General features: G+C 43.9%; 4 protein-coding genes and 1 non-coding gene across 5 annotated transcripts; 3 read left to right on the top strand and 2 right to left on the bottom strand.

Moving 5' to 3' along the window:
- Window positions 1-12,329: 12,329 nt before the first annotated feature.
- LOC130376828 (receptor activity-modifying protein 3-like) lies at window positions 12,330-32,706 on the bottom strand. The gene is made up of 4 exons (XM_056583723.1): window positions 32,378-32,706; window positions 19,868-19,897; window positions 19,219-19,384; window positions 12,330-14,046 (listed from the first exon to the last, which is right to left on the bottom strand). The coding sequence occupies exons 1-4, from the start codon at window positions 32,427-32,429 to the stop codon at window positions 13,791-13,793; spliced, it is 504 nt and encodes a 167-aa protein (XP_056439698.1). The 5' UTR covers window positions 32,430-32,706; the 3' UTR covers window positions 12,330-13,790.
- Window positions 32,707-33,522: 816 nt separating this feature from the next.
- zmp:0000000991 (mucin-5AC) lies at window positions 33,523-47,771 on the top strand. The gene is made up of 5 exons (XM_056583700.1): window positions 33,523-33,811; window positions 37,035-37,135; window positions 37,296-37,434; window positions 40,017-40,062; window positions 40,713-47,771. The coding sequence occupies exons 1-5, from the start codon at window positions 33,708-33,710 to the stop codon at window positions 45,585-45,587; spliced, it is 5,265 nt and encodes a 1,754-aa protein (XP_056439675.1). The 5' UTR covers window positions 33,523-33,707; the 3' UTR covers window positions 45,588-47,771.
- A 104-nt stretch (window positions 47,772-47,875) lies between these two features.
- Window positions 47,876-52,538, top strand: LOC130376823 (protein MFI-like). Its single transcript, XM_056583717.1, has 11 exons — window positions 47,876-47,994; window positions 48,211-48,266; window positions 48,390-48,492; window positions 48,761-48,853; window positions 49,039-49,092; window positions 49,325-49,534; window positions 50,370-50,500; window positions 50,723-50,899; window positions 51,161-51,216; window positions 51,592-51,633; window positions 52,409-52,538. The coding sequence occupies exons 2-11, from the start codon at window positions 48,259-48,261 to the stop codon at window positions 52,450-52,452; spliced, it is 918 nt and encodes a 305-aa protein (XP_056439692.1). The 5' UTR covers window positions 47,876-47,994; window positions 48,211-48,258; the 3' UTR covers window positions 52,453-52,538.
- A 168-nt stretch (window positions 52,539-52,706) lies between these two features.
- trnac-gca (transfer RNA cysteine (anticodon GCA)) lies at window positions 52,707-52,778 on the bottom strand. Its single transcript has one exon. It is a non-coding gene; the product is annotated as a tRNA-Cys (tRNA).
- Window positions 52,779-52,963: 185 nt separating this feature from the next.
- pomp (proteasome maturation protein) lies at window positions 52,964-54,890 on the top strand. Its single transcript, XM_056583724.1, has 6 exons — window positions 52,964-53,054; window positions 53,338-53,435; window positions 53,744-53,804; window positions 54,146-54,247; window positions 54,354-54,447; window positions 54,596-54,890. Exons 1-6 carry the CDS (start codon window positions 53,052-53,054, stop codon window positions 54,661-54,663), a joined length of 426 nt encoding a protein of 141 aa, XP_056439699.1. The 5' UTR covers window positions 52,964-53,051; the 3' UTR covers window positions 54,664-54,890.
- The last annotated feature ends 16,930 nt before the right edge of the window (window positions 54,891-71,820 follow it).

Raw genomic sequence — 71,820 nt, 5'->3', positions numbered from 1 at the left:
GAAATTTTAACAAAAAAATTGTGGTTACATGATGAACTACCTGGGGCTGTGGCACATCCCTCTCACTCTGTCTCCTGCCCTCGGCTACCTTGAGGTTGCAGAGACTTTGGGGCGGAACTGGAGGCTGGTCAGGTGACGCGGTTCACCTGGCCAGCCGGTGTAAAAGCTTAGCTATGGTTGGACATCAACGCAACGCAATGACCACGCAGTCGCTTCGACGCAGTCGTGAACCTGTTTTGGTTCTGCGTCAGGTTTTTGGGGTTTTCGGACCAATCAAAGCCCTTGCTGCTGCGTCACCGCGGCGCAAGGTTAGAATTTTTGCGAGGCGCACCTCAGGGCCTTGCGGCCTAACCAAGCCTTCATCCATGCTACGTTGGTCTCTCTATTCTCCAATGTCTAGCTTCCACCAATATTTAGGCCTTTTTTATTTTATCAACATCCCCATCCCACATGTTCTATGTCACCCACTGCACCGCAGCTGCTGATATAACCACCTACGCTCTTCATTTGATTCTTGTGGTAAATTGCTCTTTTGTTTCATATAAAACACTGTTGACTGACAGTTGTTAGCCCAGGAGGTCTCCAGCCTGGTCTGCGCAGCTGTCGGTTCTTGGCTCCTCTGATAGCCCGACCAATTTCCAACCGCTAATTGTGTCAGCTCTCCCCGGGGCTACAGCAAATCTCTGCTCCTCCACCCGCCCGCCTCCATCCACCCACACTCCCACACACTCCTGCCGCCCCTCTACTTGGCAGAGCTCCTTATGGATCTCCTAGCTCTGTGTGGAAGGAGATGAGGGTGGATGTAGAGAGGGAAGGGAGGGAGCTGGGGGTTATTAGGGACAGTGATCTCGGAGGAGTGGGCGGGTAATCCGACGGCGCTGTGGTTCCATTGAAAACACCCAGTGTGAGTGTCAGGACGGTATTCTGCAATTGATCCTCCCCAACTCAATCATCATTTGCTGTATAGCAGTTTATTATTGTGTTGGCAACCGCTTGAGCTTTAACAATGAATCACCTCAATGGCCGTTATCGCAGTGATGTAGAGCTTAGGTCGGGCCCAGAAAACCAAGCCCGACCCGACCCGAGCCCGTGCGCGTTCTGTCCGAGCCCGTGCGCGTTCTGTCCGAGCCCGGCCCGGCCCGACACATTAACTGTGATTATGAGCCCGAGCCCGATTTCAACCTGACATTTTATTTAATACATTGGATGCGTGTGAGTGGAGGAGACACGTGAGCTGCATGTGTGGTGTTTTTATTTAATTTTTTTTACTTTTTGTAACTTTGTTCACATTTGTTACTTAGGCCTAATCTGCTAAATATATATAGGCCTATAATATTTCTGTTTATGGCATAGATTTCTCCTCAGATTAGGCCAATAAAGCAATGATTTAAGGCATACCCGGCACCCAGCAGTGGCCAGCTGCAGTGCAGCGCCCCGGGAGCAGGTGGGGGTTTCAGGTGCCTTGCACATCAACTGTAATGTGATGTGAGAGAGAGAGAGAGAGAGAGAGAGAGAGAGAGAGAGAGAGAGAGAGAGAGAGAGAGAGAGAGAGAGAGAGAGAGAGAGAGAGAGAGAGAGAGAGAGAGAGAGAGAGAGAGAGAGAGAGAGAGAGAGAGAGAGAGAGAGAGAGAGAGAGAGAGAGAGAGAGAGAGAGAGAGAGAGAGAGAGAGAGAGAGAGGCACAAAGGGGATATATATATGTATATATATATCCCTTTTGTGCCTTTGCCTTTGCCATAATCCCCTGACATATCCATAGAGTTTGTCCTTGTAAGCCCTGCTGCTGATTAGCAAATGGGGAATCCTCCCTCTGACAGCCAAGTTCTCCGACCCAATTTGGAAGTTAGATTCCCACTGATGAGGAAACCGGGGGTAGAAATGTCCATTATAACTAACCTTTCTAACGCGACAACGAAGAGAGAGCGGCAAGGTACAGAAACGGGCCTACTGAAGTTTCGGCCCTGATTTAGATTCATGTCAAGATTGAAGACACATATATGCACCCCCCCGCCCCCCTCCAATAAAATACCTCCATGGTATGGTGAGGGGCGTCTTCATGAGAAAGCGGTCTGAAGGGTAGAGGTCCATGGTGGGACGGTCGGGCCCCGTGGGACCCCCAGGGGGGGTAGTCGAGGGGCGGGCTTCATTGTTGTGTTGTAACGCCTCGCACGGTGTTGGGGGGGGGGGGGGGGGGGGGGGCGGAGGCAGGATGCAGGCCGGCGGGGCGAGCCAAACAGAGCTTAATCTGTGTGTAAACACAGCGAATCTCAGAGTGACCCCCAAGACCAAACACCAGCAGGAGCCAGACATCCTCCACCAACCCGAAAGTAAGAGCCTGAGACGGGTGGGTGTGGTGGAGGTAAATCCAGATCTATTGTGAAGGCCGGAGCCTGATGTGGTGCAGCACAGTGGACTGGTCACCGTTGTAGCCCAGCCGTTCCGGTCTCCCTGGAGACATACTGTTCTGTGGATTTCACTGTTGTGTTGCCATGACATCATCCAGGGTGAGGTCACCGGGGAGTATCGGTTCACATATCAAGATATTTCGACAATCGGGGTGTTTCCTCCGACCGCAAAGTCCAGTATGTCCTTTGAAGGAATGTAGTTTTCTTATTATTTGAACTTGTAGTCTCTGTGTTTTGACACAATGTTTGAATACAAAAAAATAAATCCAACTGTCTAACGTTTGATTGAAACTGGCCTAGCATTTCAAATGTATAATGGAAGAAACCTCAGATGTACAATATTGTTAAGATAATCAGTAATTTCATGCATGGTTTGATGTCTGGATGTTTTACTGAAGAGCAATGTGAGAAGCATGTGAAACAGAAATACAGAGCGAGACTCTGAAGAGTGGCGGCTACGGAACAGGAGTTTAATCCCGCTCTGACATTGTAATTCTTGTTTTAAGTGAAATATCAAACAAGAAAATCACAGCTTTTCAAATTCGCTTCTGCTAACGCCTCCCCCTCCATTATGAAAGTTATTTCTAATACATATCAAATAGATTATGTGACAACTGAGAAAAGTGTGTGCTCAAAATTATATAATATTAGAGAAAAAAATCAAGAATTGTAATGTCATCCTGGACTGAGGATATGTGCAGCCATATCTCTCTCTTTGTGAGTACTGACCACTCAAACTCAACATTTGGTTATAATAAACGTTGACAGAAGGCTCCATGGATCCACACAAACAAGAGCTGCAGACCCTTCAGGCCCCACAGAATACACATCCCTCCCCCTGGAGAGTTGCTGGACCCCTCCCTCTTGGACAGCCGTACTCCATCCACACGCTGCTCCCTGCTCCGATTGTTTACTCTTCGCTGTACTCCCTCCACTACAAACAAACTTTGATATGTTTTTCCATCGTTTTTTTTAACAGAGGGGCTACGAACGGAGAATATTAAATAAACTGAAAAATAACGTGTACGTGTGTGTGTGTGTGTGTGCGTGCGCTGTACTTTGACAGATTGTAAATTCAAAGAAGGTTTGCAACCGGCACATTTTGGTAAATTGTTCAGCACATCTTCAACGCTAAATGGATAAAGTGCCCCAGGCATTAAGTGTAGCCCAACAGGGTGAAAGGATGAAAGCTTTATCCAACAGAATATTCGTTCTATTTAACCGATGCAGATGCTTCAATTCGATGCAACTATTTCGTTACGGTTTCATGCCAGCATTGGGCGGTTAACTTAAGTATTTTGTTTGCGGGCAAAGATGCAGCTTATATTTTGAAACATACATCCCTTTTTAACCCTCCTTTGGCGAACAGAAAATGTGCTTTTATTTTCGAAAAATACGGTACAGCATTACCCCTTATAATTTGTCATGTCAGAGCCGGACATAAAGCAAGTCAATGGAAAAGTGGCATGAAATGTATTTCGGTAGATGTTAGTCTGATTCATGTACATTCAAGAACCATGCCATGCATTTGGAATTACTATCGTAAGACATTTTACTACACCAGATCATCCCACGCCATATCAAGCCATACTCTGCGTGTTCGTTGAGTAAGTGCATGCATGGAGGCACTTACAGTCATTGCACTCAGCACTTTAAATTGCATGGGCAATGTTTAAGTTGAGAGTGCAATCTCAACTTTTAGAGGAGGAGATTGCATTCATTTCTCAAGTGGGAGAGCGAGAGAGCGAAAGAGGGAGAGAGAACGGGCAGCGACGGAAAGAGTGAGTGTGTGAGAGATCAAATGAAGCATTTCCTTAGAGGTTGATACAGCTTCCGTAACTGTGTGCCGTCGTTGAGGCCACTCACATGTGCCCTTTCTAACCACGTGGTGAGTTTCTCACAACGGAAGAGAGAGCACGATGGAGAGAGAGGGAGAGAGAAAACTTGTGTCAGAGATCATCACAGAATACGAGACGTGTAGACCTTGTGTCACACGACAAGGTGAACTACCTTCGTGATGAAAATACGCAATCCCTCCCCGGTCAACTATTCCCTCTGTCTGTCTATCACTCCCCGTCCCCCCCCTCCCTTTCTCCTCTACTCTCACTCTCCATCACTCAATCCCCGTCTGACTCTCCATCCCTCTCTCTCTCTCTCTCTCTCTCTCTCCCTTCCAGTCTTGCTCTCCCTCTGTCTTTATCCCTCCCTCTCTCTCTAATACCTCTCCCTAAAGCTGCCATCTCCTGAGAGGGGAAGGCAGGAGAGCGGAGGAGAGATGAGAAGAGATTCAGATTAAACTAATGAGGGGAACAGCAGAAGCAGTCAAAAGTGAGGGGTAGATTGGCGACGAGTGGCAAGCAGAAACGATGGGGATGAGGAGAACACACACACACACACACACACACACACACACACACACACACACACACACACACACACACACACACACACACACACACACACACACACACACACACACACACACAGATGTCAGCCTGGTTGATTGGCAGGGGGAGTATGCCCTTGCAAAGCTGAGATTGCCCTATTGGAATACATGTATTTCCAATTGGGGACAAACATGAGCTTAATGTTCAGCTGAGAAAAAAATAATGATTGTATATTAAAAGGAATAAGAATCCTTAGGTTTGCAAAAATGTTGGCAGGCATGCGCAGACACACACCATAGTATATTTATAACTATGTTCCAATGCACACCTGGGCACTTGTTGTTTTGTAACCCCCAAGGGATCTGAAATGTCAGTCGGAGGTGACCCTGACAGCTCTAGAAGTGTTTTTACCCTGGGTAGATAAAGGTAATCTTCCATCTGACACATCCACGTCCCCTGTGGGGCTTTTTAGAATTTTCTGATGGTATCCTCTGGCATGACTACCAACACCACCATGACTACCAACAAAGTAAACACCACTACCACCACTACCACCACTACCACCACTACCACCGTCACCACCACCACCATCGTCACCATTACCACCATCAACCATTACCACCATCAACGCCACCATCATCGCCATCACTACCACCACCACCAGCAACACCATCACCACCGGTGCCACCACGATCACCTCCACTACCAATGTCACTATCACCACCACCATCACTACCACCACCATCATCACCACACTCACCACCAACACTACCACCACCACCACTACAACCAACATCACCACCACTATCACCGCTTACAACACCACCACCATCATCACGCACAGCCCCTATAAAGAACACAACACATTGGTCTCTGGTGGAAGTTATCACCAACCTTAAACTTAAATCTCTCTCTCTGTCTCTCTCCCTCACACACATGCGTACGCATTGACCCACGCACACACACAGTGATGAGAGTGATAATGACTATTACAGCTAAAGTGACCAATTTCCATCTCACCTGTTTCAGTTTGTTGCCAAGGGAATGCTACACGCCACCTCTGTGGCTGCCCGACAACCATTGAATTGGGCTCTTCCAGACAAAGGACACCGGGCGGGGATGGTGAAGCAGACAACAATGCATGACAATGGTGCCCCAGTTTTCCATGCCGGAGTACTATCCCTGAGTGTGTGTGCGGTGATGGCCTGTTCAACCTGTAAACATTGATTTCCTCAACGTGCGACTGGTGTGCGGCCTCACCCCGGCCCCAGGATCCAATCATTCCCACGGGGGCCAAGCAAGGCTGCCTAAACCAGCCATCATCCACACACACTCCCTGACATTTGTTAGGCTTGTAATGCTGCTGTCTTTTACTGCAAGGCAATACATCTCCCTCAAGGCACTTTAATGTTCAGCAGGGAGAAGCTAGATGAAAGCTAGTTAGGTAGCTAATGTATGACAGACAGAAAGACGAGTGGGCATTATAAGTTGCTCTCCTGCTGAATAACTCATTGATCTGATCTGAAGTGGTCCCTGATCCTAATGTGAGATGGCATCCTATTCCCTGCTGGGAGTCCCGTGCTTGACCTTTTGCTCTCAGAGGCTTTAACGAAGCGCCAGGGGATTTTTTAAGTCATTATTTTATCTCCTATCTCCGGCCTCATTAACCTTAAAGTAAATGTAAATCCACCCTATTCTGACTAACCAAGGAGATATTAGAGAAAAGGGAAGCTACGGGTGGATCGGGGGGGGGGGTCTGGCTGATGATGTCACAGGACATCCTGTTAAGAAACACTTCTACGTCTTTGAACTCCAGCCAGGTCCAGAAATCCGGAAAGGGGCCTTTACACAGCGGGGGCCAGAGAATAGGACAATCTAAGCCAAGCGTGCCAAAGGAGGACAGATACAGATAATGTATGGTAACTAGAATAGGAGTTCATGTCTTCAGTGAGTGATGAAGCTTATATTTGCCATATTTGGCCATCTATAAATATCCCAGATGTATATCTTTGTGCTTGTATACCTTGTGTGTTTGTGTGTATTTGTGGGTCTATAGATTTATGTCCGGCAAAGCACATACATTTGTCAACTTTTATATGTCGTTGTTGACATAAGAGATGACACAGGAAGATATATGTTGCTTTGTGTATGTTTATGTGTTTGTGTGTGTGTGTGTCCGTGTTCTTGCGTGTGTATGCGTGCCTGCGTGTGAACCTGTGCTCATGCGTGCCAACGCACATGTAAACATGCTAACGTAAAGGATGCTAGCTTTGCGTGCCGCCGTCTCTGTTTGGGTAGACATTACATTCAGAGGATGTGTATGTGTAAACGGCAGTGTGTGTATTATAGGCATAAGGGCCCCCGAAAAACAGGAAGGCAAAGCATGGGGGTGACTCCCGCTTTTAGAAAACGGGCTCCTTTGAATGTGGCGTGGGGCAGGATGGGACACCTAAGGTATAGCCCGGCCCAACAGAGTCAGCACAACGCAGACCCCGACCACAGTTACAGAACGCCTCGGGGGAACACCAATGTGCCTTGATGCAGAATCAAACTGATTATCGTTCTATTGTTGGAACCCAAAATGCCGGAACTCAGCCTTTTTATAAATGTGCATACGGATGAGATGGTGTTTGAAATTAGGTCTTTTTTTTTTTGTATTGGCGCACTAAAGCGAACAGACGCCAGACAGTGTTTGTGGTTACCTGGACAGCGTGCAATGTTTGCTTGCATAGCGTTCTAAAATGAAGGTCAACTGAAAAAGATGATGAAGTAGATTTTATCGGAGTATGACGCTCTTCTTCTTCTTATTATTCTGTTACCATGACATCCATGAAACTCCTTCCCAAACTCTGACCTCGCCCAGGCTGAGCAAGTGTGATTTGTATAAATCTTCTGAATTTTCGTTCGGTATAGGGAGGTCGGTAGGTGGTTGTTTTTTTGCAATACCAACCTGACTGAGGTTAATGAATGACTCACTTGGATCAAGCGGGAAATATTAGAAATAGAATTGTACGACATAAAAAAGAAGGAAGAATAAAGTCATGAATGATTAAAGTCATAAAAGTGTCAAACAGATGGGATCGTTTTGGTTGGACCATTCACCGTGCTAATTGATGTGTCTACCAGTTTGTCTGCTAAGCTGCTGTGAAATATGGTGTCCAGCAGTGGAGCTGCAGTAGTGGGGCTAGGATAGAAGGAGAGGGGTAATAAATACATGAGATGTATGATGATAATATGTATGCAATGATTTATTCAAACACACACACACACACACACACACACACACACACACACACACACACACACACACACACACACACACACACACACACACACACAGACACCTAGACAAAGGCAAATAGAGACTAAAATAGACAAAAACACACACACGTGTCGCCAGACACACACACATATACACACACACACACACACACACATGTAGACTCCTAGACAAAGACAAATATAGACTATCATAGACAAAATCACACACACACAAACACGCATAGATACGCACATACTGAAATATTGATAAAAGTTTCCCTGACGAAAGTAGGGAAACACTTGTATGGTGTGTCCCTGTGTGTGGCTCTGTGAATGTGAGTATGTGTGTGTGCACGTATTAGCTTTTTGGAGTATTCTCTGCCTTTTATATACATTTTTGCGTATGGGGAAAATATATGTGTGTTTGTGTGCATGCGTGCGTGCGTGCGTGTGTGTGTGTGTGTGTGTAAGTGCATATGTGAGAGTGTGTGCTGACATAAGCCAGCTGGGCTGTGATTTGCCATGCAGGGGCTTTAGGGAGGAGGAGTACAGAGAGGAGAGGGGAGTTGCCAAGACAAGAACTGGAGAGAGAGAGTCGGAGGGAGAGAGAAAGAGAGAGAGAGAGTGAGAGAGTGAGAGGGACGGAGAGAGGATATTTAGAGGCAAGTGAGAGAATTCATAGAGGTGCAATCCGATGGTGTCTCTCTGACACTGGCAGGGAGGAGGGTAGACGAGGGATACTTTCACTTAAAGAGTTGGTGGGCGTGCTGATGGCTGAGGATAATTCACTGGTTGTAATCCCCTTCCGTCCCCTCAGACACTAAAACACCTCCTATACACATACTGTACACAAGCACTGACATACACAAGACCGACACACACACACACACACACGAGGACACACATGCACACCTGCCCGCACACGCAAAAACAGGCACACACACAAATGCACACACCTAGACACGTACGTGCACAAGCATACACAAAGACAGGCACACACAGTAACAGACACACACAGACAGACATGTACACACGTTCACACACAAACATACATACAGGCATGCACACACACACACATACACACAAACTCGCCAACGGGTAATCGCTTTAACAACAAAACCTAAGCAATCCACATGCATAATAATACATACCTTCTCAGACGGTTAAACTATCTGCACCTCACCATCGTTTAAAAGGTTTTATCTTCTAATGGAGTCAAACCCAACATGCTTTGTTAACGTAAATTCTCTACCACGCGAAAAAAAGAAATCCCTTCCTACACACATTGTATTGTATTGCACACACACACACACACACACACACACACACACACACACACACACACACACACACAGTCACCCTAGGGTAACCTATTTAACAACAATATCTAAGCTATCTGCCGGCATAAGGAGGTGAAGGGGGAGAAAAAGTATGCTTGCTCAACATTTCCCCGGAAAAAACCAGGGCTTTAAAAAAAACCACTTACTGCGATTGATGGAGTTTGGCAGTGGGGGAGGGGGGAAGGGGAGCCGGGGGGAGAAAAATGATGATGGGATGGAAATATAGGAAGAGTGCAAGAGAGTGGAGAAGATTTATGAGGCTGGGATAATTGCGCGTGACTGCAGAGGAGTATTAGTGTTGGAGGGAGAAGACAGAGAAGAAGAGAGGAGAGCAGTGATTGGTCAGAGGAGACAGCGGAGCGGTGGTAGTGGTGGAGGGATCGGAAAGAGAAGAAGAAGAGAGGAGAGCAGTGATTGGTCAGAGGAGACACTGGGAACCAGGCAGGGTGAAGCACCCTCGGGAGGATGTCCTGTTTAGTTCATATGCAGCGTTTTTACTGTGGGAAAGCAGGCAGCGTGTGTGTGTGTGTGTGTGTGTGTGTGTGTGTGTGTGTGTGTGTGTGTGTGTGTGTGTGTGTGTGTGTGTGTGTGTGTGTGTGTGTGTGTGTGTGTGTGTGTGTGTGTGTGTGTGTGTGTGTGATTATGTGTGTATGGTTGTATCCATGGTTGTGTGTGTTTGTGTGTTTGTATGTGTGTGTGTGATTATGTGTGTATATGGTTGTGGTTGTGTGTGTCTGTTTGCGAGCGTCGTTATGTGTTTGTGTGTGTATGGTTGTATCTGATGTGTGTGTGTGTGTGTGTGTGTGTGTGTGTGTGTGTGTGTGTGTGTGTGTGTGTGTGTGTGTGTGTGTGTGTGTCAAGGTTGTGAGTGCGCATGTCTGTGTGTGGGCTGAGGTGTTCTCTGAGCTTCCACTGTTCACACTTGGGACTCTTCCCTCTCTCTCTCTCTCTCTCTCTCTCTCTCTCTCTCTCTCTCTCTCTCTCTCTCTCTCTCTCTCTCTCTCTCTCTCTCTCTCTCTCTCTCTCTCTCTCTCTCCCCCAACATAAAATCATACTTGAACAAACATGTTACATGGAATACCATTACTGCTATGGTGGCGAGGTCATAAATCAGATGACAAAAACATGTCATGTGACCCATGCCGTAATTGACAAGTCACACTGTACACAGCAAGTTAAAAATAGAGGGGTCTATTTTGGATTTAGTACTTTGAGTGTGTGTGTGTGTGTGTGTGTGTGTGTATGTTTGTGTGTGTGTGTGTGTGTGCTAAGTACCCGAGAGAGACTGAAATCCAGTCTTATGTGGCTAGGCCGGGGTTAATAAAACTTCTATTGTCTTGATTGTCAAATGGTTGGCATTATATCTGCCTCAGGGGACAGCTCAGCTTTGTATTTTCACACACAAAGTACTACAATATTTATTTTTAGAATGAATGAATAACCTGGAAAGTCAAGGTATTCCAGGGTCTTTGACTCCCAGGGGAGGGAGTCTGAGTTCCAACCCCTTAGGCATGGGAAACAACATAACAGTCCCAACCCCCAGTCTACCTGTAAGGATCCTTCATCAAAATGCCCAAACCCTTACCTACTCGCTAATGGCCTCTATGTAAAAAAAGTAATATCTAAGATTAAAATGATATGCATGATAAAGGGCTCTACAGGTAATAGCTATGAAGTAAATAGATTGAATTTCAACTTTTCCTCTGACCGTGAGGGTGTACGTATGCATATGTTTGTGTGTGTGTGTGTGTGTGTGTGTGTGTGTGTGTGTGTGTGTGTGTGTGTGTGTGTGTGTGTGTGTGTGTGTGTGTGTGTGTGTGTGTGTGTGTGTGTGTGTGTGTGTGTGTGTGTGTGTGTGTGCACATGTTTTCTTTGTGTGTATGTGTATGCACACATTTGTGTGTGTGTGTGTTGAATTAGACACCTCCACCACATGTAGCCTGCGATGGACAGCACTCTGCACATTCCCATGTGCCCCCCCCTACGTCCCCTTAGTCACGCCAACTCACCTCCAAGGTAGTGTGGCAAAGTCTCCCTTCCTGCCCCAGGCTCGGTCAGAACCACTTGGTCGGACCCACTTCCCTGTATTCTTCTGTCAACTCTGGGGAAGAAGATAAAAAACAAAGACCTCCACTTCCTTCCTGCTTCCATGACTGTGTGGCCATGTGAAAGGCCACCCTAACGGGGCACCACTGTAACCACTCAACCCCACTTGACCCACCCCCTGGCTCCCAAAGCCCTATTGTCGTCGTCCCCACACACACACACACACATCCCACTGTTATTATTCTTGCACAAAAAAAATACAATGAAAATAATAAGGAAAACTATTAAAACCAACAATCGCGTCCCGGCATTTCCTGAGGTTTGTGTGCTGAAATAAATAAAGCGGAGACAGAAATTGTTTCGATTGTTGGCTGGGGGTCACGTTGGAAAACTAGAGTCTGACAATGTTGTTGACGGCTTCCACTGTCCTGCCTATGACAGCCGTGGTTTTATTGTTCGGGCCATCGGCTCTGTTTACTGGACATGTTGGTGCGATACTGCCGTGGCCGTCTGGGTTTACTCTGTATTGTTTTCTGTGTATTGTCTGACTACTTCTGCGGTGGACATGGTCTGACTCCGGATCTGTCGCTAACATCGGCTGATCTGGTGTTTATTATTTGCAAGGCAAACCAAAAAGCCTCTGAACAAACAAACACACACTCATATCACACACACATACTCACCATCAGGGCCTCTTGCGTTCGCACACACACACACACACACACACACACACACATACACATACACACACTCCTATACAAACATGCATCAACTATGCACATATTAGCGGTGAGATTTTGCAGGTCATTTCTCTCCCTCGCTCCCTTACTCAGAGCAGCTCAATGTTTTCAGCCTCGAGACTGAAGGGCATATGTCCCCTTAAACTATAAATAATTCAACAGCAAGACCTGAAAATGACAACATTTGCATGCCTTTATTTCTGAATTTGAAGTAGTCGTCTTTCAATTGTACAAACGGCACATTCATGTACATATTTTATGGCAATTTACGGAATTGTATAGAAATGAATGAATGCGGTGTAAGGATTTTTCCGAGAAAGGAAAGCATGCACTTGCATCCAATTTAATTTTTTTGAGAATTGGCAAAAGTGTGTTTCATTTATTAGCATTTTTTACAAGTTCCGAGGTTGGTGTCAGTACACCTCTGGAGTTTGCAAAGAATAGACGTTTCTCTCATTTTCATGAGGTCAATGATTTGTTTAATTGACTGAAGATTGAATCAGCTCTTTTTTGTGCTCAGTCGCACATTCCAATGACAATGGTTGGACAGGGGATCACATGTGAATAAGTAGTATGAATAATAATAATAATAATAATAATAATTCCTGACAATAACTTTCTTTGTAAATGACTTGAATGCTGGACGAAACCTTGTAACATTGAAACATTGTAATTATCAGTGCTGAAGGATGCGATTTCCTTGCAAATTGTGAAAATAGCAGTTCCAATCATAGTTTATCATAGAGGATATTACAGAATATATTATGCACTGGACAGGAGAGATACAGTAGAATGCGCTCATAAAGAAGAAGATAACGTTGAAGGTAACTGTACATGTAGTAAGAGATTCGATTTTAACCCTTCTTTCTCTGCAGATTTGATCCTTTTGTCAATTAGTATCACCTTGGGCAAAGAAGAAGGTTTTATTCCATGTGTCAGATGAGTTGTGATGGTTATTCATGTCCTGCCTGCAACAGTTATCCCCATGGAGGTGTCCAATTATCCAGAAATATCTCGATGTGACCTTTGCCTACTTTCAGTCTCTTTGGATTAAAGACACATGTAAAATCCTTTTAACAGGATGAATCCACTTGCAAACTCGCAATGATAAGTTAAAAGCACAACACTAGAAAAATGAATGAACCCTCTGGAAAAGTAATGCGCTACTAGGATTGCAGTCATGAAGATCAAGACCTCCGTCTCTCTTATGTTTAATTCCTCTTTGGTCGACCTTCCAGAAGGGTCACAAATAATGTCCCGTGATTAATGAGTGCATGAGCTGCACGCAGTAGCGTTCCACCCCCCGTCCGTGACTCGCCTCTGAGGCCTAATCATCCAGTCTCTTATCAGGAAAGCGTTCAGAGGGGAATCACTGGGGCTTCGGTTCACTACAGAGACTCACCAGAATCCAATGTGCTACCATTTCAGTCCACAAAAAGAAAAGAAAAAATGAATCCATTCCCCGGTCCAGGCGGGAGGCTGCGTGGTGTGTGCTTGTGGACTGAGCAAGAGGCATAGAGACCCGACCTGGCCTTTGGAACTCCCCCTCCATCCCCTCCCATCCATCCATCCATCCATCCAACCCTAAGGCCCACTCCCCAGCCCCCTCGGGCTAGCCCAGCAGGTCGCTGCGTTTGCTGCACCAGACCACCAGGGCGATCATGGCCAGCGTGAGGAAGACGGGCACCAGGATGAGCGCCAGCAGCTTCTCTTCGGGCGGGTCCAGCCACACCGGCCGGTCGAGGCTGCAGTTGGAGAAGAAGTGCTTGTGGATGCGGATGATGTAGCCCTCCACCAAGGGGTTGGGCCAGTAGCAGTGGATTCGCACAGCCCCCTTCTCCGTGCATTGGGTGAACTCGTGATACTGCCTGGGGGGGGGGGGCACAGTGGGAGAGATGGGTTAGTATAGAGGTGATGCATTACGATTTCAGTGAAAGAAAAAAGGGTTTTTTTCTGAGGTTATTCTGAATTTTTGTTTGCTATTTTTGGCTCTCTAGATGTGATGGTGTTATTTCAAAAAATATGTTTCACACATTCCTCGTCCCCCCCTTACAACTTATTTTACAACGTTTTTGTGTTTATTTATTTTTTTGGAGTGCAGCCTCAAAATCATTCCCTGTTTTTTTAACAAATACCAAAGTCAATAATCAAACCAAAAATCGTTACCGTATCTGATAGTGTTGGTGATTGACCCGGCCTTGGGCCATTCTTATATGCTTGCTATGGATTTTTGCATGGGTGGCGGATACTGAAACGCTTGCTGAGACAAAAAAGACTTCAGTGGTTTATTGATCTGTATCAGCCAAAATAAATAAATAACAGAGTGCACAAGCATGTGTGTGTGTTAGTGTGTGTGTGTGTGTGTGTGTGTGTGTGTGTGTGTGTGTGTGTGTGTGTGTTTGTTTGTCAGTGTGTGTGTGTGTGTGCGTCCCTTGTTTGTGCAATCATTTCCGGCTTAATGCCCCTGTTGCGCTGCTTGTCTAAAATGACAATCAGCTAACAGCACGTCGTTAATTTTATCCTCGGCTCAGCTCCTAGATTCTCTCCTAATCCAACTCAACTCACTCCTTTTCTTAACACGAAGTTACACGATCGTATTGTAACTGATATCGGATCATATATTAAATGAACAGTAACTTCATAAAATAAATACAATCCAAGAAATATTGTGGAAACAAAACACATCACTGCACAAACACACACACACACACACACACACACACGCACACACACGCACACGCACACACACACACACACTTAAATATTACTAGTGACACTTTCAATATCCTCCTTGACCTTTTCCAGGTCATTTCCATCAGTCTGTCTAAATCACTCCCTCCCTACCTCCCTCCCTCACTCATTCACCCACCCACTCACTCCCTTCTCCAGTACAGAAACATCGGTTGAGTGTTTAATTGTATTTACACAGTTGAGAAGCTAAGGGAACACAGGGCACTTCAACCTGCATCTGGATGTGGTTAAAGCTCTTAATGTATGCTCTGGGTCAGAGCATCAATATTTATGGGTTAGACATTGACCTCAGTCCCGATGCTGTTTTCAAAGAGACCTTTGCTTAAAGGTCGTTTTAATCAAATAAAGGCCCATTGGCTGGGATATACTGTATATAGGTGTATCTATAGGGGTCTATATAGATACATGGACCCCAAATGGCTGTAACATGCAGTCCCAAAGAGAGTAGAGGAGTTCTGTTGAGATTGCATGGTTCCATCTGATGGAAACTTAAGAACATCAACAATCGTGGATTTTGGAAGATTTTTTTACCTCTGCAACCTCACTTTTGCGCAAACTCACTTGTTACTTTTTCAGCGCAGCCATCAAACATATTTGAAGACATCTCCAGAAACCCATCCACCCATATCTTAATCTAAAGCCAGAATTTATTTACTTAGACTTTTTTTTCGATTTTTCGAAGGAGAGCCATCCAAAATTCGCATTTGCAACAAAAATTACGCCTATCTTGCAAGAAAATGTTGTGTTGCTTGGGTACAATAAAAAAATATTGAAACGAAATGATTAAAAAGTTGTAGGTATATATCTTTGAATGCTTTTGTGTGTAAAAACCCAACACACAATTGTGTCTGGATGAAATAATTGTGTTTGGTGAATTGGGGAACTGGGCAAAACTCCCAGGTAATCATGCCAGGTGGGTTGATTGAATTCTGGCTCCATTTGCTTAATGTCCCCACTAATCGCTCTGGGCCTGCCTGCAGCGCAACGAAAGACAGGATGTCTCCATGGCTTGAAAACATACATTGACACAATGATTGAGATGGAGAGAGAGAGCTAGACAAGAGACATAGAGACAGAGAGAGAGAGACGGATGGACAGACAGGGGGAGACAGCGAGAGAGGCACTGGAGAATAAGAAATGAGGGTACATAACGGCGTCTACAGAGATGTTCTCTAGTGTTGATTAACATAGAGGCTCTCTGGGAAATAACAGACTGTGGAAGCTATTTTCCCGATGGAATACAAGGCAGCAAACTGGTCTTCTTCATTTTGCATCATAAACAAAGGTGTATCATCAGTTGGAATGGATGGTGGGAATTCTATGCCTACCAGACACACAGATACACATACAGAAACAATTCATGATTGCATACAAATGCGGGCCAAAAGCTAGATATGGGCACACAGAAATATGATGTGTGCCCGTATGTAAGGAATAGGAATAGAAGTAAAATGTGGAATGTTTCATTAATGAAGCATCTAAAATGTAAAATAAGTTTTATCCTATCAACCCCAAACCATGTTCCCCATGTTCATCTGTCAATAGCCCCAATCTTAAAATGATAATTGGCTATTTGAGTGTACATTAGCATCTTCTGGAATAGACTGTAATGACTTTAAAAGCACATCTGCTGCTGAGCCACAGTCGAGGGGCTTTCCGGACTGACTGAGATTTCCTGCGAATAAGACCACTTAACATTATTTATTATAAAGTAGCGTCATCGTCTGCTCTCAAACCTCATCTGTGACCCATCTTAGCTGAGACCCTATCGAGGTAGCCAGAGGCAGGGATGCATAAAAATGTGTGAAGGGTTAACATGGTCATATCGGATATCAGGATACCTCATTAAAAACACCCACTCACTGCACTTTATTGGTCATAACAATTGACCCAACCGGTCAAAGCTCACACAAATATTGGGATCATTCACTATCTCTCTCACCCTCTCTCGGTTTAAAAAAATGAATAAATGTTGTCCTCACATACCTCATGCTAGCAACATTTTTCTCTCTCTCTCTCTCTCTCTCTCTCTCTCTCTCTCTCTCTCTCTCTCTCTCTCTCTCTCTCTCTCTCTCTCTCTCTCTCTCTCTCTCTCTCTCTCTCTCTCTCTCTCTCTCTCCCTCCCTCCTTTGCTCTGTCCTCTGCTCATCACCAAGCAGACTCTCCAGTGACTCGCCCACGCAAAATGTGCACACAACACCCCATCTGCTGATATACACCGCAGCGTTGGGTAATTCAGATATCAAAACACTTACAAATGGAGGCACGTACCAGTCTGAGGAAGTCACTGAATTTAGGGCAGAAGGAGGAAGTTCTGTCTCTCATTTTCTCTTTCACTCTCATGATGTTTTTTAATTTGGAAATACATTTGGTTTTATGTATCTACATCAATATTGTTGGGCTGTTTTGTCGAATAGGGTTGAGCAGCCTGAGTTAATTATTCTTCGGGAGTGATTCGAACAACGTTATTAAATATTGACGACTACTTCTCAGTGAGACGTACGACAACATGTAATTGAAGATAATGTTAACGGAAACTAATGCAAATCTGTCCCTGCTTAACTCATACTCATCCCAATCCTTAGGATCCATAGGGAATAGCCAGACAGAGAGCGATTCGAGTTCCTAACATATGTATATTATTATATATTATAAAGTCTAAGCATGCAATACAGGATCAGGGTACAGAACACCCGGATATCATGTCAACGTGGTAAGAGTGCAACAAACAGACACACATCTTTCACACTCGGACATCCGCATACTCCATCAGTCCATCTACATCCCCTTTCTACATCAAGATCACACTTACAAGGACAGTGTGCTCAAGCACAAGAAAAAACAAAGTCATCGCTCTGCACAGCACTGTGACTCAAACAAAAGTTATCCATCAAATATCTAGCGTTCCCTCCTATTTACATTGGTAGCCTTTTGCAGTAAGAACACACTGTGTGGTTCTCAAAGAGAGGAACGGCATCTAAACGGTTCAGGGTTTACCATATGTGTACCCCCTACAAATAAATAAGGCTGAGTTTGAGACAAATACTCATGTAACTTCTTCCTTTTAAACAAGCAACCACGGCGCCAACCCACCCCCCGGTTTAGTGTTGTTTTGATTCGGTGAGTGTTTTTGCGGTTATGTTTTTTTCATCGCTCTTGTCTCAACTACCATCGACTACTTGTCCGCCTCCCCTCTTTCTGCTGCCGAGCAACTCTGCCTCAACGTAATTAAGAGAAAAGGAGAAGAGAGGCTGGCAGGGGGGAAGCGAGAATAGAGATGAATAAAGACAGAGACAGAGAGTGTGAGAAAGAGTCAGAAAAGAAGGCGGGAAAGAATAGAGAGGTAGAGAGAGAGAGTTAGAGAGACGAGTGAGAGGAAGAGCAGCAGAGTGATTCGGAATCATCGTTGCGAATTTGAATTTGGCCGAGAGAGATTGAGAGAGTGTGAAGAGAGTGGATGAATTGCTTTGGTGTAACTTTACACCGATTCTTATTGAACTCTGTGCTTCCTGAACATGAAAAAGGAACTCGGGGCCTCCTGTTTTGCTCCCAGGACAGAGATAAGGGAGACGGGGCGAGAGGGTTTCTGACAGCATCCCCGCCGTTGATCTCAGAAACAAACTTCCGTTGGTGCTAATGTTGCACAGTGGCGCCTGTCCGTCCCTTAGAGTGTGGTACAAATTAAAATCTGTGGATTGGAGGGAAGATAATGCTGAATATAGAAAACCACGGTGCTGTCAGATGGCACAGGATCCCCATAACTCATCACAAGTGCTGAGAGCAGGTGTGAGGTTGTTTTCTGTGTTCTTTTAAACAATAACTTAAAAAAATTCCATGCTGCCATCAATTGTGCTGGCAGAACACTGTGTCCTGCCCACCAAATGGCAGAGCACAGTGTATTAGTCATCTTAGTAAACCGAGGGTTTGCTTTTAATCTCTTCCTTCGAAGAGGAAGCTTGTTGAGACTGAAACTGCGCTTAAGGCAAGGCAACTTTATTTCAATACCACTTTCCATACACAAGGCAGACTCAAAGCGCTTCACATACAAACATTGTCATACAATAAAATGAAATAATAAGATAAGATCTAGAGGATGAAGATTTAGCAAAAACCTAAAGCAAACATACAATAAATTGAAGTAATAAAACAAAGGCAAAGCAAAAATAATTTAAAAAAGTTAGTTTAGCAGAAGGCTAAATCAAACATAAAAGGTTTAGGGACAGGGTTCACAAAAACAAGCAGGCCGGAGCCCACAGTGCAGGTCCCCAGTGGCCTTCACCACCACATACCTGATGAAGTGCGTGAGGTTGCAGAGGTTCTTGGGAGCGATGTGCCCCATGTCCTGTTTGAAGCGCTCCCCGCAGATCTCCGTCTGACTCAGCAGATGGGTCTCATTGCAGAGTGCCATTTTGGGCAGGGGCGGGGGGGTGGGCACCAGGTTGAACGTATCCCCCTCTGGAGAGACCGCCGGGGGAAGACAGAGAGAGAGAGAGAGAGAGAGGGAGTATCATGAGGCTGCTTGACGGATGGATGGACAGGTATGTCTCTTAGTTAACGGAGTGAGTAGCTGTTTGGAAACCGTGAGGGAATAGTAATGCATGCATATAGGGTTATGGATTGATGCAAGGGTGGAGTGAGGGGTGGAATGAGTTATGGATCGATGGAGGGATGCAGAGATGAAAGGGGTTATGATAAATGGCTGGTTGGTTCGATGAAAGAGGTAATGGCTGGATAGATTGGGTAAATGGATCGAAGGTAAACGGATGGATGGATGAATTTGATTAATGATGAACGCATGTTGGATGGACGGATGGATGTTTGGATTAATGGGTGGATGGAAATGCTGGAAAGTGGCGGTAGGTATTCCTGAAGGAGATGGACAGGCAGTCATGTGGCTTTATGCAGCATGTGATGGCTCAAAGGGAAACCGATTCTCACTTGTTAAGGCCCCCGTCATCCAGGCGTTTACTGTAAAGAGAACATAACAAGTGTTATAAGCCTGTGCTAATTAATAGGTGAACAGCCTTATCCTAAACAGAGAAACAGCCTCTATCCTTATGAAACATTGAGCAATCATGAATCGCAGATGTGATTGGTCAGCTGCATGGGTGCAGCTATATAGACTAAATGAGGAGAGCATGGTGGTAAGGTAATAGAAGGATACAGCAGTACATCTTTTCCCTCTGGGCTCTCTCTCTATTTCCTTTGGTGTACTCATAAAAGGAATTAATTGTTGGGTCTCTGGGAATGAAACTTCTGCAGACAGCAACAGCAGGAAATTGTTCATCACCTGCGAACTCTGAACAGGCATGATGGTGTACTGACGCACACACACACACGCACACACACACACCCCCAAACAACACACACGTACACACACACACTCAAACACAAAAACACATACACACACACACACAAACAACACACATTTCCTTTAGTTCTGATCTCACAAGATGTCCCTGAAGTCTTTCTCTGACCTCAGGCAATTCATTCACTGTATGACATCAGGGCCCTTGACAGCTTCTCAGAGTAACCCCAGTGGAGAGTGTTACAAAATACCCATGCCAAAATGTTGGCGAACCAAGACGTCTTAAATGCATTTTGAAAGATTCCCATTTCATTCAGAAGAAGGGAACTTATTCAAATCATGGCCCTGGGGCCAGATGCCAAGTTAGCTCAGCTAAATTGAGTAGCATCCTGTTTGAGGATATAGGGTATGTGGAGCAGGGACCATAGATGACGGCAGGTTGCGATAGGAGAGCGGCTTCCGATATTCCCCAAGGTCAACCATCTACAAGTTCACTTTTTGTAAATTAAAATAGATTGAAATTTACAAATTGTGGCATCATGGCAATTAAGTAATGTGCTGGCTGAGTAGAGCATTTGGGTCAGAGGATTTTCAATAGGATGTGCAATGTGTAGCCTACATTTATGACAGAATTCAGCCTGAGGGGTATTAAGTAATATTTCTTTCCAGAGATTATTTATTCTTCCGCTAGGACTAAAGCCACTGCCTTAATTCCGTGTGAACATTGAGGCAGCAACAAGAGTTCTTACTATTTTGCCAGCCAGGACTTTGAGATAAACAACCCATCAATCATGCCGTAAAGTTTAGCCGTGGGTCTCAAGACAAGCTAAAAGCAAGTAGAAAACATGGGAATGAGCTTAACGTGTATAGATACTAGTTTTGCGGTCGCTATATCAGATGATATTATTTCTGAAAAGAAAAAAGGGACATATCTATGTTTGACCTATTCTTATCATGGTAATTGTAGTGCTGCAGTAAAATTTCAAGCAAAAAAAGTTCATGATTGGTCACACCTGCTTGTCGTATAAAATCGATAGATAGACCCTCGTTAAATGACTTAAATGAACATGAAAATAAGCAAGTTTATCTTACAATTTACGAGACCAGATTTGAGGATGACTGCAATCAAGCCATACAATCTATACGCAAAACCTTGCTAGAAAATGTGCAGGCAAGTCAGGCAAACTAATGGATGGTTTGATAATGAGTGAGTGAGTGAGTAATTTAACATCGGCCAAGTTTCAATCTCATGTTGATTAGTTCTGACAGCCAACCAGACTGCCCCACATCTCTCCTGGCTGCATGAATATATGGTGAATGTAAACGTGTGTGTCACCGTGCATGCCAATGCTGCAGCTCCTCCACTGAGCAGCACTGACCTCCAGCACCCCCCTTCCATTATCTCTAACACCACCATCCAACCTCCATCATCTCCAACACCGTCACCCAATGTCCACGTCCACCACCATCAAATCTTCCCCCCACCACAATCACCACTACTACCACCCTCCTACCTAAGACTACCACCCAACATCCACCACCACCACCCAACTTGCACCACAACAACACACCTTTACCTACCACAATCTACAATCTACTATCACCATCCTCCCCTCTTATCACCATATGCCCACTACCATCATCATAAACTCGAACAACTCCAACCCCACCTTTACCACCACCATACCTCCACCTGCACCATCATCCGTACCGCTCACTGTAGAACCCCCAAGAGCAGTATAAGCGGTTGTGTCAGCTTCAATATTGTTTTCATTCGTCCTTCATGAACGCACTGCTTTGTTCATGAATAAATGCATGAAAAGCTGTCTTCGGTGCCCACCCACATGATGATGTAAATATGAGCCTTGAATATTCGGCCTGTTCATCATAATGTAAATCCAACTTATATCCCTCTCTCCGCCTCCACATAATACTACAACATGCTCTCTTATTTTACTGTGAGTCACATGAAGTGTGATGACTTCTTAGATACAATTGCCTGCGCGGGCTTGAATCTACGCTAAGTCCCCCACAATGAGGCTGGTGGCAATGACTCCGTGATCTCCGTGATCAAGGAGCCGATTGGCTGAGCCGCTGGCGGTCCCGGATCTAGTCCTCGCTGGGTGTTTCATTCATTCATCGAAAGGCGGACGTATAGGAGGTGGACGGGGTAGCCGATGTATCAGCATGTATGTGGATGTTCTTCTGTTAAACCCATACAGGGATTACCATGTTTCAGTTTTTTACGTGATATAGGTGCCCTTGGAATTAAGTTGGGTAGGTAGGGAGAGAGGGGTGGAGGATGAGAGATGTAGAGTGTGTTTCGGTAGCTGTCTTAAAAGATGAATATGATCCAAAGATGGATTTTCGTGTATTGAGCCGAAATGTCTGCCGACTATCTTTTGGTATTTTTGAGCAACATGTCAACCCCTGCCTGCTCCTAGATATCTTAATAACCTGAGAGTAACTTAAAAAACAAAACAAAAACGTCTGTGTCTTTTTTCTGTGTTATAGAACACGTAAAATAAAGAGGAGGAATTCTAAATCCATCCAAATCTTGTATGAACATATAAAACATGCTTTTCCCAACTTCTAAGCATATTATAGAGCACCAGTGAATCGTTTGTTATACATTTAAGCTCTGTTGTGACATTGTTGGAGAGATAAAAACAGTTGAGGCCCCGTGGATGATGAAAGGGGCCTCAGATCCCTCTTCAAACTGTCCTAGTTACATCATGTCGTTTCCTTCGACAGCCTCCAACTGATTTGGTATTCCCCCTACCGTGTTTCCGGTTGACAAATCTGAGGCTGTTTTAGCTGACTACCGACACAAATGAGTTTGAATGGAACCTGTGGATTAGCGTGAAGAAAACCTAGAAATAATGGCCGCGTGAATAGGCTCATTGTGATGCTTAGCACTACACTGCTTAGGAGAGATAGTGAGGGAGCTGGGCAGGAGCCAGTGTGGTTTGGATCGAGCGCCGGTGTGTGACGGCAATGGGGGTGTGGTTTTATGTGTTTTAATGTGCTCACATTGATAGATCATAAAATCTTTCTAGGTGAATGGAAAGTGCTGAGAAGCTGAGGATTATTCTTTACCCGAAGCTTAACAGTAGGAGGGCCAAGTGGAGATATACGTACTTTAAATGAGGTAAAATCAGGTCAGTCTTTTTATTGAATAATACCCAAGAGGGAACATGCATACTAGCAGGTATTCATGAGGTGAACTGCTACACGGCCCTGAGTTTTTCCCAATTGCAAAGTAGGAACAGTCTCCAATATTTCTTCTAATGTTAGAATAAAATCTCCATTAGTCTCGAGGCCTCTGCTGAATAATCGCGTGTCACTTCATAAAATGCTGCAAAAACCTTATTGATGCCAATACTATCCAATCCAACCAGCGACATCTTTAACAGAGGAGATATTCTGGGAATCAGTGTTTTCTCTTTACCAAGTTAGCCAAATACTTGCAACGTGTGTTACCAAATTCATATAGCCTTGGCTTCGCAAATCGTATAGTCTTCTTCGCCTTTTGAGTGAGTGAGAATTAGGTGTTGTTATTGTGGCTCGAGTGGCTTGTTGATTCGACTCAGTTGGGTTCTGCTTATACTTACATGTTCATATACATATTCAGATTCTAGCTCCTGTTGTTTTTTTTTTTTTGACACTCACTTTTAAATGAAGCAACACAATCTGGATCATTTAACGGATGTGTATTAAATCGCAATCTCTTGGAGTGCTGTGGGGCCTCCCCTTGGAACTCCCCAACAGGAGCATGATCCGATATTTGTAATACTCCCAATATAACACAAGAGAAAACAGTGTACCTCATTGTTCTCGGGGAAACATAAAGTCTATTCTAGAGCTTTTTTATGAACCTCTGAGAAAAATGGGATTGCTTTGTCGTTAGAAAGTAATGTTTACCAGAGATTCCGATAGCCAACCTCTTCACATAGAGTGATTGTTGTTGACGCCCGTTCAGTGGGACTGTTTCTTTCGCCAGGTCATTTGTCTACGTGAGGGTGTGATATGCAATTGAAGTCCCTGCCAGCAATTGACAGAGCTAACTCTGTTGACTCTGAAAATGCCTTTGTTATATGATCAGAGGGTTGACCCAGTGGTGCATAGACATTCAATATTGAACAATTGTCACCAAACAAACTACTGCTACTCTCAAAATTGACATTCTTTGCCCGTCTTGCTGCCTCAAGCACTCGAGCACAGTCGCTGTAGTTGTGGAGCCTCACAATCATTATCGAGAGCCCTATCAATGGAATAGTCTGCCCCCTGTAATCAAATGTCAATTATGGCACCCATTGGACTCCTTACCCTCCCTGGAAGGAGGTATCCCCCACTCTGCGTTCCATCTCAAGATTTCTTCCTTGCTAATTAAGGGGGTGTTTTCTTGCCCACCGAGGGGCTAGGGTTAGGGGGTGTCATAAATATATGGCCTGTTAAGCCCTTTGAGACTGTACCTGTGATCAAGGGATATCCAAAATGAATTAAGTTGAATGACTTAATGAATTAATTTAATGCTTACGACTCTCCCCCCTCCTCACAAAGCCCAGATACTCGATGCACACTCTCCAGCTTGATTTTACCGGCCTTTGTGGTCATCGTGAGAGCTTTGGGAATCCATGCCTCCATGAAATGTATGGCCAAGGTGACATCTGAGGATTCTGGCAAGTGCCTCTTCTGAGATTTTTGCATCTTCATCTGCCCTCCTGGTCATCCAGACACTCCTGCAGCAAAGCAGTAGCTTCTTCCCGGTAGGAAAATACGTTTTTTTCTCAGCATTTGTGTCCTCAAAGGATGAAAAATGCTGTTCTGCTTCGTCAATGCGCTTGGTTGTGTCTTGCAGTTCATTTGAAGTCTCTCCTATTGTAGGAAGGGGATCAAATTCCCCCTTATTGTGGACGTGGCCTTGATCATTGCCAGGCTTAATTCAGTCTTTATAGTCTCTGTCATGCCATATTTTGATATCAAATACTAGCCGTCTAGTTTGTCGTCTCCCTACAGGCGATACAAATCACCATTTGACAGATACAACCAGCTTCAGGAATGAACACTACAGGTTTGGAGTTGAACATGATAACCATAGGCTGTTAATATCGTAGTTTAAAAGGTTGACTTTAAATATTGCATTGACTGAAGGTCCGCGTTGGATTTGCAATTTGTGATAAAAAAAAAATAGCTACTTGGGTTTCAACTTTGTATTGTCCCTCAAACAAAAAGGATTTGTACAGAGCGCTATGACTATAAATACCATAAATAAACAAATCAATACATGTGGAGGGCAAAAAACTGATTTTCAAACATTAAATACTGGAGTGGGGCTGGAGATGGATGGAGAGAAAGGCAGAGAGAGAGAGTGTAATTTAAAATGTCCATTTATTTTATAGTTGTGTCAGCTTTTCTGTAAACATATGCATTTCATTGTGTGTACATTCCAGCGAAGCATGTTGCTGTCCCTTTTGGCTGGTATCTATTCAACACGCTGCATAGGCAAACATGTCTCAATGGTTTGAATGAAGGAAAGCAGTATATGGATCTTGTGCAGTGAGCTGATAGCACGTCTAGGGATGCAGAGGTATATTCCATTCAGGTTTCTGTGTGTGTGCGTGCGAGTGGATGGGAGCCTTTTTGTCCATGTGCTGTCATGCGTGTCGATGCCTGTATACATTTGTTTGTGTGAGTGTTTGTGTGAGACGTGATATTTGCGTTGTCACACGATTTTCAATGTAGGCCGTTGGTTACAGATAAAGAATCTCAGTGGGATTAGGAAACACCAAACTGCCAGGAAAGCCAGCGGCCTTTTCATTGAAAAGACAAATGGCACTTCATCTCAATTAGGGAACATAATCAACCGAAAACAGACCAGCGAGAGTTTCCAACTGTGATCTCCTATGCAGACAATATTCGGCATCACCGATCCTAGTCAAATAGTATTGTGCTGTTTGTTTTTTTTCATTGCCAAACTAAAAGTCTAAAAGTCAAACTAAAAAATTGAACACATTGTGCACTTTCATTAGTGCCAGCAGAACAAATATGGGACTGAAATAAACAAACAAAATAAAAACAATCAAGCAAAATTATCACAATGTTGATTCTGAACGCCTTTTGAAAATATCAGAAAGTACGATCTCTGCAAGTAAGCGTTTCCACAATACAAGAACAAAAATGTAAATCTAGGAGGGGGGCGGGTGTGTGTAAAGTACAGGCTATGCTTTTTAGGTCCTTCCTCAACAGCTGAACAACTTATTAGAATTCAGAGCTGGCAAAGATGTCGCTGTTACCATGAGAACATCGCCTTCACCACTGTGAAGATGGGATGGCTGCTTCCATTATGTGTGGTTTTTGGAGTGCTGTGAAAACTGATAGACTTTCTCTTTCCATCTGGATGAATAGCCCTTGTTCCTCCCTCCCTCCCTCCTTCTCGCCATCACAGTCGACTGAAAGCATATATTAACTGGCTCTGAGTACAAACAGGGCCTGTTTTTTTTATTTTGTTTTTGCATTGAAGCAGGACATCACACCTGCTACATGCTGCTAGTTGGTGGTTGCTCTGCAGCTTCAGTTGTCGCAATTGGTAGGAAGGCGAATACAGATGGAGAGACAGATTAGCGCAGCTAGTCATAAACACACACACACACACACACACACACACACACACAATATCACACACTAAATAACCAAACACGATAACAGAGATGAGCGATAAGCTCTAACTGGGTTTAAGCGACTACTCTATAAACGCACCACTACATCACCATACCGAATCAGCTGTGATGATAACTCATAACACCTCCTCACGTTTGTACTGTCTCTAGCTGAAGCAAAGCAGGCTGTCCGTCTTAATGAACTTAAGTTCTCCCAGTGCATTGCGGCGTAGCCAGGACAGTATGCCCTTCCCCGCGTTGAATAGCTATGTAAGCTACTGGCACGTTCAAGCATCTATCTCATTCCTGCCATGTGTAGGAAGGAATCCTCTCAGTCATGTTCTACCCCTGACCTTATGACCTGACCTTATGGCAGTTCTATGTTGACAGCATATTGTTCGGAGTGATTGGTCTATTGCATTTTCTTTTTTTTTAAATGCCATATCATTTCCATAACCGTGTCCCCACCTGCTCTCTACTCTGTAGTTAAAGGGCCTTATATTACCACAAGGTTTATAGCTAGTACCTGTCATGATGGCTTGTAATGGAGGTATAATACTAGACAAAAAACCCGAATGGAGAACATTGAACTTCACGAGCCCACGCTGTTGTTCACGACGCCTCCAGAAATATCCATTCAGTGACGTTCAATTACAAATCGCCCACTCTTTTGTGCCTTCTTCTGTTGCGCTTCCTGCACCCACTCCGCCTCAGCCCCATCACGTTCCCCGGCTGTCTCACCCTTGTCAGGCGGCGCTTCTCAATACCCAGGACGACACATCCAGAACAGGAAACATTGATTCTTCTGCTGCTCCTGCCTTGTTGTTGTTGCCAGTAGAGCCCTGATCCACCGTAGCGTACAGCGGTGACCCCCTCTTGTGTGAGGGGAATAGAAGAAGGGATGTGTTTTGTGGAAAACCCATTTTGTGAGTCCTCTGGGAAACTGTGAGCGGATACCACAGTGACCCAACTTGACTTTACCATTGATATTCAGGGTCTACTGCCCGCTAAGTCATCAATAATAACATCCACGGGTCCTGAAGCCTATATGCTGTGCTAAGGATTAACGCTCAGGGTCTCCCACAGCTGTCTTTAGGCAAAACGCAACGCCTCCGCAAGATGACTGACCTCAAAGCGAATTCACTTTTCACAATATGAAGACGACGCGTCTTCATTTTGCATATTCCATGTCATATTTCGCGTCCGTTCATGATAGCATCTGCATTCAATTTGACAGACTTCAATTTGTTGAGATCACTAGCATAATCTAAATTAAATGTATTATTATTATTATTATAATCTATGAGCCATCATTTCAGTTTAATTGTTATAAAAGGCATAGTCATCCATCAGGTATTGATTAATTAGAGAACGTTTTTAATGAAGATGGTAGACTAGTTGAAGGGGAAGGATTCCGTCCTTATCGTTGGCCACCGAAGAGCCCATGAGCAATGATCCCCCTAGGACTAATTCCGGGAAACAGTTATCACGTGCACAGACTTATTTCGGCAAAAAGGCAGGTGCAAAAAGGGAATTAGCCTCAAAGAGGTTTGAAAAAAATCGCTCTTGGATCATTTTCAAACAGTTTGACTCACTATCGACCCAATACAGCATTATTAGTAGGAACTGTTAAGGAATACAAGTGACCAAGAGAGTTAATGACCAAGCAACTAGTGCCACCACTCACTCATTAAACAGATCAACTAGGGATGCACTGAAATGAAAATTCTCGGCCGAAACCGAAACCGAATATACTGAAACAGTTGGCCGAAAGCCGAAAGTTCCTATCTCCCATCGAGCAGCACTGAGTAACTCAGAGTTCTTACCGATGAGCGTGAAATATCTGTGTGGAAGCTCCCTCAGAGGGAATAAATATTTAACAGGAGGTCATTGAAAAATTAATAACACTCTTAAAAACATTCACAATTGACACCGGTTGATGGGATATGGAAGTAGGCCATGACTATTATTTATGCCCCGCATTGAGGTTCTGACACACTGTAAAAACATAATAACTTGCCGTTCACCTTGCCGTCAACTTGTTCTCATGGTGAAATATTATTCGGCTGTCTTTTGTATGAGGCTACCTTCGTAATGAAAGTAAACAAGAAGCTTTGCAGACCTTTTAAAAGCAACTGCCTACTCGGCCTTGAAACTTTTGTGCTTTAATGATTGGCAGCAGAGTAGAAAATCTGGGACATTGCGTAAACATAGGGATGTGAAAGCAGAGTATAATTTCACAAGTACACCCTTGAGTAGTAATAGAGCATTTGTGCATCTCAACAATATCAATGAGCGCAGTCTCAGTGGATTATACAAATGTTTTTTACAACTGTTTATTATATAGCATTGTGAAGGAGTTTGCTATGTGTGTACGATGACATTAAAACGGAATAGAAACCATGTATTCAAAGGTAATGTGTCCTGCAATCATAGATAACCCTAGAGCTGCTTCTGGAATGCACTCTGGATATAGCAACTGAAAGAGACTCGAAAGAAACTGCTTGAAAAGCATAGAGTGTCAATGAGTCCATCTCTTAGCAGAGATCCAACAATGCTTGTTTTTCTTTTATAAGAACAACATTCTGTTCACAAGCAACAGGACCGACATAACCCCGTAGGCACTTCCCCTTGTTCTCTGGAGCACATGCACACTGCACAGCTTTTATTACTCCTTCATCCTAGAAAGCAGATGCCTCACAGTTAAAGGCAATCTTTTCGTATTGTTATTACTATTTCTATGTCACAGATGCGCTTGCAAAAAAAACCTCTGGCTTGGTTTCCTGCGCTGCGATCACTCCGGTCTCTTTTAAAGAAATCAAATCCTTATCTCGGCAGCAGTGTGGACGTGGGGAATGTGTTTGTTTTTTCTACCCGCCTGTACTCCGTCTGATCTCTGACTTCTTCCCTCCAGATGGAGATCTCTATGGGGGAGGAGGAAAAAAATGACCTGTCTAGTCTAGACAAGGTCTAGTGCGGGATGCAACCAAGGCCTTACAGTAGGGAAATATTGCTCCCTACCCGTCCTGCTTAAGACGACACCAAGGAATCACATCACCAAACCCTTTCACACATAACCCAACACACAGATTAGCAGCCGGGTCTGTAATAAAAAACATCCGTTGAATTATAACGCTTTTAACCAAAGTGTGTGTGTGTGTGGGGGCGAGGGCATGTCACACATCATCTATGACCAGAATGCGGCCCCTACTAAGGTGATGCAGAGCATCCAAAAGTTGCCACACCACTCACGACAACTCCTCCCGCCCTCGCACTGAGGCAGCACAGGTTTGAGCCTTAAAATGGATTGCACAAGAAAAGCAAGTGTAAGCCAATTTCCTCGGTGAAGGAAGTAAACAGAACAGATAGCATTGGCTACAGCTGTTCTGTGAATGGCAAGGATCCAAAAGGAAGACGAGGCCAGAGAGCTTTGGCCAGAAGAAACAGCCCTAATCTCTGCATTTCCACAAAGCTTGACACGTATCTTTATTTAGCTGTGGCCTCAGTCCTCGAACGTCAGTGTGTTTTAGGTTTTATTATTGAAAAAGGATGACCTTTCTCTCGCCTCGCCTTCCACCAACCCATCTAAATGCTAAACTGCCCACTGGATGAAACACAGCTATTTCTATGATCCACGGCAGCCACAACGGCAATGGGTCACCATGGCAGGGTTCCAAGGCAAAAGCAAAGTGGGACAGTTAATTTTGAAATCCATCTCTGAGTTCAAAACCATTTTGTGGACCACAGAAGATATTGAGCCGGAGGTTAGTCTGTTATGACCCGCATGGAGGAGGTCGAGGCTGAAGAAGGCAATGACCCTATAAAGGGGTGGAAGTGAGATCCAATCCTAACCAGGCAGTACCAGCCCTGAATATTATCACTAAGACTCAGTCATCCATTGCTGAAACGTTACATACTGCAGCCCCTCTCTGCAACAACACTGCTACATGTAAATCATATGTGTTATGCTTATTGCAGTGGTCTGGCTTGGTCTGTCAGGGCGGGCCTCTGTGTCTTTCCCTTGTTCTGTGTCTTTAAGCAGGTAGGCAGGTTGGATGGTGGGGCTGGAGACTAGCCATTAGAATGATCCAGGGCTATGTGTCCCAGATCATTCTAACTGCTCTCCAGCCCCCTTTCTCAGTCCCAATAGCCTTAAAAGGCTCACAAGTCCCTTAGAGACGAGAGAGAAGCCCTCTCTCTCGTCTCTTAAGCCCCGGGGCTTTTCTCTTACCGGCAACTACTTCATCTTTTTGACTCTGGTTTTTCCACCTCAGAACACCCACCTTACCTACTTTCCTTTTCACTCACACACCTACATGACAGATTTACTGACTTTTACTGACTTCTTCCTATTAAATGGAAGCGACGATACAATCGTCCCTTCCATTAAACTACACAAACTCTACAAGCCACGAGTTTGTTTCGTTAAATGTTTCGTTAACTTTTTTATAATAAATTCTTCGTAATTTTTATAGTGTGTGCCTCCATTTTTGTTGAGGCCCTTAGCCAGGTCATAACTCCGTCGATCATACCATCTGACAATGTCAGTATCAAATGTGAATTTTAATTGCTTGTGTATAGACCTAGTCAGTTTGTAAATGTAGAACCATATTGTAATGGATTCATAACTGCTTTTATTCTGCCCTCTCAGTATGTGTTGGTTAAGGGGGTTTGACTCCACCAAAAAGGTTCTAGATCAGCTCCCCAATGTATGGTTCATAAATCGTAGATACATACCCCTACCAGCTCCTTAGTGACAACCTGTAATCTCTGTGGATTCCTCAAAGCGTCTCCTAATTGATTAAATAGTAAATGGCAAACTGCTTTACAATTCATTCCCACGTACCCTAATTATGATAGTGGTAGAGTATAATGAGTACATTGTATTCATAGGGTAGACATTTACATATATGCCAAAATTGCGCCATTCACCATTCTGGGCAGGTCTTTCTTGCCTTGTTCTTTTTTTTTTCATCCATTCCTACTAATTGTCACGCATTGTTTTTAAAGACACATTATAGCAAAGTGGTCCCCCACCTTGGGGGTGAGAACTCTGTTCTCAAATTATTTGAAGGGAGATTGCTATATTTGATGATACATTTATTTTAATGGGCCCTGATCCAAAAGTGATGATATGTCAACCGATGATTCCTACACTAATAGGCCAATTTTGCCAACTACTTAGCTGGAATATGATGATGATATTACGGGCCAGATGTTGATGGGTAAAAAACAATGTGTGTGGAAGCAGGTTCAAAAATAAATGTCTGAAGGACATTTTCGCGCTGAAAAATTAGGTCACGGGTCAAAGAAAGCAGGGAATCCGTATTAGCCGTTGCTCATCATCGATGGATTTGTACACGGTATATGTGCAACAGTTATCGATACCGTATACAACGCTACTACACTTAATGTCATCACAAGGTAAGCAGTGAATGACAGGTGCGAGGAGGTAGCCTCATGAAAAATAATCGTACTCACCCAAAATCCCAAGTGCAAAAAGTTTGAGTAAAGCAAACGCATTAGTATCCATCACGTTAGAGAAATTCCGTCCCAGAAGTCGGACTATCAATATAACATCCGTGAACCCGTTAAAATATGTTTGTGGCGAACCATAATTACTGTTCCGAATGAAGGACAAAAAAAATCCGTCGTCCCTTCTGCTTTCTTTAGATGTTGTTCGCCGAAATACAATATAAATGCATCTTATTGCCTCGCACCCCCCTTATTGCTCCCTGGTTCTCTCATGTGTTCAAACTGATCTGGTGCCCGCTCACTACACTCACCACAACACACTGCCCCTCGCATCCTCTTGAAAGGAGGAGGGAGGAGGGAAATAGGCAGACCGGACCAGAAGACAGCATGGAGACCAATTAGGCTTTAAATTAAAGCGCAAACAGATGTTTTTCTTTTTTCTTTTGCATGCATTGTCTTTTAAGATTGTATTTACAGGTTATTATTTAGCCAGGTTTTCGATTGCCCTTCAGATATTGAAGGGCAATCAGATATTTTATATTGAGGATTTTGTATTATTTGAGTTTTTCAAGACTTATAGGCCTATTGGGCACATGATATGGTAGATTTGCGTGTATGTGTATGACGTGTATGTGTTATTGTATTTTTTTCTTTAGGAGATTTTGCTTATCTTTTCGCAAATGCGTTTACAGGATAAGCACTTACTGTTGCACTCTGCAAACTCAAACGTAAATTGGAACATAACGCAATACTGACATCTTCTGGTCAATCTTGAGTATTGTATGATTCCAACTCGTAATAAAAATCAATGTGCTAGCTAGCCTATCATAATGACAGAACGCCTTTACTTTTCTACATTTCTGCATTTTTGCGTTGACTATTTGCAATAGGCCCAATTGCTCTTTGTCCAATGAAGTATGCAATTAAAATGTTTTTTTATTTTTTTAAGTAATGACATATTGGCTGTAATGGCAGTTCAACCCAAATCGTTATAAGATAACCTCCGAATTAATTATTATCGAAGCAACACTACACACATCGACCAGAGAGTGCATTGCTGCACCTGTCCTCAAGACCTGTCCAGCCTTGGGAAAGTTTCAACAAAAGGGGGCGGGTTAGACTTCTCTCGACCCCATGGTCCAAACCACCGGTCCCACGCAGAGCGTTCAAATGAAATGACTGCGTGGTATTTTTTTTGCATGTTAGTCAAATGTATTTACCACTGACTACATTGCTTTCAATTGGGCTTCCCCCTAGCCTGCCCGGTGTGAACTGGGAGGACTTGGGCTTCACGGAGGAACGGGCTCCTCCGGTTGAGATGACGGGTTGAAGGAGAATGTCATCGAGTGACGCGGGAAAGTTGGGAGGAAGAAGACGAGCGAGCGAGTCTGCAGAGAGTAAACACACGGGCACGAGCACTGGGACGACGCGCAGCACCAGGTACGTTGTCTAGCCTTCTTTGGTTTTTCCTATTCTATCCTATTATGCGTTTCAGAGTAGTATTTTCAACATTCAAATCGCTATTTGTTCGACTGGCCCACCGTTTTTGGTTCTGGGTTTATTTCCTGGTCTTTCTTGGTATGCGGCCACTTTCTTCTCTGCGAGTTTAGCATATGGACATGGCCGTCATGGGGAGCTGTCTGAGGACACGCAGTTCGCCACTTAAGCAGTGGCTGTAAACTTAGAATGTTTTTGTAGTGTGATGTTTCAAGGGTTGCATATTGGTTATTTTTGGATAAACGTGGCAGGCGTGGAAATCAGTGTTTGTGTGTGTGTGTGTGTGTGTGTGTGTGTGTGTGTGTGTGTGTGTGTGTGTGTGTGTGTGTGTGTGTGTGTGTGTGTGTGTGTGTATGTCAAATTAATTTCAGTGCAACGTTTACGCGAATATGATATCTGCCTGTGGCGTTGAAAACAAATATTGAAAACAAATATTGTATTTCTTGCAATTAAAAGCCACTGTGATCGAATCTCTTTTACACATGTGCCTACAATCTCGACAACCATGCATTTTCTAGGTAATATAGCAATTATATATATATTTAAAAAAAAAGATTTGTGCCGATGGCTCTGCATGTGCAGAGCTGAATGGCTTGTAATAACCTTAAATAGCGTTGTACAGGCTAAAACATAAACACATCCTTTAAGAAGGCTGACAGCTGCTGAAGGAGTGGCAACCTGAGAGCAAGTCTCACTTTGTCTCAGCCATGATTTTCAGACCTGGCAAGAAACGAAGCGTGTTGAGAGCTTCGTTAGGAGAGTGGGTGTTGTGGGGGCCTTCCTGTGGTGATATAATACATTGGCAAGGATGAACTGTGGCCGCCTCCCTCTATAAAAGCCAGATATAGCTGAGGCACGCACGGACAGTTGTCCAAACAAGAGGCTCTATACAAGAGACTCAAACAAGACAAGACAAATTCGGACTGAAATGAAACGGGAATGGGTCCATAACTGGCCGTGTGTGTGTGTGTGTGTGTGTGTGTGTGTGTGTGTGTGTGTGTGTGTGTGTGTGTGTGTGTGTGTGTGTGTGTGTGTGTGTGTGTGTGTCTGTGTCTGTGTCTGTGTCTGTGTGTCTGTGTGTGTGTGAGCGTATGTGTGTGAGACAGTCAGGTGTACTTAGACCCTGGAAAAATACTGATGAATGTAGGACCTTTCGCGGACAACATATAGCCAAGGATAAAAGATTTCTAAATGCACATGCAGTGGTAGAGGAAACAGCTCAGAACATGCAGAGCCATCGGAGCAAAGAGCAAAAGAGGGCTTTATACACAAATATTATTTCAAGAAGGCGATGGCCAGTGGCTAACAATGGAAAGAAAAACAGGGCAACACGGACATTAACACAAAACACCAATGGAATATATTAACAATTCCTATAATAATAACGAACCATAATCTTTATATATATATTTACCGAGCGATATTTATATATTTAAATTAAATAAAAATTTTCCATTAATATAAGTTTTCTATTTCAAGAATAAAATCCCATGTGCAACTGTGGTAAGCGGTGTAAGCGTGTAAGCGTACCACAGGTTGAAAAACACGTATAGATGATGCTACCAACTTATTCAGTGGTTCTCAACTGGTCTTACCTCAGGACCCACTAGTGTCCTTTCGTTATTAATTCACTAACCCAAAATAAATCATTTAGCAAATGAAAAGCTGTAACATTGGGGCTAAACTCAATATCATTGAACCTTGAATTGATGATGAAACAAATGTTAATTAATGGGTTTCCCTTCTAAAGATCAAGCATAAGCTCTGCAACCCAGTGATATTGCCCATCACTGATCTTATTATTGCAGGGAATTTAATTAAAACCATCAGAAAAAATTTAATATAAGGAAGTAGAGTTTTAGAGAGATCCAAAGGGGCAATGAATTTTTATCCAAAGACTGACTGTTAGTGTAGAGTTAACTCTCCAGTGCCTTCGTAATCACTTTTTTATAAAAAATAAACAATTACAGTATTATGTAAATCTCCTTGTCAATCCCCTGGAAATGTCAGAGCATGCCAGATGTAGTGGGCCATAGAGAGACATGGATTAAAGTTCCTCCAATGTTGACAAAGGAAGGCAGAACAGGATTTTAAACACTTTAAAACCATGGCAGTAACTCTTCAGGAGTGCACCAATATTTCGATGCTCGACTTGAACCAGTGTATTACATTACTCAATTCAATGATGCATGCATGGTCACATCATGTACTAGCTTTATTCTTGCTCTACCGGTCAATCAAATCCTTATATAATGATTTAACCATGATACAACGCGCGTCGCTATACCTGTCTGAAGAGGGCGGGTGCCGGGTAATAAAACAGTTAAGGGCATGCCTATTTCAGATGTGCAGACTTTCGAAGGGATGTGCCTTCCCGGTGTTTTAATCCGAAACCACATGTCAAGTCATGTTTAAATCAAAACAGACATTATAATTCTAATGAGGCCAGGCAATCTCCCCTCGGGCAAAGGTGGAGACAGCGAGAGGAGCCAGAGCCCTGTTGCCCATTCAGTTGGAAGAGCAAGAGAGAGTGAAATCAAAGTCATGCACTGGGTGTGGACAGGGTAGGGCAGTGTTTTGGAATTTAGGAAATAGATTTAAAAAGTGATGGGATGGAGCTAAATAATTTATGGCGATGCTTTCGTTGCATCACACATAAGTGCGACCACCGGGAAAATGGCACAAACAAACGACCTACGGTTTACATTTTTGTACTGTCCTTGTTACTATTTCACATAGTCTATTCATAATAATTATGTATAACAGGAAAGGATTTATCTTCAACAACTTTAACAACTCTTTCACAACAAGTCGGCAGATTTGTGTTATTACCTGTCCGAGGTGGGGTTAGATTGAGTTTAGTCTATGATGCCAAGCTGCAGAAATTAATGGTGAGTCTTATGTAATCCAATCATCCTTATCTGATGAGCTTGTGTGCACTGATATACTGGAGAAGTCCCAGAATGGCTCCACCCATGGAGACGGTTGACAGTTGGTCTCTCTGTGTTCATCCGTTTGGGTCAAAGAGATCAGGCTCATCCTGTAATATAGTCTATAATACACAGTCTCGAAAGGTGAAAAAGACCCATAGGATTGTAACTATAACATGTTTGTTTGGGACAAGATGGGACACCATCTCATACTTGTTATTGGCCGTGTTTTCCAGTGACCAACGAGAGGAGACGACTTGTGAAGGGATTCTGCGGGAGCAGCACCTTGGTGACAAGACTGAGCCTTCAGAGTGCCAAACTGAGACGCTATACAAAGGTCAGCCCTCACCTCACACACACACACACACACACACACGCAATCTTTTCCCCTTGGGTGTATCAATGTCTCAAATTGACTCGTAACTTTAATGTATCACATTTTTGAGTTCAAAGAGCATTGTTGACTCATTAAAGGATCTGTTGCCGTCCTTTCCCAGAGCACAGACCCGGGGCAGTGAACGTGGTCCACGTGACCTCCTTCTACTGTAGACTTTCTGCTCCGCCAAGCACAACACCTGCCTCCGTGGGGGGCCTCCCTGCTACCAGAGACACCGTCCCACAACCCTACCCGCCGAGGTGAGCAGCAGGGAAACCATTCAGTTTATTTTATGTCTTAACAATGCATGGTTGAAACGATAACACACAGGGGACTGGATATATCACGGACTACGATATTTCAAACCCAGGCTGCAGGTTTCTGGGTTTGAATCCAAATCAACCTGTAAAGGTCTCCCCTTGCCTGCTCATTAATGACATTTCAATGTATTTCTCTCTTTGGAAAGCATCAGCTAAAAGACTGAAGAGTAAATAAAGACATTTTGAAGTATTTATAGCAATCACAAGACCAAAGAAAGAAAATACAGGTGTGCATGGTAGGATAAAACCTACGCTCACTCATGCAAATAAAAATAAACTGCAGGAAATGCTGATCAAAGGTTGATGGAATGATGAATGGAGAGCAGATGTATGGATTTATGAATGAATTAACAACAAATAACCCGATGGATATGCCATGGTACACTGCACTTGGACTGATATGCAGTCTGAAGGATGAGTGAGTGGAGTACGTTCTCTGAACTTGCTTAAGTGTAATCCTGATCACAGAGCATGGTGTGATTTGTAGCGCTCAAACACTATGAGCTAAAATGAAAGAAGCATGGTTCAAGCTCACAGCCAAGTCCTAGGACTCCTCTGGCATGCCTGGTACTCAGGGAAGGGGGGAACCCAGGCACATATTTAAACCCTCTATGAGGAATTCCCGAGGCCCAAAGCTCTGTCTGTACTGTAGCGGCCTGCATGTGAAGCTGCATAGTTAAATAATTGGACAACAACATGCTCTTGAATGGCTACCTGACACATTTACAACTTTAGGTCTTCTCATAAAATCTATTACAATGAATTTAGAGTAGCATATTTCTTCATTGATTATAATTATTATGTATCCTATGAATATGACTATTATTACTGACCACAATTATTTTGATAGTGATGATTTCACATTTAGGCCATGTTAGTATGGATGCTACAGTGGACCACTTCCAGACTAAAGGTTCCAGACTGTTGAATCCTGAAAGGCCACACTGCTGTAAATAACCTGTATTCAGGATGTGAAGGGTTTCTTTGGATAAAAGCGTATCCTAAATATGAATATGTTTTCTAATTATAATGAACCCAAATAAGACATAAGAGCTTGGGTTTACCATTGACCTCAGCTTGGTCACGGAAGAAAAGTATTCCGAAGGAACAGCAGTATTGCAGCGACGCATGTATTGGCTAATTGGTCTCCCGGCCATGAAACCTTGCCAGTGTATGTGTGTGTGGTTGCGTGCGTATACATTTGCATGCACGTGTGTGAACAGGTGGATATTACAATCCTTCACCAGAATAATAAAGCACAGAGCCAATGCCATATTTATAGCACACATATTTCAGGACAAATATGCATATGGGAGAGTCACAGAGTGTGCGTTCTATGTGACTGGTTTCTTTCTTCGCCATTGAGGAGCAGTGCCTATCTTGTGTGGCTTTCACTGAACACCCTTTTTCTAACGACAATAAATGCAATTATTTCATACCGAGGTGTGAGCCAGGGCGTGTCAGATGTGACGGTAGTCTTATAAATGTTAGGTTGTTGACCTAACTTTCTCTGTGGGTGTCATCCACCACATCATTCACATTCTACTTGACCTTTCCACCCATTGCACACTTTCTCTTACTGCGCCAGCACCACAGCCTGTGGCTCCAAACACCATTCAACATCACCTTATATGGACATAACTCACACCTCTGCTAGTGAAAGTGTCTGTGTGTGTGCGTGTGTGTCTGTCTGTGTATAATGTGTTTGTCTGCCCATCACCTATAAGGTTACTATTTAATTTTGTGTGCTGTAATGACACTAAGAAGAGTGGGAATACCGTGGTGCAGGGGCGGGAGGACTTAAAGTGGGATAGGAAGAGCAATGGCAGGAATGTCGTCCTCCTTGTTCGGCAACTCTCTTTTGGTAAATGTTAGACACCTGAGACCTTTAATCCCTCTGTCAGGAATATGGTTGTATAGTAAGACAAGAGTGGGACAATATGTGAAGAGAAACACTCTAATGCTCTTTCATCAAAAATGTTCGGCCAATTCTTCAAATACCTACAGACCCATCTCAAGTGTTACCAAAGGCTGCTGAAAATGTGTACTTTCTCTACTCCCTTTCAACATATTTCAGGACTGACATCACTTTTGATTCAGTGCCATTAATAGAAACTCATTCCAATGGAGGAAGTACTTTATCTAATATGTAACTGAGAAGTCCCTAATCAGTTATGTTTTTCTTTTTTGCATGTTTCCTGGGTGTACCTTTTCAAATGCAGATAAAAGCCATAAATAGCATTTGACATTGAATGCATATGAATACTTATCTACATGTCTCTACATTGTGTGGATATAACACTTAATTAAGTTATTGTTAATTCTCTTCCACGGTATTCATTCACTTCTACAGTGTTCAAGGTACACATTTGGGTCAAACTACCCTGACCTAACCTTACCTTTTTTTTAGAACAGTTGAACTTGCATGCACCACAAACACAGGCTTCTCTTCAACCGAGATATCTCGCCACCTGTCATTAACCACCAATGTTTTTTTCTCTTTCTATTCCCTGCTCTACTAGTTTCCACGAAGCCCTGAGAAATGAACCTTATAGCAAGAGCTTACAGGTAAGCATAGACTAGCCAACCTCTATTAAAGATAATGGAAGCTAATAATGCCATAGGGTGGTTGGTCGATTTCACTATAGAATGAAAATAAAACAAAATGAAAATGTACTGTTCACAGTTTATTTTCAGTCCCAGTGCAAAGGGGACATGATATTTATTTTTTATAGATAAGATATCCTGGTATGTATTGTTTGAAAATCAAGAAAAAAATATCCTGACGAAACAATTCTAATCAATCTCATTAATCTGTTTGCTCAAACGGTTTGGTGATGTTATGAGTACAGGGTGTGCACCTTTGTTTTCTGCCTCCCTCTATATCTTCTTCGCTCTTTTCTCGATAACCTGTTTGTCCACGCCTAAATCATTGTAGTTACAGAGTCATGGGAACATGGCTTATACGAAGGCCATTGTTGCATATTTGAAATCCCACAAAACGTTTTTGTATTCTCTCTGCATGTCCTTTGTCGAGTGACTCCATCTGATTTTGACATGTGAAAACTATTAACCTGAGATTATTTTATACATGCTATGAATAGCTTTGAGGGATGTGTGGTAAACAAGTTGGGACCAGATTTAATGTTAATTTCTACAGTGATGTTTCATTTTGGTACATGTTGAAGACAAATTGTTATTCTGTTTTCATTGAACAGGACCATGGCAATGCATCCCCCGGAGCCTCATTAGAAGAATTTCTAGGCCTGAAACCATCAGAGAAGACATCAGTCCTCATCAACAACCAAGAGAAAGCAGTCCCGGATTATGTTTCATCAACAACCACTCACACCTTTTTCCGTGAGATTCCAGAGTACGATTACGACCGTGGGAGTTTAAACACCGTTCCACCTGTGTCCAAACTGAACAGTACTTCAGTGGACTCGGTGGAAGACAGAAAGTCAAACTGGACAGAACTCGAGACTCCAAACCAACTTGTGGGGTGTAATAAGCCCAACAAAGCAATGCTGTCTTCAGCCATGGTGTCAGTTCTTGCCCCACATTGGAGCAGACGGAACCAGCGGACTAAGAAAGGGTTATCCTCAGAGGACTTTGAAGCACAAAATGTGGCACATGGTCCGAACACTGGCGCTCAAACTGTCCACAATCGGTTTCTGGAACCCCACAGGCATTTCCGTGGAGAGAGGGATTTGGGAGATGGACCTCATGTTCAAGACCCATTGGTTGGCCACAGGAGGAAGATTGATGGTTGGTCCTCGTTCAGCGGGCCCTCAAGCCTAAACCTTAACTTCACAACAAAGCGGCTCACGCCACGTACGGTTTCTGTCGACATGGATTCGCGTACTCTAGACAACAGAGACACAGTAGGGTGTTACACCAACCCAAAGGAGAAAACACCACTTCCGATACCTTCCCTCTCATTGGATCTACGCACAAATGAAAGGATTTCGCCAGGGGCTCATCAGCGTCCCCTGGCTAAACCAAGCTCGAAACCAACCACCAGCGGCTTCCTTCTTTCTCTTAGGAAAATCGGTTCGACTTGGAAGAGCCCATCCATGTCAGAAACGGGAAGCCGATCTCTGACCGGTCCAAACAGGGACCGAGCTGCAGTCTCATCCAATCTCAACCCTTCCTTTACCTCACCCAGTAACAACTCAACACAACGATGGATGCCCCGCCCCTATTCGTCACACATTCCTCACGGACCGAACATTTCCCAGACAGACAGTCTGACAAGTCCGACTTTTTCGCATCCACAGAAACCCATCTCCACTAATCAACCAGGCCCACCAGAAGAATTTAGTACTTCAGACAATAACACAGATCCAGCCAGGCTTACCCAGTATGAGCAATACACTATACTGAAGGGTCAGGATCTCCCAAGAGGCACTACACTGAGGTCAGGAACCTGGTGGAAGCAAGTGACTCAGGAAGGTGGTGTGCAGCCTGGTTTCAAAGACACTGCCAGCATAATCAACAATAACAGACATGAGACACACACGCCCTTAGTTACACCCTGTAATAGAAACAGTGACTTGGCCTCCTTGAGGCCAAATGACAACAGGAGCTTAAACAGACAGATTCCCAATCATGCGGAGCATACCAAAGCTGAAGCCATTAGTTTAGGCACACATGCCCTTGTTTTTAATAGACCACGAGGTCCAGAAACTCTCAGGCGAAGCAATGCCGAGGATAGATCTGGCCTGCAGTCAGACACGTTCTCCACACAGTCTAAGGGCTTCAATTTGAATGAAAAACAATCACAGCAGCCGCATAGTTCACTAATTGAGGTGAACAAGGTAAATGTAAACAAAGCCTCAGCCAACATCATTAACCAAAATGTTTACTCATTGGATAAAAGCCATCTAACTGCACACACCCAGAGAGCACTACTTACCCCTTCACCAGTCAGTAGCCCTACTTATATGGATTGTACAATTTCAGAAAACACCTCCCCTAAGATTCTAAATGAAAATCAATCCATCCACACCAACGACACTCCGACCTGTCGTGAGCAAAAACCTGCCTCCAGCCAAGACGCTAGCTTCCAATCTACTGCATTACCCCGTTGCACCTACAAAAGACCTACACCTCTTGTTTTCGAGCGGACCTACCCCACCATAAGCAAGCATGTGCATCCTAAGGCCTTATTTATATACAAGGCCACAGTCTCCTCTAAAACAAACTGCAAACCTCTACTCACAGTTCCCACCTCTCCCCCCAACCCCTCCAGCACTCCTGTCCCATCTACCACCTCCGTGCTCCTCACTGTCCCTGGGAAAGTCCCCACCGCCACATCTCCAACCCCTTTCATTGGCACCTCGTTTCTCCTAACACCCCCAGTGACTCCCACCCCTTCATGCTCCCCCTCCCCCTCCCCAAAATCCTCCTTATCTAAAAAAGAGAGCACATTCTTTAAAAGCCAGGACATTTCTTCTTCCAAGAAGCAATCCCCCAAGGGTCGGAGAAGGGTGACGTGGCAGGACTCAGTGGATCTGCAAAGGTCTGAAGACATGGGCCAGGCTTCATTGCCACCTACCCCAAGCCCACCACTAAAGACCAGCCCTTCGCCTCTAACTAGATCTCCGCATAGCTTAGAAAGTCCCTCTACCTTTTCTTTCCTCAGAAAAGGCAATTCAGCTGATGTCCCAAGATCCTCACCTGTCTTTTTGCCAATTCCCAAGGCCACGAGCGGAAAGGCAGAGAGTGAAGAGAGAAGTCAACAAACTGTGTCTGCTAGCCCTGTCAGCCCCATGGACTGGACCTCTGAACACACAGGGGGGTTATCCCCATCACCTGGCCCAGATAAGAGGTCACCTGACAGGGCTAACCAGTGGCAGTCTTACGTTCCGCTCTCTCTTCCCCCAGACTTCAGCTATAAACAACATTATAGCTCTCCACCTTACTCCTCCCTCAAGTCTGCACGTTCTCCCCAGGGGGAGGCTGAGAACCCTTTGCCCACATCTCCTCCTGGCTTTCAGCCACAGACTTTCTCACCATCTTCTCTCTCTAGACCCAGTGCCCTATCGCCCGACCCAGCTGCAAACAGAACCTTAACCCAGTCCCAGCGTTCTCCAGACCCTATTTCCCCGACACAAACCGTACCTCTTCCTTTCCCAAACCGACCTGTCTTGCCTGAGGGCTTGAAATATGAAGGTTTGAGATTAAAAGAAGCTGACGACAAAATCAGGAAGCAGAGTTACAAAACCCCCAGCTCGTCACAAGAGGACAACAAAGCGGTTATGGGCTCAGAGCGTCTCTCGCTGCAGACTACACTACAGGATAAAACACTCCCCCCATCCACTGCGTGTGTGAGTGTGGTTGAAACGCTTGTTTACAGCCTTTGTAAAGGTAATTCGACGGACTCGCCGGGCAATAACACACCCAGATCTCTGATTCAGTGTACGGGCAAAACAAGGTTCTCCATTGGGAAGAAACCGAGCATTCAGCTGAGCCCCAAAACCAGTGGGGTTGGGGGTAATCAATACTATCCATTGAATCAGAACGCCAACACAAGCAGCACAAAGGACACTTCATTCCCTCTGTTTACAGCGACTGACAAAAGCAGCACAAACAGCAAAGGCCCTACCTGGAGGAATGAAAGCACCAGTAGACCAGGGGACAGTTTACCTGCTAATCAGGAAACACGTTTTGTACCAGACAAAGCAGCAATTGAACATGCATCCAAGGGAATTACCCAAATGGACCAAGGCGTCAGTAAATTAAGACGACAATTTGCGGGTATGCTTTCTGATGATCTCACACGTTCTCCAAAAGGTAACCAAAGCTCTAAGACACCATCTATTAGTGGATCAAGTGTCGGCAACAACAGTAACATCACCATGAAAAGTAATGATACGTTAGAAGGGGATAAAGAGATGGACATACCTGGGGACACGAATGCTGAGGAGTTAGAGAGAAGAGAGACGGAAAAGGACAGATGGACAAAAAATAGATTTACTCTCGTACCAAAACAAGGGCTGTGTAATAGGAGCAGTGATCATTTCTCGAGTTCCTCTCACATTACACCTGGAATAAATGCTCAGACCAAGTTTTTAGTCTCAAATCACCCATTTACAGAAAGGGAAGCAAAGGAGGAAAGGGCCAGCCCAAGACAAATGAGCCTGCCTATCGAAACTCAATGTCGGGATCCCGATCTCTGCAAGCAGTCACCGGGGGACTCTGCCTCCACAACGCTATCTGCTAGTTCCAACAACAGGCCTCGCGCTCCCTTCGCTCGGTACTCCTCATCTCCAATCTCTCCTTATCTCACAGGCACTGAGATAGATGATAGTGTCTTCTACAGTCCCAAAGAGCAGACGCCCCCTGATGAGAGGGGAAGGTCGGTCAGTCCTTTGGGTACCGCAAGGCGGAAGATGTCCACGAGTCCATCCACCGAAGGTCCGGTTCAAGCGAAGGGACGCCTGGCGTCCTACTCTTCCTGTGCCGACCTGAAGTATGGCATCGACGCCGGACGCTCTATCTCCGTGAGCTCGGTGGTCTCCAGTCGGCGTCAGGGCTCGGAGCGCATCTCAAAGGGGCTGCGGGTCCTGAGTGTGGATGACCTCTCTGAGCCAGCAGGGACATCAAAGTATGAAGGCCAGAGCATGGGCGATCAGGGAAGCACGAGCAACTATCGACTGTCGTCTAGGCCAGGCGAAATGAGGTCGAAGTCCCTCCCTCGATCACTCAAATCCCTGTCCTGTTGGTCTTCAGAGGACGGCCCACCTAAAAGGCAGAGTCCAACAACTTCACCACAAGACCGCCCGTCAGGTCCAAGGTCCCGGAACACTGATCTCTTCCAGTTTTATTCAGAGGGTGGTCTGACCCCACCGCCGTCTCCGGCATCCCCAGCATCCCTGCTGATGTGCAAACCCCCCCGTCGGTCCTCCCCTCTGTCCCCTGCCGCGTCCAGGGACAGTCTTTCAGTAAGGGGGATGCCGCCAACCAGGGGTATGGTCGCCAGCCTCTCAGACTTTGACGAATCCTCAGACAGCAGCTCAGACTCGACCACGGACGATGAGTATTACCTGGAGTCTGAAGAAGACGACGACAAGGAGAGTTCATTGTAATGGAGCATGTTGCTGCGTTAAGGCCTTTTCTCTCATCTTAAACTATTTTTATTCTTTGAATCAAAGTGATGGGATAAGATTTCAAATGTGTGTCAAATCTATGTGTTAAAAAATGGGAACGGGTAAAGAGTATCTGAACAAACATTGGAACGAAACGCTTTATGTTTTTTGATTTGTTCATATGATCAAAGTGTGACAATGCTTTGGTGATAATTTATGCTATTTTCGTACTTATTTATCTTGATTTTGCAATGTAGGATACAATCCAAGTCCTTAAACCCACATAATACTCCAAAATACTAGTGTACTGTGTATTCAAAATCTTTATTGTATTATATTAGGATATAATATTATTTGCTGAAAAATAATAACTGTATATATATTTTTGGAATACATTAACAAGCTAATTAAAATATCCGTTTTAACAAGTGCTAAATGATAATTTCATAAGAATAGTTTGGCCTTAAAGAATATCAAAAGATTAGGAATGAATTTATATTGATGGGTGATGTTGCTTAGTAAGATCTTTTTTAGCCTTATATTTAAATGTTGTTAATACAGATTTCTATTTCTGCTTTTATTTTTTTTACTAAAAATCTATCAAACCTTTGTGTTTTGCATTTTTTTCTTTAACTTTGTAAATGAATTGTCAAAGTCTAGTTTTATCTTTTGACCATCTTAATTTGAAGTGTCTATACTCACCCAAAAATCGCTCTCACCTTGAGCCCCCACCAGTGCCTGCCTACTAGTGTTTGAATCATTGGTGAGCTATATTGTGTCCATTGTGATATGCTTTCAAGCCAAGCAAATTCTGATGCCATGGTGCATACTGTATTTTAAGACTGACATTCTTGGTCAGTGGCTTCATTGGGTGTTGACCTAATGGGCTTAACTACAGCAAATGTTACCAATGGGTGTAACACATTTAGCACTACATTGGGGCCTATTCAAAGTCTATGTGAAAATGTAATGCTGCACCCTTTCTTACGTACTGTATAGCCTACTTCAAAGTTACAAGTCAAAGAAATAACAACGGTTTAATAAATAGAGGAAAGAAAATCTGAAATTGAAACATCAGCGGACATAGGACAGTGGTTTATATTGTACAACAAATCTTGTTTTCCAGAAAAGACGGCTCTTGTTGGAAAATTGCAGGACTTCACTCTGAGCACTACAGCAGTCATGGTGACCTGTAAATTACCTCTGTGTTTGTTTGTAAGATAGCGTAATGCCATGAATCTGACCATCTGTAGAGGAAGGCCAGTCGTGATGCAGCCGCTAGTGCTCTGCTTGCCTTCATCCTAATGGGTGTCGTATACCAGTGTTTTTCAACCTGTGGTACGCGAGGGTACTGCTGGCTGCTTCTATTCTTAAAATAGACACCGTTTATGTAGCATTACGTGGAATAAATTGTTTTAAAAAGATTTAAACTATTCAAAACGATGAGGTACTTTGAGGTATTAGCCTTATGACGTCACCTTCAATTTCCACATTATGGCTTTTTAAATATTTGAAATTTTGAGTAGTGTCAGTTAATTCCATCTTATGTATAAAATGTTCAATTGTAATGTTGCCCATATATGTTTTGTGTTAATTTGGTTTGCTTAATAAACACAATGGGGGAATAAGCAGCGTTGCTTACTTTCTTTCCACTGTTTCCCACGTGACCATGGCCTTCTACCAGTACAGTTGTGTGTATAAAGGGAGTGCTGGCACTCTGCACAGCAAATGCATGTTTATTCTTTTAATTGTTCCGTTTTGCATACGAGGTCGCCTGCAAAAGGTCTTGATAACACTTTAATTATAGCCTACACCTATAGTCAGCGGTTGGGAACCACTTGCAGACTATAGGTCAATATGCTTGCATGCCAACTCTGTTATGGAACAAAGATTGAGTCTTCAAATGACACCGCCACATCGGTTGATCTGCATTGACAGGAATAGGTTGGCCCATATTTAGCCACTAAAAGCGGAGGTGGTGCAGGACGTTTTTGAGAGTAGGCTAACAGAATGTAATCATTAATTAAGAGGCCTGAAACTATACATAATCTTAACATTTAAATGAATAGTAAAAGAACATTTTAAACGTTTGCTTTTAATCTACACCGGTTTATCCGTCTTCATGTCGTTATCTAAAGTTATGTCCATAGAAAAGGGCCAAGGGTCACGTGAACTGCTGCTATAGCAAATACAGCAGGCCACACAGGACTGAAATAAAGCCTGTATGGAGGGAGTGGCCGCCGGGCTGTCCCCACCTGGTGACTGCGTGCTCGCTGTGTTTACGTGCTTAACGCTATGTTGACCTGCATAACGTTGCCAGGTAACAAACGCTTCGCCAGCCGTAATCCATTGGGCCAATGGGTTCCAAATATGGTTAAGGGAAAATATTTATTTTACGTCGAAGGAGGTAAGAAATTAAGCGTTGCCTACATTCACGGCATGAGGCGTGCATATTGTTTAGTTAATTAATTATTTCGTTGTTGTTGTTTTTTTAAACGCCGATTCGTGACGCAAATAAGTCAATGGAGCAACGCCAGAGAAATGATTGAAAAATTATTGCAAAACTTTGATTCTGTATTCCTTTTTTAATTCCTCTCTCTACCTCTCTTGCTTTGAACATAAGTTTCACCTGCATAGCTGACTTGACATTTCTCTGGCAAACCCCAAAAGCATGTGTAGGTAAGACCTTAGGCCCGAGACTGAAATAGTTGCAAGATATGCACCGTGGCTGTGTCAACCGGCCATTTGATGTACTCTACTTGTCTAATTTTCCTTCTTCTCCTCTGCTCCATGGCTAAGCAGCACCAGCTGTAGTTTGGAGGCAGGGGGTGTCCTAGGGGAAGCCGAGCCCCACCACTGCCAGAGAGCAGCCCTGGTCATCCAGAGAGCCTGGAGGAGACATGTGGTGGGTGTGTGGGTTGGGTGCTAGTGGATAATAATAATAATAATAATAATAATAACGCATTTTATTTATAACGCACATCAACTCAATGACCTCAAAGTGCTACACACTACTCTTACACTGCAATGAGCAGTGGTTATATTATGGCGTACGGTGTGACCCATGTTACACAGATCTGTATAGGATCCAACAAAAAAACGCACATAGACATTAACAAACAATTGAATGTTAATGTGATGGAAATACCATCACCGCTTTATTTCAAATTTAGGACACACGGGTCTACGCCTACTTGAAAGGGACGATAAGCTTCCGTTACCATGGAGATCCACGCGGGCTGCTCAAATCCGTCAATCCCCGGGAGGTAAGGTAGGAGCCAATCAAATCAATGAAAAATCTGTCAGGAAGTTGAATCAACTCATCAAATATTCACGGTAAGAAATGTAAAACCTTACTTAAAAACTCCCAGGTAGTCCTCAGGTGTTGTGAAATAGTGAGTGCTGGTTCTGATTCGACACTAACCACCAGATGGACATCCGTGTTTTCCAGGCTGCTCTGCTGGATGCTGCTGCGGGGGTGTACATCCGATTCCGTCTCGGTGGGGTAGGATCAACCTCTCGTTTCGGTACCTCGTGCAAAAATCCCCAGGCAGCAAAAACTCCACAGAACCATCAAAGCCAACAATGTTTTTATATCTTCCTTTAATCACACTGTTTTCTATTTAGCAGTCATCATTTAGCTGACATCATTTAGCATCATCTAACTGAAAGATGCCTACAGGTATACGCCTCTGTTTTGGGTCCAAGTCCCCCTAAACGCCGTGTTTCTCCTTCAGGTCAGGTTCCCTCCAAGCATCTACTATAAAATCTTCACCCACCGACCCATTGTGGACATGTGCGCCAACAGCCCCAAGGACTACACCCTCCCAGGCCATAAGTGTCCCGTGCCCAGGCAGACACACAATGGCCTGCCCCTGATCCCGGAGAACCGGTCCACATGGTACCGCAGGGTGGAGAACAATGGCTGGCGGCTGCTCTCCGGTAAGGTGAGACAGTTCCGGGTTAGATTCCCAATGTCCGCAGGCAGCCGATTTGTAAGCTTCCTCCAACCCTACCTGCCTTCTCTTTAATGACCTGTGTCTGGATTCACCATCACAAGTCACTGGGTAAAAAGTGTTTTGCGAAATTACTTAATGGTCATACATTGTCATACAAATGAATACATTGTAAAACCAGTGTCTCGGACCCAATATTTAATTATGATAACCTGTAAATCAGATTAAGAAGAGTTAAAGCCTTTAATGCACCTAGTAAAGAGCTCTGTAAGGTAGTATAATCTGGGCCGTAGCCAGGGTTTGAATAATAGTGAGGTCCGGGATGGGGTTAGGTGGTTTTGTTGGGCGTGCTGGGGGTTGGCTCGGCTCGTGCACACACCAACAGATGTCACACACGGAAGACACAAAGTAACAAGTCTCAACTGAATTAAGCATTTACTTAATTTCCTTTTTGGTCTCCTGCATGATTATAGGTTAGGGTAAACTGATCCAGCAGAAGCAAACATCCTTTCCAAATATTTCCTCAACTGGCATTGGGTTGGAATGTGGCAGGCACTGAATGTGCCTCTGGCTACCCCTGTACTATCAAACATTAAACTGGATAATCTGTGTACTCCTGTTGTTGACAAAAGCTGTAGGCAGAACATGACGTAGACTTTAAAACAAGCTTCAAGTCGAGACACAGCTTCTACCAAGCTTGGCCCTCTGCCACAGGTTAAACCTTTTCCCTAGTTCTGGTCTCATCTACAGGCTGGTTATCATAGTTAGAAAATGACTGGTACAATTTGTGTATTAAATTGTTATCGTTTATTATCCCATTGAACAGCTGGGACCCCTGTGTAACCCCGTGGAGCTCGACGCTGATAAAAAGATGGAGTTCCACCACTGCAAGCTGCAACGGCGGCGGGATTTAGAGCAGAGGAGAAGAAAGAGGAAGATAGAATGGATGAGGCAGATGTGAGCGGTGGAGCCAGATGCAACTCCCTTCTTCCCTCTCTCTCTCCCTGCTCCTATATGTCTCTTGCCCACTGCCTTTCTCACAGTTTACTTTCTACCTCTCGCCAATCCCCCTGCCCACACACACACACACACACACACACACACACACACACACACACACACACACACACACACACACACACACACACACACACACACACACGTAAACATGTACACCAGGTACAACCACGGTAGGCACCTGCAGGCACCTGCAGTGGATCCAGAAGAGGCTGTCTTGGTGGAGAGGGCTTTGCAGGGAATGATCCAGGACGTGGAGCGATGCGGAACAGCCAATCACAGCTCAGACTGGGAGGTGGACGAGCTCCAGGAGTGGACCACCGTGCTCAACTTTGAAGAGTAAAGAAAAAACGATTGACCTCGGCTTAATATAAATATTTCATATCTGGGGGAAAGGGACTTCTGGGTTTTTTAAGTGGAAGTTGAAGGTTTGGGGATTCTAAAGTGAAGTGAAGGTATTTCAGAAATGCTAGCAGCTGTCTGTAAACATTATCCACATTGTGTCTAGACACACAGTGTCTACTGGCCTACATGCATCTTCTATTGGGCTGACAGGTCGGCTGTGTTTCATAGGTATGTGTTGTTTTTTTTGCTTTACAGTTACATGACTGAGTGGACAAGCTTGGCGCTCAGTCATTCTTCGGAACACTTCATAGGTAAATCCTTTCTATTGTTCTCGCTTTCCTTTGTAGGGACACAAAAACATTCAGCGTTTACCTGTGGTCTGTAGGGATCCAATGGTGAGCAATAGTGCAGTTATCGGTTCAGTATTGTTACATATGGAAATACTGCCATCTACTGACCTATGGGGGGAATACCAGGTAGTAGTAGTAGTAATAGTAGAGGGAGCTTTCTATTCACTTTCTTAACTTATTTGCGTACTAAATAGTGTATCAAATAATTGTAAATAATGATTACAATTATGTAGCAGCTCATAGTCCCTGACCTTGAAAACATATTGTGTTATATCCAATCGTTTCATTTTATGCCTGTGCAAAAACTTACTGGTTTCACATCTTGCCTTCTATCAGCACCACAGCAGCGTTTCCCTCATCTCCATCGAAGAAATATATGTGAGTCGGATGACGAGGACAGCTACAGGCAGGGTTCGAGTTAGGTGTGAGCCAGTGGGAGCTGAGCTCCCATAGAGAGAGGTCTGGCTCCCATGAAAGCAGCAAACTCATATATCTGTGGGGGTCTCTGAAAATACAGCAGCATAAACATTTGATTACAAATAAAGCTATCTTCCCTTCCAAATACAGAGTAATATTGGCGTTAATTAAGGGATAATAGAACGCCGGTCATTATCGGGAAAATAACCCCACACAGGGCGAACCGGACACCGACGCGAAACGGAGGTGTCTTGCTTCGACCTGAAGGGGCTTATTTTCGATAATGAGCGGCTAATTGCCAAACGAAAAAATAACTTCATAAGGTGTCTTTTTACAGTTTATTTGTTACCATTCGTAGTGTCGATCAGCAGAGAAATAGTTAGCCAAAGACGTTGCTTAGCAACCGACGACGCCGTTGTGAAGGGCCCATGCAAGTGAACGGAGCGTTCCATGGCATTGAGAAGAGTCGTGTCACATTATATATTTACTTCCTATATTTACCCCCCCCGCTCAACAACTTCAAGAGACCCCCACAAAGATGGAATCATAACTCGAACCCAGGCTACAGGGGTAACTGCTTCTTTGTCCATTAGACCACACAAGATAAGTTGGTGTGTGAAAACGATTGTAATGGAATATTGCCCAAATTGAAAATAATAAAACAGTTCACTGTCATACCAATCTTGCATTATATCTCGCAATCTTTTTGTAATCTATAATTGTATCTCACTTTCAGGTGTAAATAGTCAAGCTGGATCTAGTTTCGAAGATGGAGACTAAACCATGTATGTGTGGCCGAAACCAATAAAGCAGAACGGTCAACTAACTGTCTTCAGTTTCAGTTATTTGTTGTTTATATGAATTTGTAAGACATACCTCATTATATGGTTTTATAATCCATAGCTAGATTTAGGATAATACTGGATATTTATTTTCATACATTAAATACCGTCCCAATTTTAATGAATTCAGTTCTTTGAATAGATGGAACATCTGCGAATGTGCTATGCTCTAGCTGTCTGAAAAGAAAAGTGAGGGGGCACCCGGATTTGAACCGGGGACCTCTTGATCTGCAGTCAAATGCTCTACCACTGAGCTATACCCCCTTCCATGCTCCAACCGACGCAATATCAATATTCAAAAATATTCTAAGATAGGAAAAATACACTCTTAATTTGCATTTTAAACATATATATTGATTGACTCTATATAGCGCTTCCAAAACTGATTAGCGTATCCCTGCTTCTTTACCATATCGATCGATGTTACAACCGTATAATATTTACCCCGCCGAAACCGGACGTTTCGTCACAAATGTGCGACGTTAGCGGAAGTTTCTAATTTCTCCAGCAAAAGCGAAAGAGAGCAAAGGACTGACTATGGTATAATATTGTTTTATCTATTTATAACTCGTGTGTATTACTGCAACCAATTGTGTATTGTGTCATTTACTATTATCGAAAATGTCGCTACGAAGGCGTCCTCATCCTTAGTCCAATAGAGTGTGTTGCCCTGCTTGTTGTGAATCTGATTAGTCACTTGCGTCAGGCTAGCAAGCGTTAGCATCAAGATCCAGTCTCTTATAACATGTCGTATATACTCATTTCTCGAATTATCCGGTCGGACTTGAAACATCAACATGTGGGGTATTCTTTTCTGTACTAGAATACTCGAGGACTCCGCTCCCAGCTGAAAGACAGCGTGCCGGTGACCGGCTTCTGCCCCCACGGGTCCTATGGGGTCCAGGACACCCTCCGCAGCGGGTAAAGCCGCCACGAGATGATAGTCGAGCCGTGGTTATATTTGCCCTTTGAATGACGTCTATCGTGTGGGAATCGTTTTTTTGTTATTGTTTTATATTTGTTGAAATATGGGATTTTACCAGAATGCTGAAACTGCCCCAGAACAGACTATACAGGAAATACAGCCATGTGAAAGTCTTAAATGATCATAACAAATATTTAAATGGGTAACCCTATATTTAATAGCCTTTTCTCTGTGTAAAAATACACATTTGAACGTCATCAAATGTGTCCCGTCTCCTCTTTAAATGTCTGTATTTGTGTTGCAGGTTTAGCAGTGTAAAAAATGAGATCCTCCCCAGCCACCCACTGGAGCTGTCTGAAAAGAATGTAAGAAGATTACGCAGCAGTAGACTGAACACATTCACCACGAGTCCGAGAGACGTCCTATTCAATTGAACAACGGAATTGTGTTCAGTAAACAATTTTAAGTTATCTTTATTTTCAGTATTTAAAGTAGTAGATATGGCTTTAATACTGTGATATGTCAAATCGTAATTCCATACAATATAGATTTTCTAAGTTCAAAATACATGGCTGTATCTGTTAAATGTCACATTAAATGTAAACGTGCATACAAGTTTCACGTGAGTGAAAGGACAGCCAACAAATGCATCCGAACGATCTTTGAATATGTTCACATGTGATTGTTTGTTTTTCTCTGTGTGCAGTTCCAGGTGAACCAGGAGAAGATGAATTTCGCCACAGTCAGAAACATCCAGGGCCTCCACGCGCCACTCAAACTGCAGATGGAGTACAGGGCGGCCAGACAGGTAGACTTTAAACCTACACGTCGCTTTGGCTCTTGGTGTTCTAAAGGTGTATCACATCTTGGTTTGTTTGGCCATTAACCATCCCTGTAATTTTTTTTCTCGGTAGATTCAGCGGCTGCCGTTTTTGCCGAGTTCCAATCTGGCCTTGGACACGCTCCGAAACAGTGACGAGAGCATCGGCTTTGAGGACATCCTCAACGGTAAGAACCCGCTGCAATATGGCACTCCCTACTACTTGCATCCTCTTCTGCGAGACCATTATGACGTAAACGTCCAATAACATTTAAAATATATTTGAGCGACGCTAACTGTGACCCCCCTGTGCTGTTCTTTGTTGCTCTATTTCAGATCCATATCAGAGCGAACTGATGGGCGAGCCTCACATGATGACGGAGTACCAACTTGGACTTTTATAAGAAATGAAACCAGGATACAAATCATATACTCGCCTCCAGATATAAATTCCATTGTGTTATTGTCTCTGCTGGTAGCTTGTTTTTTCCCATTTGTTTCCTGACATCTGAACCTCAACAGTACTGGTTGGACCGATTTGGTTGATGTACCTTTTTTGTATGGTTGCTGTACCCTCATCCTCCTGTGTTTCTAATAAACCGTTAACACAAAAATAAACGTACCATTTACTTTTTCATAGGTTATCGAACAATCCAATAGGAAATGTATATTATGTGACGGAGGAAGAAAGAGTCGCTTTCTAACTATGTTTCAGAGAAAGAGTATATTTGGAAGTAGAAAGGACTGAGTTGTCAAGGCATACATTTTTTTATCATTGAAAGCAATTGTGCAAACTCGATACATGTAAATTCCAAGTTTTCGATTAATAATTTACAATAGTTGACTGACTCGATACTTAAGTACCTCCGCCCAATCCCTACTTCCGCTCAGTGAATTTCAAAACAGAAGTACCTAAAACTCGCCCTTTTCAACACAAGATCCCTCAACAATAAAAGCCTCATTCTCAATGAATTTATCACAGACGAGCAACTTGAGCTCCTGGCTAAATGAAACTTGGCAAAAAACCCTGGACTACTTTGAACCCAACCAAAATACCCCTGTTGAATATTCTTACCTGGACAACCCACGCTCTGAGGGCAGAGGAGGGGGTATTGCTGCTGTTTACCATCAAGACCTCCAACCCACCCCACTCTCCATCCATGCTGCCCCATCATTTGAACACCTGGCTTTCAAACTACCCGGCTCCAAACTTCTCATCATTTCAATAATTTACCGCCCCTCCAAACCCAACCCATCATTCCTAGCAGATCTCTCTGAATTCATCACTGCACTATCTTCAATCTCGCCATCTATTTTACTCCTCAGCGATTTCAACCTCTGCATTGACTCCCCGGAATGTTAAAACGCTATGGACTTCCTGGACCTACTCAACTGCTTTAGCTTCACCCAACAAATCAACTCTCCCACCCACAACCGTGGGCACATCCTAGACCTGGTTTGCTCCACTGGCCTCCACATCCACAATGTTTCCAGCACCGACCTCTCCATCTCTGACCACCTGGCCATCTCACTTGTCATTGACATTCCCGCCCCCCGAACCCAAACAGAACCGCAAAATCACTTTGTTAAATCCATCTGTGCAGTTTCTCTCTCCACCTACATATCAAACACTCTCTCCGGCCTCACCTTTCCTGTAAATCCAGCCCCCATGGACCTCGTCAACATCTACAACAACACACTGTCTACCTCCCTCAACAAACTGGCCCCCCTGAAAACTAAAACTGTCACGTTCCCTCACTCGGCCCCCTGGTTCACCCCGGACCTTCACAAACTAAAGAAAAAACTTTGACAACTAGAACGGCTACACAAGAAAAACGGTCTCACAGTACACGCCCTCGCCTACACAGAGCACATGCACCTCTACAAATCAGCACTCAACAAAGCCTGTTCTGTCTTCTACTCTGGCACCATTCATTCTGGATCCTCCAACCCACGCACCCTTTTTTTTTGCCACCATAAATAAACACCTCAAACCCAAGGATGACATCTCATCCTCATTCACCCCGGAGAAATGCAATAACTTCCTATAATTGTTCCACTCCAAGATAGAAATCATCCACAACCAGCTTGCCACCTCCTCTGCCACAAGCCTTGTCTTAGAACCTCCACTTCCTTCAACCCCTGACCCTAACCCATAACCACAGCAGACCTCTCAAAAATACTCTCCACCATGAAATCTTCCACCCCCCCCCCCCCCCCCTTGGACCCCCATGCCTTCTGAACTCGTCAAAGCATGTTTCACCTCTCTCGCCCCACTCATCACAGACACCATAAACTCCTCCCTTAACTCTAGCACCGTTCCCCCACCTCTTAAGCTTGCTGCCGTCACCCCCCTCCTTAAAAAACCTGGCCTTGACTCCGATGACCCCAACAACTTCAGACCCATCTCCAACCTCACATTCCTCTCAAAACTACTGGAAAGAGCCGTCGCAACACAACTCAAGCAATACCTCCTCTCCAATAACCTATACGAAGCATTCCAATCCGGCTTCCGAATCCACCACAGTACTGAAACAGCCCTACTTAAATTCAACAACAACCTCCTACTCTCCTCTGACTCCAGCTCCCTCACCATTCTCCTCCTCCTTGACCTCAGTGCTGCCTTTGACACCGTCAATCACTCCATCCTCCTCAGCCGTCTGCAATCCATTGGCATAACTGACTCCACCCTCTTCTGGTCCACCTCCTACCTGTCTGAAAGATTCCAATGCATCTCCATCAACAACCACAAATCCCACTCCTTCCCTATCTCACAAGGAGTCCAAGTCTCAGTGCTTGGCCCCATCCTCTTCATCCTCTACATACTCCCACTAGGTCACATCATCCGCCGCCATGGTCTTCAATTTCACTGTTATGCCGACGATACCCAACTATACATCACCACCAAAGCCATTACTCCTGCCATCCTATCCACTCTCACCAACTGTCTCACGGACATCAAAATCTGGATGGACCACAACTTCCTCATACTCAACGGCAATAAAACTGAAATTATCATCTTCGGCCCAAAAACCATCATCCCCACCTCCCAGAACTTCTCACTTTGCATCGATGGTCACTCTGTCACTCCCTCCCCCCTGGTCAGAAACCTCGGCATCATCATGAACCCCACGCTCTCCTTCAAGTCACACATAAATAGCGTCCGGAAAACATCCTTCTTCCACCTCTGCAACATTGCACGCCTTCGACCCACCCTTTCATCCTCAGCTGCCGAAACACTAATCCACGCCTTCATCACTTGCAGACTGACTATTGCAATAGCATTCTGTATGGCCTCCCCTCAACTATTCTTCAAAAATTGCAATATGTTCAAAATCTGCTGCCTGACTGCTTACTAAATCCCCCTCCAGAGAACACATTACTCCCATCCATCCTCCGTCGACTTCATTGGCTTCCAATCAAACAACGCATAAATTTCAAGATTCTCCTCACCGTCTACAAAGCGCTTAACAACTTTGCACCCTCGTACATAACAGATCTCCTCCATCGCCACTCCCCCACTCGCCGCCTACGCTCCGCTGATGCCAACCTTCTCACCTCTATCAGCAAGACCAAGTATCGCACCCTGGGGGATAGAGCCTTCGCCATCGCCGCTCCTACCCTCTGGAACTCCCTCCCTCTGGCCATCCGAAACTCTGATACAGTCTGTTCATTCAAAAGTAAACTTAAAACCTATCTCTTCAGGACCACCTACAACATTTGACAAATCATCCTCCGCCATCTTCCACTCTCTCCCGCTCTCTTAATGTGTTGCCTGTTGTGGTGTTTTTTTTTTTTTTTGTTTTTTTTTTGTCCCTTTTGTTTGATTGTCTGTAGGCCTACTGTCTGTATGTATTCCTTTCTTATTTGTAAAGCGTCTTTAAGTACTTAGAAAAGCTATAAAAAACGGATCAATTATTATTAGTGTTATAATTAAGTAGAAATTGCAGAACTGTCTTTGAAATAAGAAAAAGGGACTAAAGGCACCTCTCGCGTAAATGTCGACACATAAATCGTTATCTTTCAATTTTTTTGATAAACCTCTAGATGGCAGTGCTGCTCCATGTTCCTTATGGGTCAGAACTTGACTCCTCTATGACAAAGCTAATGTACAATTCCATGGTTATTAAAGACTTTGATAAAAGCACTTAAAACACGTCCCGTGTTGATAAAGGCTAAAACACTAAAACCAAGTGTACTGTCCCAGAGGGAACTTTGTGTTAAGCCGCTAGCACAGATTTTCGTATAAGAGAGAAAAGCTGCTTAATGTGACCATTAAAAGCTCAAGGATGCAGTCTTTGAAAACATAAACCCTTCTGAGTTGCCCCAGGGCTACTGATTGCCATAAAACACTGCATATAAGACTATAAAGGTTAAACCATTTTTAATCGTGGTCTATTTATAAGTCTCCGATAACACTGCTCGGTTTAAACAAGATGAACATGTCTAATATTGCATTTCGAAGACCAATCGTTTTTTTTGTGTCCAATGATGCATATCATTGATGATTCTATCATAAGATAGTTGAAGGAAAATTAAGGTTGTGCAAGGAAGAGTGAATTCAACAAGCTTCTGTGATGTTCGCAATGTTTATTTTTTAAAACATAAAGTTGAATGTTTAAAAAGTCATATTTGATACGACAAAGCTATCCGTGTGTCATTTATAAACGTGAAAAGGCTAACTTTTGAGTTTACCATTAAGTTGTCAACCAAACCTTCATAAAGACTCTTTTAGCCTATATGCTGTGAATGCTGTCCTCACAAGGCACTTTGGATTCATCTGCTGAATGACTTCATGCATCTATGACACCTCTTGGCCAAACCCATCCCGACAAGGTCAATATACTGCTTTCCTCATTAGCCTGGAACTATAAAGGTTGTCCTTAAATTAGGACTTTGTCACATGTCAGATGACACAAAGTAAAGTGTATTTGAACAAAAGAGAGATATACTATTTTTGGAACCACACATAATATATAAGAATGCTTTCAGGGCTTGGTAGGTTCTCCGGCTTTAATCCACAGCTATGATCCTTAAATGGTTTGTATACCATTCTGTATTTTGGGCGCAATATGCAAACCGCCCTGACTTCATCCATTAAAAGCAATGTTTCACGAGCAACCCAAAGTCTCCACAGTCATAATGGCGATTTCAGGAGAAGAATGTAAAACAGAATCCCTACTTAAAAGACAACCAAACTCAATATTTAGAAGGCACGGAGAACGACAGCCTCACATTAACATTAATCTACTTTAAAGACAAATTAGGACAGGTGTAACAAAAGGAACTTTAAAATTGTAATCTTGGGGTGGACAATACTGATGAATCCCACGAGTCAATAGCCCAGGCCTAAAAGTTTGACTATTTTAACTATTTTAGACCATTGTATGACAAGTCAGGAAAAAGACAACTGAATAATCAGATAAGGCCTATAGCTTAACATAGCATGCATGTTCAACATGTATATCCAATAGCATTTGGTATGTTTTACAGGAATACCCATCGGAACATATGGTATACATAACACAGCCAATTCTATCACTAGCTTGTTTCAGCGCAGTCTAACAAGTGGCTGGTGATTGGCGTAACTCAAATAGCTGGTCCCCTGTGGGCTCCCAGTGGGTGGTAGAGGCTATTCTCTGTTAACCAGCGAGAGTGGGCACTTCAGGCGGTGCATTGCCGATCTGCCGTCTGTCGGTGAGATGCTGGGACTGTGACCTAGCCCCTCATTTACTTTGCACTTTGCAACCAGAGAGAGAGAGAGAGAGAGAGAGAGAGAGAGAGAGAGAGAGAGAGAGAGAGAGAGAGAGAGAGAGAGAGAGAGAGCACATCAATTGCTGAGCAGCAGCACAATTGGACGCGGCATCCCACCGTAAGCAAAAGGACAGGCTCCTCCTCCCACTGTATCCCCAGATACCAAGCAGCCAATCACAGCCTTGCTGTGGCAAAGACTCTTCTGTCTTTCCAATATCCCCAAGATTCCCCTCACCCTTTCTTTATTTCTTTATTTTGTTTTTTGATTTTGTTTGTCTGTCTGGGTTTCTTCCTCGATTTCACAGTTTGTATAATATGGTTGTAGGGGTGTCACTAGCCGTCAAAGGAATATCATGTCACTGAATAAAAGAAAGTCTTTCTTGCCAATGGCAGCTAATCAAGTGATTTTTTATGTTGCTTGTCATTCCAAATTGTAGGACTGCAATGGCTCCTTTTGGTTGTCACCGGGTGGCATACGCAAAGTTGAGCGGCAGACACTTTTACTATACGATTCTGACAGGGTGACTGACTGGTTGCAATTTAACTGAATCTTCCGCAGTGCAAAACCACTTCTTCTTAGACACAATGAGCAGACAAAGTAAAGTGACATGAATCTCTCCAGGGTGGAGATGTGACCGGCGTTCATCGAATGTTTGTGTCTTTTTTAATGAGATGGGAAAAGCCAACCGCCTTGGCCCCAGTGTGGCGATCCGTCTTCATCCACAGCACACTTCACCTCCACAACCTCCATGCCAACTATAGCAGAGAAACTATCAGAGCATGGAGAAAAAAGAAACATAGACCCTCCTGGACACACACAAACGCACACATGCACAAATCTATGCACGCACGCATGCACACGCGCCAAACCCAGAAGCATGAGGTGAGAGGATGACAGAAAAAGGAGAGAGGAAAGAAGGAGGAGAAGGAGGAAGAGGAGGAGAACCAGGGGGGATAAGGGGACTGACTGTGAGAGATTATGAGAGGGAGGGAGAGAAAACAAGAGGATGAAGAGAGAATAACAAGAACGAGTGAGGTTGAGAGACCGACTGCAATGGAACAGGGATGGGAGGGAGAGAGAAATTAAGGAATTGTTCTGTATTCTGAGTGGAATATTGAAAACTAAAATGCATTTTTGCAATTATTTTTATTCATCTGACCACTTTCTCGTCTGCCTGGAAGTCTAATTAAAGACATCAAAGTGAGTGAGTGTGGTGTGTTTGCTTGTGTGTGTGTGTGTGTGTGTGTGTGTGTGTGTGTGTGTGTGTGTGTGTGTGTGTGTGTGTGTGTGTGTGTGTGTGTGTGTGTGTGTGTGTGTGTGTGTGTGTTTGTTTGGGGGGGGGGGGGGGGGTTGTGAAAATGTGAGCCATAGATGCAGAATCGCAATTCATAGTCAACTCACTAGACTTAAATATTGCTCTGTTTCAGTAAAGATACGTTTATCCGCAACAATTCCTCATTGATTCATGGCAAATGTCAAAGTAAAACATAGAAGTATAACTCATTTCTTTGGAGTTATACTTCAGGGTCAAAAAGAATAAAACGGGCCAAAATAAAGTCACTATGTGATGACAAACACCTGAGGGAGTCTGTCTGACGGATGCAAAAGGACCATGAAAGCCTCCACTGTGTTTGTGTGTGTCTCTGTGTGTGTGTATTTGTCTGTGTGTCTGTGTGTATGTGTGTGTACGTGTAGGTTTGTGTGTATGCTTGTGCATGCTTGCGTGTGTGAAAATTCATACTTTTGGCATCTGCTTTTGTGCATAGAAAACGCCATTGTCCACCATGGCTGCTCTTTTTTGTTTTTGATTTTAATCCCTCAGACTATCTTTCTATCTCTTCAGGTAGGAAAAAAGAATCATACACTGCTTTGCCTTCATGCAAATTTAACCTCTGTTATTTTCTCTTTTTGCTGTTATCGCAATAGAGTTTCAGGGTGTGTTTTAAAATAATCTTTCCATAACTTCTCTCGGTCTGACTTGTGTTGTTGACTTTCCTGCCTCCTTCTGGCATCTCCAATACGATGCGATGAACTTTCGCTACTGTCATTCAAGCACTTCCTCTCTTATCGCTGAAATGGTGGATGTTTCATGCCCAGCTGTTCCTTCCTACACTGCCAGCTACCTGGGAGTGGTGAAGTGCGGCCTGTCAAATTATTGTTGGTTGGCCTTGTGCCGCTCCTCTGCTTTTTCTTAAGCTTTTACACTGGTTCAGACACACGCACGCACGCACGCACGCACGCACGCACGCACGCACGCACGCACGCACGCACGCACGCACGCACACACACACACACACACACACGCACACACACACACACACACACACACACACACACACGTTAACCTAGTAAAACCCAGAAAACTATAAAAACTATACTCCAACATGTATGGATAGTTCCTATTGTTTGTTATAACAGTAGATTTAAATAAAAAGCGGGCAGCATTGATAGGTCTCCGATACACATTCACAGGGTCCACATAAAATAATTTACTGTAAGCACTTCTAAAGTGAGAGTCTTTTCTCCACATCTTATTCCCTTTTGTCTTTCCACATTGACTACATTCACTCATTTATACTATTTTGCCATGGATGTCCGATCTGAATCCTCCATTGAGGACCAGTTATTTCCTGTCCAGGAATACACAGAGGGGGGTAGACCAAGAATAGGGAGAAGGTGTTTTGGATGCCTAGATATCCCCATGTTAATGATTCATATCTAGCAATACGATAAATAACTTGTCCAAGACGTCATTGGCAATATTTTGAGTCATTGTAGCTGCCTGTCATCTGGTTCGGGTGTTTGGGAATCAAAAAATATATAATTGAAATCTAAACTAATATGTGTTTATCTGCAATTTTCACACCAAGTGGAGCCACACAAATGATGCAATATATTTTTTTGCCTTTCACCTAAATAAGCAGTATCTGATACCAAAGTAGGTTCAAAAGCAACAAGTACCAAATATAAGGGCAGTTAACTCCAAACTAGGTTTCAAGACGAAACTCTCTCTCTTCTCCCTCTCTCGCTACCTTGCTTTCCCTCTCTCTCTCTCTCTGCCTCCCATCTCTGTACCTCTCTCTCTCTCGCTCTCGTCTTCCTCTCTCTGGTTTTCGATTAGTTGTTCCTTGCATGATTTCACAATTAAAATGATTATCTACTTGCCACAGTGGCCGTTCAAATAAAGTGAAGACCATAAAATTGCAATTATGGCCGAAGCACTCGTATTTCATCCTGTCCATTTTATTGCCTCAACTATACCAATAAATCAGTCCGTTATATTTTACATTCTGCTGCTGGGCTCTACCTCTCAGCTGAGCCATATCCCCATCACATCATATTAGTTCAAATCGTTCTGAAAGCTTGCAATATTGCCCATCAGTGGGTTTTTGAATTTGAAGTAATAATAATATCGAACACTGTTGCTAAACCATAGTTTGTACGTGTCTTCTTTTGGCAAAGAGCTGGGAGGGGTAAAGTCTCTGGTTAGCCTATTGATGAAAAGAAAAAAGAAAAAAAGTTGACCTCATTTGAATTACCTGTTTCCTGTACAATTTAGACTTTGATACCAATCATCATTCACTACATGAACATGAACGCCGCTTTGCCTACCTGATCAGACTTCCTCCGAACTGCTGCCGTGGTCTTACACAGAGTAGTATTGCGGCTCTGTACAGACCACCCAGACCTAACCCTAACCCATCACTGGACACTGGTCTTAACCACCCTTATTGCGATGTCTCCTAATATCATCCTAAAAGGGTTTTCAATGTTTAAAAGGGTTTCAATTTTGTTAACATTGAAAATATATTGATAAAAGATTTTAAAGCAACGTCAGAATGCTTCAATCAAACTATTTTTTTAAAATGTATAACCCCACTAAGGGCCATATCCTCGACTGATTTTGTTGTTCCGGCATCACACCATTTAACAGCACCTCTGCTGAGCTACTCCGCTCAGAATATAAAGCTGTCTTATTCAACACCAGCCGAGCCCTCAGTAAATCAAGGGTGCATCCTACCATACCGTGCAGCAACATCAGACATGTTAACCCAGAAGATCTCCTCTGATTCCCTCAAACCCTGTTCCTGTTCCTGCTCCAACTCCCACACACCACCACAATCAACATCTTCTACATTTTCCACACTTGATACTGCAGCCCCTCTGAGCACACAGGTTGTTTATCTGCCCACACCGCTCCTCGGTACCTGAACTACACACCTGGAGGCTTTAGGTTGGTGCCTCGAGAGGCTCTGGAAAGAAATGTTCTTTGATCATATTTTCCACTGGAGAAATCAACCTGTTATGCAGATATCATCAGTATATGTGAAGGGAATACTAATTTCAATCTGTAGTCCCAGGCCAGGAAAAAAAGCAAACTGAACGAGTGCAAACAGCCGACACAGCAAATAGCAACACATATGTTAAAAATATTTACACTACAGATGTTTCAAATCAAAGATGGATGTTTAAAGTCAACACAATACATTTTATTTTAAATCCTTCAACTTGCTGTTCGCCAGCCTGCCCAACAGCCGTCTCATGTCGGATACCTTGGCCCATAAAACCCTGATTCAATGACTTGTGCTCTTGTTTGTCTTGTTTTCTGCATTACATCTCTCACTTCCTCTGAGAAAAATCCCTTTCCCCCTTGTCTTTAAGGTGCTGGTAGAAAGCTGGCACACCAGGAAGGGACGTCCAGAATAGCCCACCCAGGCTAACAGGACAGATTCCATCTGCACTCCTGGTGTGAATCACTGGGAAGTTGGATGACAGCATAAGTGGTGAATAACGTCGAGCGCCCTGTGAAATACAGACCACCTCAGACGAAGAGGGGGACTAGGAGACATAGCTGAGGATTTACAATGTAGCCTGTGTGTGTGTGTGTGTGTGTGTGCGTGCGTGCGTGCGTGCGTGCGTGCGTGCGTGCGTGCGTGCGTGCGTGCGTGCGTGCGTGCGTGCGTGCGTGCGTGTGTATCTGTGTGTTCTTGTGTCCCTGACTCTGCATGGATATCACGTTTATAGAGTGTGTACATGCAAGTGTGTTTCTGGGCTAAGCCTTGATAGGTGCCTGTGTCTGTGTGCATGTCTGTGCGCATGCATTTGTGCATGAATATGCATGAAGTCACTTACATTAGAAAATATCAAAGAGGGAAAAGAGATTTACAGATGAGCTGTGATGTATGACATATTTATGTCTGTCTCTCTGCTTAGGTGCATTTTTCGATTTGTGTTACTGCCACATACGCACTTGTTTGTGAGTGTGTGTGTGTGTCTGTTTGCAGACTCTACTACACCGCAACACGACATAACCCTTCAGTTTATGTAAGGTATGCGAATGGAATGTGTTGAAAGGCAGACAGCCAACTCATATAAAAAAAAGAAAACACTGACAGAAGTTCAATTAAACTACATATCACCTGTCACCACAAATTATAAAACTCCCCCTTCACTCTCCCTCTACCTCACGCCCTCTCTCGCTAGCTCATGGCTCTCTCTCTCTTTCTCGCTCTCGCTCTTGCTCTCTCTCTCTTCATAAACATAGCAATGTAGCAGTAAAAGCGATGTCATCGCTTCATGCCATATTCCCCATTGTGTATTATTCTTGGTTTGCCCATAGAAACCTCTTCTTGTAGACATTTTTAAGGCAACCCACACGCCTGAAGAAAAACCTCAGGTGACCTTTAGAACGGCACACTCCGATGGATGGGGTCCATCCAGAGAAGAGAAGGTCCCAGTCTGAGTGAACTCTTTCTAGTGGCGGCTCGCCTATAGAGGGCGCTGGGGCGCCGCCCTCCCGCCGACCGGCCATCTTTTCTTTTTTTAATATATTTATACATATATTTTTTAATAATCTTCTCATTTTGAGAATTAATCTATTTTAATTGCATTCGAATAATGAATTTACTTTAGAATATCTTTAGAATCCCCCATAATTAAATCTTCATTCACTTACATGTTCAACGTTCATTTTGGTGAAGTAGATGTCTTCCGTGGGGCGCAGTTCGCTCAGCCCCACATGCCTGAATTATTAGCCAATGGTTCCCCCGTTGCTAGGCAGAAAAGTACATAATTTCGCCAATCAGCGTCGTCGAATTGTTTGGCTTTGGGGCGCTCAAGATATAGCCCCAAGCGCAGTGCACCGTCCACTGCGCGTAACCGCGGATTTGCCATTACCTCAGAGATCAGCAAGATGGCGACTGTGAGTACTGCTACCACCATAGGGCTGCCACTGTTTCCCTGTGAGTTCAGCTAGCCCCAAATTCAGTTAAGTCTTTGCTTATGAATCCCTTCGAAAGAAGAACATTTGCAGAAACATTTCCAGAAGTGAACATAACCCAAAAAGCAAGAGAAAAGGATAGAGCCTACAAGATACGTTTTTCCAGAGTATGGTTCAGGCTTGGCTAACTAACTGTGGGTATGCCAATGCATTTTTTTTGCTTTCCTTGTATACTTTTTAAAACAAGTGCATGTGATAGTTTGTGGACACAGACAGGGTTGACAGACCTGAAACATCTGTCAGAACGGATAAAAAAAACACAAGCGAGCATGAGTGCATATGAACAACTGCGTGAAGCTAGCCATGCTAGAGGTAAGCAACTTCTATTTATTCCACTAGCCTATATGCATTTCCCTTGAGATGGACACTGGTTGCAGACCCTCCCAACCTCCCCCCACCCCTTTCAAGTGTACTGTATATAGCTCTCTGCAAACCTATGGTGGGACCAGGCCTTCATTGTGCATATTGTATATAGTCCTCTGCAAACCTATTCAGTGTACATACTGTGTATAGTTCTCTGCAAACATGGTGGCATCAGGCCTTCAGTGTGCATATTGTATATAGTCCTCTGTAAACCTATTCAGTGTACATACAGTATATTAGTTCTCTGCAAACCTATGGTTGCTTCAGGCCTTCAGTGTTCATATTGTATCTAGTCCTTTACAAACCTATTCAGTGTACACACTGTATATAGTCCTCTGCAATCCTATGGTGGGACCAGGCCTTCAGTGTTCATATTGTATCTAGTCCTTTGCAAACCTATTCAGTGTACACACTGTATATAGTCCTCTGCAAACCTATGGTGGCATCAGGCCTTCAGTGTGCATATTGTACTGTATGTAGTCCTCTGCAAACCTATGTTGGTATCATGCCTTAAGTGTGTCTTCAACAACCACACACAAAAGTTTGCACATTTACATGAATTTTGTGGAATTCATATTTCATTGTATTTGTCTAAATGCATACTAATGCAGACTGTAGATATATTTATGAGCGACGTTTACCAACACAATGGCTTGGCTGTAACACACTCACCCATTATCTCTCTCTCTCTCTCTCTCTCTCTCTCTCTCTCTCTCTCTCTCTCTCTCTCTCTCTCTCTCTCTCTCTCTCTCTCTCTCTCTCTCTCTCTCTCTCTCTCTCTCTCTCTCTCTCTCTCTCTCTCTCTCTCTCTCACAGAGAGAGAGAGAGTATGTTACCTTGTGTGTAATTCAAAGTTATTGTTGATGTATCTGCACTCTTAATGTTGCTGATTTCTACAAGGCAAAAAATTAACTTAAAACTTAGTTCCCTGGCCCCATTCGTCTTTGTAAGTAAATGTTCTTTTTTTGCCTTTACCATTTTGTCAGAATGCACCAGAATGCTTCGTTTGTTTGTGAAAATCATAAAAAAATCTTGTGGGGGAGGATGCCCCGAGACCCCACACGAGTAAAAGGGATAAAAGGGAGGATGGTTCTGTGTGAGGTCTTCAAGGGAGAGAACTTTATTTTGTATATTCAGGCTTCACCAGGTAAACACATTGAGATGACAGGAAGTTAGAATAATTATACACTCACCTTGTAACTTATCTTTTAATGTGATTATCAGATTTGGTTTAGACAAGATATTTTTTAACTGTTCAGGCGTAATGGAGCGAGAGGGGAGAACTACATATTAAGATAATTAGAAAGTTTTATTTATTTAAAGAGAGAGAGGGAGTGAGTGAGAAGAGCTCTTTCAAGGCACCCAAGTCAGAGCATAAGTTGTGCGTGTGTGTGTTTGCACACATTTGTGAATGTGTTTGTGTGTGTGCATGTCCTCAAGTGTGTGTCTCCATCCTGTTCTCGCAGAAGAGCTACCTTGAGACCCGTTTACCTTAGCCTTTAACCATCTCTCTTCCCTGGTTGGTCTGGGATCCAGCAGACAAATAAAGCCCTCTGGCTACACAGATAACTGACAACGAGAAATCGGGCCTTTGCTTCTGTTACCGAGGCACAACTTCTTGGATGAATCGAATTTGTATTTTTGGGGGTTGTTGTTCTTTGTGAGGGAGAGCCGTGCCTGTTGACACCCTGGCTTCATGTAGTGCAGACCGTGACTGCCCAGGGATAAACCGTGCAGTGCTATTCCCCCCCCCCCCCCCCCCCCCCCCCCAACAAGTGCTCCCCCCCTGTCCTAATCTCCGTCCGAAGTGCTGATGAAAACGCGAATCCAAACTTTTTTACGAATCGAACACAGAGGCCACGGCCACAGCTCTGCTTTGTGCAAACCAAAAGGAGGTCAAGAGGAAGTGGTCGAGGTGGAGCGGAAACCTGATACGCTTAAATCGGTTAGGGGATTTAGGAGTTTGTCAGCCATGTATATGTTTGCTCTGAAACGTAAAGTTCTGGAGTTGTTTAATGCATTTATATAGACTTTAATATAAATACTAATCCTACAATTATAAACAATGCCCCAAATTGGTATTTAGAGCTGGAGGGAGGGATATCTGTCTGTCTGGCTGCGTGTGCATGTGTGTGTGCGTGTGTTTTCTGTGCATGTGTGTGTTTGAGATAGCCACATTCACTCATTTATCATTATCTTCAGCCTCATACAGCATTCGCGATATACAGAGACGCAGATTGAAACAATACTCATAGACATTTCACATGGATGAACTATCGGCGTGAGCAACAATTTGCACTCATCACTTTTAAAGACACGATGCTCCGGCCTACATAAACAGTTCTTATTGGAAGGAAAAAAACCAGGGAACCGAAATAACGATGATTATAAATGAAGAGCACTGTAGATTAACTGCCACGGTGCGCAGAGCAAAGTGTCTTGGAATACCCCACGAGGTGCATAAAGAAAAGGATAAAAAATGCTACATTGAACAGATAGATGGCAGCTATGTTTATGCTAGTGTTGGCAGCAACAGTATCAGTGTGTGGCTTTGTTTGGGTGTGTATGAGAAGAGGGGCATTGTGGGAAAAAAACAAAGGTCTGAAGAATGTCAATGATAATGGAGTAAACAACATAGTAAAATAAACAAATTATTTTAATAGGGAAAGTAGCAACATCAAATCAAATCACAATAGCTCAGTGTTATTTTCCACATTCTGCTTTTTCTCTTCATCGCCGCCTCTTGTTATTAATATATTCTGTTTTTAATTGACTTGTTTGTGACTACTTCGAGCCTCATAATTCACTACATCTGAATTATTGCCAGCTAATCTCATCTATATTAATTACAGCTTAATTAATGATTCAGAATTCAGCTTGCCATCTGTCAATGGCGGCGTGTGTCTTTACATCTCTTATAAAGATGTATAGTGAATCACCAGACTGGAAAGTTATATGATTACCTTTCTTGAATGCAAGACCAAAGGATTTCATTTGGAAAAAAACAACACTGAATCTTGATTTTGCCTTATGAATAAAACTATATTTTCTCTTCTCTTCCCTTCCCTCCTCTTCAGTCTTTGTCATTGGTATCTTCACCTCTCCTCTCTGCTTCTCTCCTCTCCTCTCTTCTCTGCTCTCTTCTCTGCTTCTCTCCTCTCCTCTCCTCTGCTCTCCCTTCCTCTCCTTGCCTCCCTGCTCCTCTCTTGAGCACTCTCCACATAATTAGAATCATCTCTCCTGTTCCCTCCTTTCCTCTCCTCTCCTTTCCTTTGCTCTCCTCTCCTTTCCTCTGCCCTCCTCTCCTTTCCTCTGCTCTCCTCTCCTTTCCTCTGCTCTCCTCTCCTTTCCTCTGCTCTCCTCTCCTTTCCTCTGCTCTTCTCTCTGCCCCCTCCTCTCCTCTCCTCGCCTCCCTGCTCCTCTCTTGAGCACCCTCCACATAATTAGAATCATCTCTCCTGTTCCCTCCTTTCCTCTCCTCTCCTTTCCTTTGCTCTCCTCTCCTTTCCTCTGCCCTCCTCTCCTTTCCTCTGCTCTCCTCTCCTTTCCTCTGCTCTTCTCTCTGCCCCCTCCTCTCCTCTCCTCGCCTCCCTGCTCCTCTCTTGAGCACCCTCCACATAATTAGAATCATCTCTCCTGTTCCCTCCTTTCCTCTCCTCTCCTTTCCTTTGCTCTCCTCTCCTTTCCTCTGCCCTCCTCTCCTTTCCTCTGCTCCCCTCTCCTTTCCTCTGCTCTCCTCTCCTTTCCTCTGCTCTTCTCTCTGCCCCCTCCTCTCCTCTCCTCTGCTCTCCTCTCCTTTCCTCTGCTCTCCTCTCCTTTCCTCTGCTCTTCTCTCTAACCCCTCCTCTCCTCTCCTCGCCTCCCTGCTCCTCTCCTGAGCACCCTCCACATAATTAGAATAAGCTCTCCTCTTCCCTCCTCTGCTCTCCTCTCCTCTCCTCTCCCCTTCGCTCCTCTACCAGCCCCTACCTCACCTTGCCGAGCCTGTCGCCACGTTCAACTCCACGCGCCGGTGGCAGGTCCCCTGCTTCTCTTTTTGATAAGATGACCTTTACCCAGCCTCTGATGACTCAACAGTTATCCAATGGAGCCGCTGCTTGGGTGTGAGTCAGCACACCAATATCCCACTGATGACTGCGAAGATCAGATTCCCTCAGTGGCGACAACAACAACAACAACAACAACAGCCACTGGGGTTCAGATGGGTTTACATGGATGTTGGTTGTTGTCTGTACACTGTCACGATATCGTCCATGGAGGGGCTGAAAGGAGGTCTTCAAGTGAATAATTAATTTACCGGTAGATGCCATTTTTATGAATGACTCTTTCTGAATATTGAGAACATACAAGCTGACTTGGGACTTTATCGTTCTCGGCTGTGAATTGGCTGGTGCCAGAAAAAGCCTGTTGGCCATTGACTATCATTATAATCGAAGCCTCTGAGATGTCTTCATTATAGTGAGTCATGTGTCTGTTAAGCATCCAGATATAAAGTGGAATATTTAATGTTATGTCTTGAAATTCAAACCATCATTTGTTGCCAAGAAATATCTTAAAGAGTTTTAAACCCTGGCACCACGGAATGGGTGGATGCCAAGGTGGTCTCCTGAAAGGGACCTTCAAACAAAAAGACAACTATAATCGTGTACATTTTAGATGGTCAATCCATAGAGGTTCATCTGCTGGCCCAAACCCAACCAGACGAATCTTAAAGCTCATGGTTGATTTGCTCCGGCATATGCGCCAATCACAAACCTTTTATCTAATATGGGTATGGGGGGGGGATTGATATGATTGCTGACTGTACAGAGCCAACCAAGAGTGCTTCCGCTAATGTGTCACTCATTTCATTGCTCTGATTGGTTGTGACTGAGTCAATCCCATTGGGGCAAAAGGCATTTTGGTCCCTTGGAAATCGAAAGGGACATGAGAGGTTCCAGGTTCACACATTTGCGAAATGGTGTGGCATAATCAGGCGACATCATACGTGTGTCCCTATTCAAATAATAAAATGTCAACTACTGCGTTCACATTTTATACGGATGATATTTGCTGTATCATATTCCTTATATCACCTTCCTTCCGTCTAGTTTTACAGAGTTTAATATTGCTCTGGAAGATTGTAGGCCTAACATTACCTTAACTAGGGCAGTGCTTCTGTAT

This window comes from Gadus chalcogrammus, chromosome 23 (assembly GCF_026213295.1).
Source record: "Gadus chalcogrammus isolate NIFS_2021 chromosome 23, NIFS_Gcha_1.0, whole genome shotgun sequence".
Classification (NCBI taxonomy): Eukaryota; Metazoa; Chordata; class Actinopteri; order Gadiformes; family Gadidae; genus Gadus; species Gadus chalcogrammus.
Note: the sequence above shows the minus strand (reverse complement) of the source record. Positions and strands in the feature narration are given on the sequence as shown.

Excerpts from the sequence above, each read along its gene's own strand:
- LOC130376823 (XM_056583717.1), top strand. Across the intron at positions 48,493-48,760 it reads GAGCCTGGAGGAGACATGTG|GACACACGGGTCTACGCCTA; the intron begins GTGGGTGTGTGG and ends TTTCAAATTTAG. Across the intron at positions 49,535-50,369 it reads GGCGGCTGCTCTCCGGTAAG|CTGGGACCCCTGTGTAACCC; the intron begins GTGAGACAGTTC and ends CCCATTGAACAG.
- zmp:0000000991 (XM_056583700.1), top strand. The coding sequence starts at position 33,708 with ATGTCATCGAGTGACGCGGGAAAGTTGGGAGGAAGAAGACGAGCGAGC. Across the intron at positions 33,812-37,034 it reads GGGACGACGCGCAGCACCAG|TGACCAACGAGAGGAGACGA; the intron begins GTACGTTGTCTA and ends CGTGTTTTCCAG. Across the intron at positions 37,136-37,295 it reads AACTGAGACGCTATACAAAG|AGCACAGACCCGGGGCAGTG; the intron begins GTCAGCCCTCAC and ends GTCCTTTCCCAG.
- pomp (XM_056583724.1), top strand. Across the intron at positions 53,436-53,743 it reads CAGGACACCCTCCGCAGCGG|GTTTAGCAGTGTAAAAAATG; the intron begins GTAAAGCCGCCA and ends TTTGTGTTGCAG. Across the intron at positions 54,448-54,595 it reads CTTTGAGGACATCCTCAACG|ATCCATATCAGAGCGAACTG; the intron begins GTAAGAACCCGC and ends GCTCTATTTCAG.
- LOC130376828 (XM_056583723.1), bottom strand. The coding sequence starts at position 32,429 with ATGGATACTAATGCGTTTGCTTTACTCAAACTTTTTGCACTTGGGATT. Across the intron at positions 19,385-19,867 it reads GATGACGGGGGCCTTAACAA|AGGGGGATACGTTCAACCTG; the intron begins GTGAGAATCGGT and ends CGGTCTCTCCAG. Across the intron at positions 14,047-19,218 it reads AACCTCACGCACTTCATCAG|GCAGTATCACGAGTTCACCC; the intron begins GTATGTGGTGGT and ends CCCCCCCCCCAG.